Source organism: Ovis canadensis, chromosome 3 (assembly GCF_042477335.2).
Source record: "Ovis canadensis isolate MfBH-ARS-UI-01 breed Bighorn chromosome 3, ARS-UI_OviCan_v2, whole genome shotgun sequence".
NCBI classification, from domain to species: domain Eukaryota; kingdom Metazoa; phylum Chordata; class Mammalia; order Artiodactyla; family Bovidae; genus Ovis; species Ovis canadensis.
Window position 1 is genome coordinate 157,287,153 of NC_091247.1, and position 72,089 is coordinate 157,359,241.

The 72,089-nt window shown below is 39.2% G+C and overlaps 1 protein-coding gene across 2 annotated transcripts; it reads left to right on the forward strand.

Moving 5' to 3' along the window:
* The first annotated feature begins 8,044 nt into the window (after positions 1-8,044).
* Positions 8,045-36,876, forward strand: MDM1 (Mdm1 nuclear protein). 2 transcript variants are annotated; one of them, XM_069580957.1, is made up of 15 exons: positions 8,045-8,234; positions 9,246-9,360; positions 12,109-12,482; positions 13,581-13,715; positions 18,154-18,321; positions 19,578-19,681; positions 19,763-19,862; positions 24,809-24,838; positions 25,173-25,348; positions 26,386-26,691; positions 27,486-27,598; positions 27,696-27,805; positions 32,882-33,134; positions 34,743-34,802; positions 36,034-36,876. In XM_069580957.1, the coding sequence occupies exons 1-15, from the start codon at positions 8,217-8,219 to the stop codon at positions 36,144-36,146; spliced, it is 2,175 nt and encodes a 724-aa protein (XP_069437058.1). In that variant the 5' UTR covers positions 8,045-8,216; the 3' UTR covers positions 36,147-36,876. The 2 variants fall into 2 exon arrangements, with proteins under 2 accessions (XP_069437058.1, XP_069437059.1); XM_069580958.1 differs by lacking the exon at positions 24,809-24,838.
* Positions 36,877-72,089: the final 35,213 nt, after the last annotated feature.

Genomic DNA, 72,089 nt, shown 5'->3' on the forward strand with positions numbered 1-72,089 from the left:
TGGACTGGCGATCTGTTTCACATATGATAATATACATATTTCAATGTTATTCTCTCAGATCATCCCACCCTCGCCTTCTCCCACAGAGTCCAATAGACTGTTCTATACATCTGTGTCTCTTTTGCTGTCTTGCATATAGGGTTAACGTTACCATCTTTCTAAATTCCATATATATGTGTTAGTATACTGTATTGGTGTTTTTCTTTCTGACTTACTTCACTCTGTATAATAGGTTCCAGTTTCATTCACCTCATTAGAACTGATTCAAATGTATTCTTTTTAATGGCCGAGTAATATTCCATTGTTTATATGTACCACAGCTTTCTTATCCATTCATCTGCTGATGGACATCTAGGTTGCTTCCATGTCCTAGCTATTATAAACAGTGCTGCAATGAACATTGGGGTACATGTGTCTCTTTCAATTCTGTTTTTTTTGGTGTGTGTGCCCAGCAGTGGGATTGCTGGGTCATATGGCAGTTCTATTTCAGTTTTTTAAGGAATCTCCACACTGTTCTCCATAGTGGCTGTACTAGTTTGCATTCCCACCAACAGTGTAAGAGGGTTCCCTTTTCTCTACACCCTCTCCAGCATTTATTGTTTGTAGATTTTTCAATAGCAGCCGTTTTGACAGGTGTGAGATGGTACCTCGTTGTGGTTTTGATTTGCATTTCTCTAATAATGAGTGATGTTGAGCATCTTTTCATGTGTTTGTTAGCCACCTGTATGTCTTCTTTGGAGAAATGTCTGTTTAGTTCTTTTGCCCATTTTTTGATTGGGCCATTTATTTTTCTGGAATTGAGCTGCAGGAGTTGCTTGTATATTTTTGAGATTAATTCTTTGTCCGTTGCTTTGTTTGCTATTATTTTCTCCCACTCTGAAGGCTGTCTTTTCACCTTGCTTATAGTTTCCTTCATTGTGCAAAAGCTTTTAAGTTTAATTAGGTCCCACTTGTTTATTTTTGCTTTTATTTCCATTACTCTGGGAGGTGGGGCATAGAGGATCCTGCTGTGATATATGTCGGAGAGTGTTTACCTATGTTTTGCTCTAGGAGTTTTATAGTTTCTGGTCTTACATTTAGATCTTTAATCCATGTTGAGTTTATTTTTTTGTGTGGTGTTATAAAGTGTTCTAGTTTCATTCTTTTACAAGTGGTTGACCAGTTTTCCCAGCACCACTTATTTATTTTTTATTTTTTTTTTAAATTTTAAAATCTTTAATTCTTACATGCGTTCCCAAACATGAACCCCCCTCCCACCTCCCTCCCCACAACATCTCTCTGGGTCATCCCTATGCACCAGCCCCAAGCATGCTGTATCCTGCGTCAGGCATAGACTGGCGATTCGATTCTTACATGAGAGTATACATGTTAGAATGCCATTCTCCCAAATCATCCCACCCTCTCCCTCTTCCTCTGAGTCCAAAAGTCCGTTATACACAGCTGTGTCTTTTTTGCTGTCTTGCATACAGGGTCGTCTTTGCCATCTTTCTAAATTCCCTATATATGTGTTAGTATACTGTATTGGTGTTTTTCCTTCTGGCTTACTTCACTCTGTATAATCGGCTCCAGTTTCATCCATCTCATCAGAACTGATTCAAATGTATTCTTTTTAACGGCTGAGTAATACTCCATTGTGTATATGTACCACAGCTTTCTTATCCATTCATCTGCTGATGGACATCTAGGTTGTTTCCATGTCCTGGCTATTATAAACAGTGCTGCGATGAACATTGGGGTACATGTGTCTCTTTCAATTCTGGTTTCCTCGGTGTGTATGCCCAGCAGTGGGATTGCTGGGTCATAAGGTAGTTCTATTTGCAATTTTTTCAGGAATCTCCACACTGTTCTCCATAGTGGCTGTACTAGTTTGCATTCCCACCAACAGTGTAGGAGGGTTCCCTTTTCTCCACACCCTCTCCAGCATTTATTGCTTGCAGATTTTTGGATCGCAGCCATTCTGACTGGTGTGAAGTGGTACCTCATTGTGGTTTTGATTTGCATTTCTCTAATAATGAGTGATGTTGAGCATCTTTTCATGTGTTTGTTAGCCATCCGTATGTCTTCTTTGGAGAAATGTCGATTTAGTTCTTTGGCCCATTTTTTGATTGGGTCATTTATTTTTCTGGAATTGAGCTGCATAAGTTGCTTGTATATTTTTGAGATTAGTTGTTTGTCAGTTGCTTCATTTGCTATTATTTTCTCCCATTCAGAAGGCTGTCTTTTCACCTTGCTTATATTTTCCTTTGTTGTGCACAAGCTTTTAATTTTAATTAGATCCCATTTGTTTATTTTTGCTTTTATTTCCAGAATTCTGGGAGGTGGATCATAGAGGATCCTGCTGTGATTTATGTCTGAGAGTGTTTTGCCTATGTTCTCCTCTAGGAGTTTTATAGTTTCTGGTCTTATATTTAGATCTTTAATCCATTTTTAGTTTATTTTTGTGTGCGGTGTTAGAAAGTGATCTAGTTTCATTCTTTTACAAGTGGTTGACCAGTTTTCCCAGCACCACTTGTTAAAGAGATTGTCTTTACTCCATTGTATATTCTTGCCTCCTTTGTCAAAGATAAGGTGTCCATATGTGTGTGGATTTATCTCTGGGCTTTCTATTTTGTTCCATTGATCTATATGTCTGTCTTTGTGCCAGTACCATACTGTTTTGATGACTGTGGCTTTGTAGTAGAGCCTGAAGTCAGGCAAGTTGATTCCTCCAGTTCCATTCTTATTTCTCAAGATTGCTTTGGCAATTCGAGGTTTTTTGTATTTCCATACAAATCTTGGAATTATTTGTTCTAGTTCTGTGAAAAATATGGCTGGTAGCTTTATAGGGATTGCATTGAATTTGTAAATTGCTTTGGGTAGTATACTCATTTTCACTATATTGATTCTTCTGATCCATGAACATGGTATATTTCTCCATCTATTAGTGTCCTCTTTGATTTCTTTCATCAGTGTTTTATAGTTTTCTATATATAGGTCTTTAGTTTCTTTAGGTAGATATATTCCTAAGTATTTTATTCTTTTTGTTGCAATGGTGAATGGAATTGTTTCCTTAATTTCTTTTTCTACTTTCTCATTATTCGTGTATAGGAATGCAAGGGATTTCTGTGTGTTGATTTTATATCCTGCAACTTTACTGTATTCATTGATTAGCTCTAGTAATTTTCTGGTGGAGTCTTTAGGGTTTTCTATGTAGAGGATCATGTCATCTGCAAACAGTGAAAGTTTTACTTCTTCTTTTCCAATTTGGATTCCTTTTATTTCTTTTTCAGCTCTGATTGCTGTGGCCAAAACTTCCAGAACTAAGTTGAATAGTAGCGGTGAAAGTGGGCACCCTTGTCTTGTTCCTGACTTTAGGGGAAATGCTTTCAATTTTTCACCATTGAGGATAATGTTTGCTGTGGGTTTGTCATATATAGCTTTTATTATGTTGAGGTATGTTCCTTCTATTCCTGCTTTCTGGAGAGTTTTTATCATAAATGGATGTTGAATTTTGTCAAAGGCCTTCTCTGCATCTATTGAGTTAATCATATGGTTTTTATTTTTCAGTTTGTTAATGTGCCAGCACCACTTATTAAAGCAGCTTCCTTAGCCTGTCTGCTCTTTAGTTCCCAGTCTTAGATCAAAGTTTCTGGCTCTAGATTTATCAAGCATCTTCAGAATACCAGGGTGCTCACATTCGCCCCTTCCTAGCTTCCTTCTCTATCATTTCCTGTGTTCTTTGTATACATGTCTGTCCTACTGTGTCCTACTCATCTTTGCATCTTTTTTCTTCAACTTCTGTTTTTTGTTTTGTCTTTTGTTTTGCTTATAGATAATACATTTGTTGGTGAAATGAAAATATAGTTAGAGGCAAACACAAATTCTCTAATGTTTCAATTGTTACCAAGGAAATGATGGGAGATTGCTAGCTTTGTGAAGATGATTGACTTCCTGTTCTTAGTAGAATGAGTAGCATATTTACACTTCAAGCACAAATAATTGCTTTAAGCGATTTTGATATGTTTTTGTCTCCAAAAGAATCAAGAGCCTTATTGGGATAGATATAAATCAAAATGACTCTAGAAAGGCTCAATGGAAGGAGTCATTTTAAGTAGAAGGATAGCTCTAATGATAGCTATCAATACCATAAAATTTCCGTATATTGAAAACTATGAATAAAACATTCATCTTCATAGCTGCTACTATGGAGTTAGATTTGTGAAGAAAAGTGTTTATGAATGTTACCATCTTTCTTTCTTTTTTTGTCCTTCTTTTATCCCAGTTAACAGGTATACCACACACACTCTTCTACAACTTGCCTGTTTTTGGTGAGGGGATGAAGGAGAATCATTCCAAGTCAGCTCAAAACAATGCTTGTTTCTTTTTAAGAGTTCTATGGGGGTGTGTAAGTTAGTAACTGTTGTCTCAATTCTAGTCTCACCCTTTGGAACCTATAGACCTGTTGGATTCTGCTGGTTCCCTGTTAGGTCTGCTAAGAGAGGACACTAGAGAGATAGGAAAATTCTCTTTTGCTAGCTTTTCCTCTCTCCGGCTCCTTAACAATGACCTTTACCTCTGTGGTGGCAGTTGCTACAGTCTCCATGTTTCCTTCCCTCTTTTTTTCTGGCAGCCTCATTTTGTCCCCTCAGAGGCACCAGCACCAGCTAGGCAATGAATCTTTTTCAGCAGTCTGACCAACTCCCATGAAATTTCTCCAGCCAACCTGGAGATGTGCCCCAATGTGTGCGTGTGTGTGTGTGTGTGTGTGTGTGTGTGTGTGTGTGTAAGTTGTTCAGTTGTGTCTGAATCTCTACGACCCCATGGACTGTAGCTCACCAGACTCCTCTGTCTATGGGATTCTCCAGGCAAGAATTCTGTAGTGGGTTACCATTCCCTTCTCCGGGGGGATCTTCCTGACCCAGGGATCCAACCCGTGTCTCCCGCATTCCAGGCAGATTCTTTACTGTCTGAGCCACCAGGGAAGCCCTGTGCTCCAGTAACCTCAACATTTTCCCTCTGTTCTTCCAGCTTCAGGATGTGAGGCACTTCCTGGAATTACCATGCTCTCATTCTCTTTTTAGCTTTTTTTAAGTTTTCCAATAACCCATAGCTTATACTGTTTTCTCTGTTGAAATGCTCCTGGTAGTTTCTGTTTTCCCTACTATACCCTGGCAGATATACATAATATGTACTTGACATCTGCTGAGTCAGAAAGCCAGAAGGAACAGAGCAGCCTGCACTGCTGTGCAGACTTGTTGCATGACCTGTTCCTGCCCTGGCCCTGGAGGACCCATAATGTGTGTAACTAGTACCCTGCAGATGGACATATAAGTTGCTTCCAACTTTTGTTACTATAAACAATGCAGTAAACAACATTGAATGAATTGGTTTTTCACATGTGGGTAAGTATGCTGCTGCTGCTGCTAAGTTGCCTCAGCCGTGTCCGACTCTGTGCGACCCCAGAGACAACAGCCCATCAGGCTCCCCCGTCCCTGGGATTCTCCAGGCAAGAGTACTGGAGCGGGTTGGTGGGTAAGTATATCTGTAAGATAATTTATAAAAGTGGAATTGCTGGGTGAAAAGCATCACCAAGCTGCCTTTTTAGAGGTTGTATTGGTTTAGTTGCTCACAGGCAAAAAGAGAATCTATCTGCATGAGAAACAGAGAAATCAAGAAGGGGAAGAGGGAGCCAGTTGTGACACCCTTATCTTACAGAATGCTACCCATTAGTTAAAATAATTACTTTCTGGCCTAGATTCGAATTATGGACTTCATTTTGAGCCCTTTGGAGATGAGGAAGGCTAAAACATAAGTGGAAGAACTCTGTAAGACACTTTGGTATTCCTTCAATAAGAGGGGTCACACAAAAAGTGTAGGGAGGTGCTTTGCCACAGATTGCCAGCGGGGCTAAGCAGGCCAAGGAGACTCCATGCTGTCTGTGCCCAGTAATGACTCGGTCCCCAGTAAATGTTTGAGTCAATAGGAAGAGTGACACCTAGAGATGTGTGACTATTGTAAGAAGTGACAGTGCTGCTGGGCAAATTACATGTGGTAGCTGTAAGCACATGTGAGACGCTTCCTAGGGACTCCCCAGAACATATGGGTGGAACTTTGCAGGGTACTGGGTCTGCTGCCTGCAGCAGTGAAGTGTTAAAAGCTGATAAAACTGGCTACAAAACTCTCATTTACTTTTTTTTCATGTCTATATCTTCGGTTCATAAACTGAAGTAGCTGTGCTGTGTGTGCTGTGCTTAGTCCCTCAGCGACTCTTCCCTTCTCCAGGAGATCTTTCTGACCCAGGAATCAAACCAGAGTCTCCTGCATTGCATGTGGATTCTTTACCAGCTGAACGACCAGGGAAACTCCAAACTGAAGTAGGATTTTCTTAAAAATAACAAAGTAAAACATTCTTCTTCCCTGGGTCCTTAATAACACATTTCAGCAAACTCAGGTTGTGACGAAGTAATTTTTTTTTTTTACCATCTGCTCTTTGGTTTTCTTGTCATTTTCTGCTCAGCAGAGCCAGATTAGTTATCATTGTCCTTGTTTGACAGATAGGCTGCATTCTACATACATACTGATTTCACCTTAGCATTGAGTGGTAACAAAGCTTTATGTACAATCAGAGCTGTATCTTTCCTATCCTATAAGATCCGGTCTGCCTTCCTGCAGAGGATTTTATGTTTCATTGCATCTTGTTTGTGCCATTTTAAATTTACACGACAGAGATGCTGTCATCACCAATTAACATTTATCTAGGGCCCCTTGGATGCATGGCTGTACAGGGACTAATTTAATATTCCCTTTGTTTCAGATATCAGGTGGCTCCTTCAAATGAATTTTTAAGCATCTCAGATGATGAAGAAGAATAGAGACATCAATTAGGATTCAGGAGACAAGCCTCTGCAGAAAATGCTTAAAGGAGGGCATCAAGGATTAATATTAATATTTGAAAGTTTACAAGAGGGTATCCTTTTCTTCAGTTAACAAGTGAGGAAAGTAAAATGAGACTGCATTTGTTGTTCCTGGAAGAAGCCTGGCAGCATTCCATTCAGACATCTACCCTTTAACTGTTCTGGTTTCTTTACTTATTTTAGTTCTTCTAATTTCAAGGCTGAGTCTGAATCTTTATTCCTGAACTTTTTTCTATCCATCATTTTTAGGGATGACTCCTTCCTCCAGTGTCTATGTTGTTAATACCACTTATTTGGCAATTAGCACATGATACATTGTACTATTACTGACTAAATATATGTTCACTCTCCCCAAGCATATTAACTATCTGGACAATTTAGTTCTTTTCCGTTGTTAGGGTCAGCATGGCATTCTCTCAAAGGTAGAATCTCAAGAAATATTTATTGATGATGATAAAAATCAAACGAAATTTCATTTTTTAAAAGGATGAGAGGAGAAACAAAGCCGAGGCTCTGAGAGTTGAGACTCACAACCATCATTAATGAACGCGTCCTAATCTAGGAGCTATATGTACATCTTCTAGGGGAAGGGGTTGTGAGAGGCAAAAACATCACCGAAAGTCAGCAGTTTGCCTTTCAAGATGCAATAAAAAAAAAAAAAGGGCTTTGGCCTGCCTAAACTATATTTATTTTCTGGCCTCTTCGTTTTGATGTGATAGTAAACAGTGTAGCATGGTTGTCCATGGCAGGAATTGATATTCCAAAGAACAGACCTGAATAGTTTCACCTCATAAAAAGAAACATTCGGTTCTGTCATACACGTTGGAATTAAAAACACACTGTGCTGTTTATGACGTCAAGAATCGGGGCCCAGCGAGGTCGGTGACTCAACGAATCCCAGCAGTTAGACCATTGTTGCAGAGTGGCCCACAAACCAGACGCCATCAACTCGTCAGGACGAAGCTCCCGCGGGGCCCCGCCCACTTCGGGTCCGGGAGCCTCATTGGCCGGCCTTCCGCCCGCCACTTCTACCAGCCCGCGGGATTTGGCTCGGGAGGCGGGCGTTTTCCTTTCCGACACTAATTGGCCGAATCTTAATGACGGCATGGGGTTTTTGGAGTCTCAATTGGTTCTTAGTCTTCAGAATGGGCGGGGAAAGGCAGAGCGACAGGGCTCAAGGGGGGAATCGCGGAGTGCGCCGGCGCGTAGTCGAGGACGCTGGGCCGAAGCTTTTGCCTGGGAACCTACTGTTGTCGCCCCGCCCCCTCGAAGCTTTTTGTCCCGTTAACTGTCGGGGTGGCGGGGGCTCCAGCTCAGGCCGACATGCCGGTGCGCTTCAAGGTGAGGACGGGGTCCCCGGGCCCGAAGCCTGATGGGGGGAATTAAGGCGGGGCGGGTGCGGCGTGCCGGAGCCTCACTGGCTTTCTGGGCCGCGCCCCCCGGCCCCGTAGAACCTGTCAGCTCCCGAGGCTGCCTGTCACTATCCCGGAGGATGCTCATCTCCTCTTACCTAGCCCCCTCTCCGCTCACACTCGGTTCTGAGTTGTCGAGTGGAAGAGTTAGATGGTTTGAGATGGATTTATTTGGGGCGGGAACGGGGGAGGTGCTCAGAGGCGTGTACATAGAGGGCACTTTATAATGAGAACTGTGGGGGCTTCAGATTGGGGCACCTGTGGACCACATCACAGCTTAGCATTTAACACCCGTTCCCTTTAAAACTTCAGGGCATTTTATGTCTTTTAAAGGCTTGAGAAGTGGGACCCTGACGAGATTAAAGACAGGGTATAAGAAACACATTATTCATAATCATGCATTTCTTTAAGGTTTGTTGATAGTTTCTGATTGGTAGCTGTCATGATCAAGCACGCAACATAACAGTTGACCACAGTGCTCCACAAGCCCTGCAGTCTTCTATCTTGAGGGTTTGTATTCAGAATGGGAGGGGAATTTGTCTTTTCTTGGTTGACTTTACAAAACTTCACAAGGAACTAGGCATACTATTGCAATATAATATTGTGTACTCGGTGAGAACTTCATTAGTTAGGATAATTATAGTGATGATGATTTAAATTGCCACCCATTTTCAGACCAAAGCTCAAGCTTTTGATTCCAACATCCAGCAAAAGGGTAGCCATTCCTAGTAGCATCTGCCTCGGATTAAGGTTATAACACTGAACTGCTTAGCGCAGGGCTGGGTAAATATTAGGAGCTATTATTAAGGAGCTCTTCTGTGTTTAATTAGTCTTAAGTATTTCCACTCTTTTTAGAGGTTCAGACATGATTTTTACTGATGTATACTTTAAAACAACTTTCATTAATTCCATTGTACTTAAATTGTACTTTGCATTACAGGGGTTGAGTGAGTACCAGAGAAATTTTCTGTGGAAAAAGTCGTATTTGTCAGAGTCCTGTAATTCCTCAGTGGGGAGAAGACACCCATGGGCTGGACTTAGATCAGATCAATTAGGTGAGTTGAACAATTAGTTGTCATTATAACTTGAATAAACCTTGGGCAAAATGATTAAAAATCTGTGGTTTCCCCGAGTGTGATAGAAGGAGAGAGAGACAGACTGACTTGATTCAACCTGCTTGCTTAATTCTCCCTTACTAGAATATAAGATCTCTGAGAACAGAGCTCTGTCTTCACCACCGTGTTCCTGCCCAGTACCTAACGTAGGGCCTTGGCACATTCTAAAGCTTATTAAAACTCTCTCTTTTTTAAAATGAATGCATAAACCTGGGTTTGAATCCACATTTGCTGTGTGACTTTGGACAAATTGGGCCTGTTTCACCAAGTGGGACTTGGGAAGCCCCTTGCACAGGATTGTTGGGAGTGATGAATGAGATGTTCCTGTTAAGGGCTAGGTGCTTATACACAGATACTGCTAGGTGCTCCTCCTGTGACCCCTGTGAGAGTGCAGATGTGTAGGATATAATTTCCTCCAATCTTAGATGTTTGAAGCCAGGAAAAGACTTAAAGAGTGGAGTGCCAAGTCTGGAAACTAGTAAGAAGAGCATATTTCCAGGATTAGGTTTGGAGAACAAAGGGAAGAGTGGACTAGAGTGGGTGGTTCTTTTAATATTCCTCTGAATTGTCAGGCTCCTTTGCCCAGAGCCTGGCTTCAAAGCCCGAGTGTCCCTGCATCTTAGGCGGGGTGGTGCTCATAATCCTCTCCAGATGACCAGAATTCCACAAATGTGAGGCTCTATTAGATTAAGTATCCCAACATAAATCTCTCAAATGTAGCTAAGCTAAACCCATTGAGGGCCTTAAGGGATATTATGACACTGGCGAATTGGTTAACCATATAACATTTTAGTTTAGATCAGCTGCATTTGAAAGGGTGATGATGAAATGAGACTATGGAAACAGAGCCGCTTTGGAGTATGATACCTTAATGAGAAAGGAATGTCTAGGGGGAGGGGCAGAGTGGGAACTCCAGGTTGTTCAAAAAGGAGGTAGAAAGCTAGCAAGGAACAGCAGCAGTGTTAACCTGAAACTGGCTAGACATTCTCTGTGTCTTTTTCCTTCTAGTGTGTGCAGAGAGACAAGGGTGGACCACTTGAGAAGCTTCCCTTTTCATTTTGCTCTTCTTCCACCAGCCCTGCTCTGTTAAAGAGGGACGTCTAGGGCAGTGGTCTTCAAGTATTTTTGGTTTCATAACTGCTAAAAGAATTTAGAAAATCTATCTGTCTTCACATTTTAAAGTTGATATTTAATTTTTTTAATAAAAGCGTAATGAACAGTACAATCAAAGGATATATTTCTGGCTTATTGTGCATACACAAATATCATAAATGTTTTACGTGTATTTTGTTAACTTTGGAGCTGCTAGTTTAGCTCAGTTTACGGTAAGTGTTCATCATTTAATTGGTAAAGTCAGTCCTCATTGGAAAATTAATCAGATAAAATTAGAATTTTCCATGAGAAGAAAGTCTAACTTTATTTTTTGGTTCACATAAGTGCATTAATATGCATATATGCAGTTCACATAATGAATCTTACACTTGAATTTTAGTTTAAGATAGGTAGATGGAAAAGGCTTGGAGCTAGATAAAATAAGGTGCTGTTCCTTTTGTTATTTCTGCCTTCTTTGCTGTTAAATATTCCGCATCAGGAGTTGTGCTTTCTTGAATTGTTCCTTTGTTTGTCCTCCCCACCTATGACAAATTTTTAAAGAAAATTCCATAGGGTGGTTGAGAGCCATGTGTTCCTTTTGTAAAGTGGGCAAAGGGTGATTATGAAAGGAGCGTTGAGAAGGGAAACTACAGATGGCAGATGAAGCCCTTAGGCAGATCAGTGTCAGGAAGTGGCACATATGGAAGTGAGGATCTGGAAAGTGATTCCTTTAAGCTGCCGTTTCTGCACCCCTCATCTGGATGTCTTTATATGCCTCCAGACATGTATGCATCCAGTGTGAAGACTGTGGTCTAGGGGAGACTTGCACCAGTGGAGACTTTGTGTCCAATGGCAAAAATATCCATGATAGACGCTAAAGAGCTCTGATTTTAGCTAATGCCAGATTGTCTGTCCACCTTCCCTTCTCTTCTAGTCTTAATCTTTCTTCTCCATCCTACACCATCTTCTTTCTATTTAAAGAATAGCTCCAAACTAGGGCAGTATCTCAGAGCTCCTCTTACCTGGGTAGAAGGTTAAGTTTTTTAGGCATTTGCTTTCCAGAGAGAAATATAGAGAAATTGTATCTTAGCTCTGGTTCAAAGGGTTCATTCTCTTTAACTTCTCAGGAAGAGCTCAAGGCAGATATAGAGCCAAGATCTAGCATAATGACATCTCATCCCTTCTCATCTTGGTCTGCACTGCATAAGAGAAGCTTTGTGAAAAGTTCCACATTTTGACAGTACCAGGGCCCATTGTCCTGCTAAGTAGCACAGGAAAGTAATTAGAAACGGAGGCAACACATTCCTCCTGGCTTGCCAGTTCCATCACGTTGCAATTCTAGTGACTTGTGTTAGGATAACTTGAACATCATGACCCCAATTTAAATTTATGGTCAAACTTTTACTATTTCTTTAAAGCAAAATTAGGGATTTTACATTGAAAAACTGTACTTTTTTTTAAATCCTGTAACTGGAAGGATATTGTGTATCTCAGGTGAATTTTACATTCCATTTCTTCTCTCATACATGTGATTCAAAGTTGTCTTTGTGGCTTTATGCTTTGGTTTCTGCTAATTTTGCATATTATATTTTGTAGGAATCACAAGAGAGCCAAGTTTTATTTCGAAAAGAAGAGTCCCTCATCATGACCCACAGATTTCAAAATCTCTTGAGTGGAATGGAGCTACCTCAGAGAATGATGTGGTCCTATCACCAGAAACTGAAGCTCCCAGAACACCAGAATCACAGGAGGCAGAACAAACAGAAGATGTTAACCAAGAAAGACTTCTTCCAGTAGAAGCCTCCAGGGGTCCCAAGAGAACCAGATCTCACTCTGCAGACTCTAGAACTGAGGGGGCTTCAGATATTGTAGAAAATAAGGAAGATGTAAAAGCAGACCGCGTACCAGCTAATGAAAATGTGGAGCTGAAACATCCTACCAAGCCTCTTTCAGAAAACGTAGATGATAGGGTATGTGTATTCACTGTATTTCTTTTTAGAAGCATAGAATTTTCTATAAATTTTATCATTTCAGTAATATTACATTTTGTTGCTTAATTTTTTTCTGCTGTTTTCTTGTTCAAAGTCTGTAGAATAGACTATAAGGTGATAGTTGACTTTAGTTATTATGAATTAGTTCTATTCTTAACAGTTGCCATTTTGTACTGGTTATTTTCAGATAGCCCTTCATTGGGAAGACAGTCTGCCTCTGGATTTCATTTATCATATATCAGCATCTGAGTCCTAAGGGAGAGATCAAGTTGAGACAGAGAAGGGGAGTAGGCTATTACTTCTGGCAGGGATGGTGAGCTGACTTATACCTAGGCCCTTTTCAATTTCTTATTGTATACCAGAGGAAAAAAAAACAGCCTCAGTTGGCAAAATGCAAAAGAAAGGAGAGGTCTGGCTGGATCTCAAAAGATCTTGCAGTTTGCTCTCTTATGTCATAGCTGGCCTGTGGAAGGCCCCTGCAAGCACATAAGCAGAGGCTGTGGGGCCCTGTGCAGGCACCTCACTGCCTTCCACAGTTTTCTCCACTCTACTGCTTCCTCCCTATTTCATGTCCACCACTAACTGGAACCACGGAGAGGCATTTAAAAGTGCTGGAAAACCAGGGGACACAAGGGAATCAAGGGAGGTAACATGTAAGTCTGATGGGCAGGGGAAGAGGTGTCCCAAAAGCAAGGTGTGGATGAGGTGATGAGCTGTTATTTCTTACTAGTAGATCCATTTATGAATAATTGGTAGGAATAAACTGAGAAATGTTACCTTTTGCTGGGATGCATGATAATTCCTTGACAGTATTAAGAAAGGAATTTTAAAGAGTCACAATTTAAAAGGAACATTACTGATGGAAGTTTGCTCTATAACAATGTGCATATGGTTAACAATACTATACTATACACTTAAATTTGTTAGGAGTGTAGATTTTTACATTGTATGTTTATATTGTATTTTTATATTGTATTGTATATATGTATGTTTATTTTAAATTACAGTTAAAAAACAAGTTTGAATAGAAATTTTTAATAACTTTGAATGTTCTGTTCTTTTTCCCTCCCCCAACAGTTAGATAGACTATTGCGGAAGAAAGCTGGATTGACAGTTGTTCCTTCACATAATGTCTTGAGGAATTCTGAATATCAAAGGCAGTTTGTTTGGAAGACCCCTAAACAACCTGCTCCAGCTTTTGCAGCCAATCAGGTAGTTTAATGGATGCAGTACATTTTTGAGTGCCATTATCTAATCTAGTGTTGCAGTTTACATAGAAAGAAATTAGATAGTAGATCTGGAGGTAGGTTCTAGAAAAGTGAAAATGAGAGTTTTGCTAAAATCATCCTGTTACTTCTGATTTATAGCAGTAATATTATACTGTCCTAGGCTACTGATGATCATTGTTGCCAGATCCATCACATATACTAAATATGAGACAGGGTAATGAAAACTTGAGGACTGGTAAGTTTTTGCATGCTGTGAATTTTTTTTTTACTTATTAAAAAATTATTAAATTGGTTATATTCTACATGTTGGTTTTATTCTACATATTTATTTACATATGTTCTCCAGGTTCATCCATGTTGTAGCAAATGAAAGGATTTGCTTTTTAAATGCCAAATAATATTCCATTTTCTTTATCCATTCATCTGTCCATGGACACTTAGACTGATTCCGTATCTTGGCTATTGTGAATACTATAATGAGCATGGCAGTGTAGATTATCTAGAGATACTGATTTCATATCCCTTGGATATATACCTGGAATAGGGTTGCTGGATCATATGATAATTATATTTTAAGTGTTTAAGTGTTGTGTTTCATTGACTAATATATTGCAAGTTTTCTGTCTAAGAAAGGCATAACTGCTTTGGGTATTTAATAAGTAAAAAATAGGTTGAGGTGATACAAGATATATAATTTTGTCTTTATATCAAATGACCAGTGATAGAATTGTCAATTTGTGTTTGTAAAATTCAAAAGCTAAAATGGTAACTAGAAGTGATATTAAGTTTCATCGTATTCTCACACAGTTTCAGTACTGGGCTACCATTACTAAAATATATATATTTTTTACTACTATAATTCTCTAGAAAGTTCTTAGCTCTTAACTCTCATTTATGTTCTTAACCATATTCCTAGGTGTAAGTAGGAAATACTTCCATTCAGAATATCCCCGAAGGTTCATGGAAGCTTAGTCTTTTCTTTCTCACTCACCTGTGTACTTTATGCATCCCCAAAGACTGAGAGGATAATTAGATTCAGAAAGACAATAACATGTCGTCTTATACTAAGATAATATTTCCACTGTTATAAATTGTAGCAAATTTAGGCTTACTTGTTATTCAGTTTTTAAAAACCTGAAATATATATAACATTTTAGGAACACAAAAAATAACCTAAAGCAATACATTCCCTTTATAAACTAGTGAATAGAATCAATACTTCTTTTGCTGGCTCACAAGTGTTCTTAGATAGAAAATGTACCAGAAAATACAGCCTGAAAATTGTGATTGTTTAGTTTTTATGGAATATAAGCTAGAGGTAATTCAAATCAAAGCCCTATTGACAACTTTTACATATTTCAGTGAAAAGCATTGTGTAGAAATTTTCTTTTTATAGCATCAGAAGTCACTAGCAAATACCTTTACTGTTAGCTTTATTGCTGTCATTGGTGAAGACTTCAGAGAATTTTTTGTAAAGAAATGCTCTGTTAGTTAAAGCATATCAGCAGTTTCAGGTCTGTGGGTTGGAGAGTTGTGTGACAGAAATTTTTTCCATGCTTGTTGATGGGGAAATTCCTAAAGGAGCTATTCATTTCTGTTTTATCAGACACTTGTTTTCTGAAAGGATGTCTTATACATAAAGGAGTAAGAACAATTTATGGCAGAAAAGTTCTTGAGATTATGCTGAACTTAAAAAGATATACTGTTTGGTTTTGAAGTGTAGGTATATTATTCAGCATTATGAAGCAGTTAAACACCTTATTTGAACTCCATATCTTTTCCATTACTTTCTTTGTAATCAGTGGCAATATACCATAAAATGGAAACCATATCATGGAATAATAAGGATAAAAGGAAACATTTATAAATAGAAACATGATAATTACCTGATTTTTTCCCTTGCTTCAGGCTAAAATTAAGTAAGCAAAGGAAAAAAAATGAACAAATGCATGTCAGATATTGAAAATATTAAGAATATTTTATTGTTGCAGGAAGAAAAAAGTTGATGTCAAGGAGGAAAAAACTTGTAGAGCTGACGAAGTTGCTTTGTAAAGCTAATGTGTATTTTCATGTGATTAAAATCTGCCTATTTTACTTATCCTATTGCCAAACTAATGGAGTGGTAGGGAACTTTGGGGGAGAAAAGATATGATTCATTATTTCTTTTGACTTAAGTATTATTTTGATTATAATAACTATTACTCAGAACATATTAATGAGCATTGAAAGTTGACCTTTGGATTTTCCTTCCAGTTTTATTGAGGTATAATTGAGAAAAATTACGTAATTTTGATGTACAACATAAAGGTTTGATATATGCATTCATTCTGAAATGATTACTACAGTCAAGCAAATTAACACATCTGTTGCCTCACATAGCTACCATTTTGTGTGTGTGTGTGAATGCACAACACTTAAAAATGCTTGATCTCTACCCGCTTAGCAAATTTTAAGTATACAGTACAGTACTGAGTTCTTCCCTGGTGGCTCAGATGGTTGAGTCTGCCTGCAATGCTGGAGACCTAGATTTGATCCCTGGGTTGGGAAGATCCACTGGAGAAGGGAATGGCTACCCACTCCAGTACTCTTGCCTGAAGAATTCCATGGACAGAGGAGTCTGGTGGTTTATAGTCTATGGGGTTGCAAAGAGTAGGACACAATTGAGCGACTAACACTTTCACTTTTTTCACAGTATTTTAACTGTAGTCATGCTATACTTTAGCTCTCCATAACTTATTTATCCTGCATAGATGAAACTTTGTACCCTTTGACCAACATATCTCCATTTACCCCCTCTCCTAGTCCCTGGAAACCACTATTCTATGAATTCTTTTAGATTCCACCTATAAGTGGGATCAAACCATGTAGTATTTTTGTCTTTCTGTGCCTGGCTTATTTCACTTAACATATGTTCTCCAGGTTCATCTGTGTTGTAGCAAATGAAGGGATTTGCTTTTTAAATGCCAAATAATATTCCATTTTCTTTATCCATTCATCTGTCCATGGACACTTAGATTGATTCCGTATCTTGGCTGTTGTGAATACTATAATGAGCATGGCAGTGAAGATTATCTAGAGATACTGATTTCATATCCCTTGGATATATACCTGGAATAGGGTTGCTGGATCATACGATAATTATATTTTAAATTTTTTGAGGACCCCTCATGACTGCTTTCCATATGAATTTACATTCCCACAAATAGTGGACAGGGGTTCCCTTTTCTCTACATCCTCACCAATATTTGTTATCTTTTATATTTTGTTAATGCCCATTCTAACGTATGTGAGGTAAAGTCTCATTGATGTTGATTTACTCCTTGATGATTAGTGATGCATTCATGTACCTGTTGACCATTTATGTCTTCTTTGGAAAAAAGTTCTTTTGCCTATTTTTAAATCAGCTTGTTTTTTTTCTATTCAGTTTTTTATGAATTCTTTATTATTTTGAATATTAACTCTTTATCACATATGATTTGCAAAATTTCCTATTCCATCAGTTCAGTTCAGTCGCTCAGTCGTGTCCGACTCTGCAACCCCATGAATTGTAGCACGCCAGGCCTCCCTGTCCACCAACTCTCAGAGTTCACCCAAACTCTGTCCATCGAGTTGGTGGTGCCATCCATTCCATAGGTTATGTTTTAATTTTGTTGATGTTTTCCCTTCTTGTATGAAATGTTTTAGTTTGATGTAGTCCCACTTGTTTATGATTGCTTTTGTTGCCTGTGTTTTTGGTGTCAAATCCAAAAAATCGTTAAGATCCATGTCAAGGAGCTTAGCCTATGTTTTCTTTTAGGAGTTTTATGGTTTCAGGGCTTACATTCAAATCTGTAATCCATTTTGATTTAATTTCTATATATGGCATAAGATAATGGTCTAGATTCATTCTTTTACATGTGGCTATCCAGTTTTCTTAGCAGCATTTATTGAAGAAACCCTTTCCCCATTTTACATTCTTGACTCCTTTGTCATAAATTAATTGACCATATATGTGTGGGCTTGTTTTTGGACTCATTCTGTTCCATTGATCTATGTGTCTGTTTTTATGCCTCTTTGCCCATTTTTTAATCAGGTTGTTTCTTGCTATTGAGTTCCTTGATTTCTTTAAATATTTTAGAAATTGACCCCTTACAAGATGTATGCAGGTACTTTCTTGTACTCAATAGTTTGTCTCTTCACTCTGTTGATTGTTTTCTTTAGAGAAGTTTTTTTTTAAGTTTGACATAATCCCATTTGCCTATTTTTACTTTTGTTGCAATGGCTATTAATTAGCCATGTGAAATGAAATTATAGTCGTATATAACTTTCCCTTTTTTGTATCCTGATGATTAAACTTTATATGTGGAATGCTTTAAGCAATTGAAGTTCTAAGTTCTATATATTTAACAAAAAAACTAAACTAAAGTAATTTTTGTTTTAAGGTTTTCCACAATAAAAGCAAATTTGTTCCACAATTCAAAGGTAACTCAGTCATCCATGAAACTGAATACAAAAGAAATTTTAAGGGCTTATCCCCAGTGAAAGAACCAAAATTAAGAAGTCATTTGAAGGAAAACGGAAATTTTGAAACAATATCTCCTGAAAAGAAGGTATTTGTCAATTCTTTTTTTACAATTTATTTATTTTAGTTGGAGGCTAATTACTTTACAATATCACATTTTCTTTTACTTACCACCATTTGCAACTTTATAAGTTTCCTTTTACTTATCACCATGTGAGATTTTTGTTTTTAGCTAGTTCATTTATTTGTTTGTTCACTTAATGTCAAATGTTCATTGAGCCCTTGGTAGAAGCCAGGCACTGGTAGGTACTGAGAATACAATTATAACCATACTAAGCCTTAAGCAGCTCTTGGGCCACGAGCTCTTGTTGCATGGGGGTAGACAGAGATGTAAATAAGTATAATACAGTGCAACGAATGCTTAATAATATAGCAGGTAAGTCTGCTATGCCTAATATCAAATGATTGGCCTTACAGTAATGTGAACTTCAGGGGTTACAGTGGTGATAGAAACACATACTTTAATGGAAATTAAGAGAGAAATACATATACACACATGTTATTTTAAACTAGAGCTTTAGTATACCAAGTTATAGCCAGTATAATTCACACGACTTACCTCAGTACGTACAAACACCTACTTCTGTAAGAAGTTTACAGCTGTTTGAGTTGCATCATCAGGTTAAAACTATTGTAAACTATAGGTAAATCAGGGATAGGTCCTGTTTTTGAATCTCCTGGAATGTCATACCTATTTTATGGATTCTAAGAGTGAAAACTGTATGACTAAAAGTAAAATTATATATATATAAAACAAAGATATTACAGTTATATATGATTATAAAAATCATATATAATATATGTGTATAATAATGTATAATACTTTTTTATTTGGACTTACAATATTCTTAAAGAGAAAAAGAATTGTTATTCAGTAAAGCAATGTGCTAACTTACTTTTTGGGACCTTCCATTTAATTATTGTAACAATTAAGTGTAGATTTAGAATATCAAAGGAAAATGTAAGACCAACGTTTAAAAGGTAGTTGAACGTCTAAATAAGTAACCTTGACATAATTAAAACATTTTTCTTAGCCAAGTATGTAAAATTTTTACTGTTAGAAAATGAAACCATATCCTGAGCTATATACTTCAAGAAACTAACCAGATAGACTAGTTTCAAAACTTGCTGTTGACTTGTGATTTTTGCATTATCTTAGTAGTAAAATCTTAGTTTTAAAAGCAATTATAATTCAGTATCCAAGTATACTTTATGACATCTGTATTTTCACTTTAATGTATAACATAAATGGAGCATGAAAAGTTCAAATTATTTTCATTTTAGTGTAATAAAACAGATGATCCTTTAAAATCAGAAGCAGAGATGGAATCAAAAGACTCAAACCAGCCTAAAAAGAAACTTACTCCTTGGAGACATCAAAGGCTTGGGTATGTATTTTGTAAGAAAAATATCATAGTATTTAGCTGATCAGCATGGTGAAATATTTACTCTCATTTCATTTCTGTTAGGAAGGTGAATTCAGAATATAGAGCAAAATTTCTGAGCCCAGCCCAGTATTTATATAAAGCTGGGGCTTGGACACGTGTGAAGGAAAACATACCAAATCAGGTGAGTATATAAACTCAGTAAACCCACGTTTTCTCTGATACTACTTCAGTTTAATTTCAATAGTTTTACTTAGTAGTAGAGACTACATTTTGAAGATACATGATGCGGTGATAGCACCAGAAGTATCAGTTGGATATTATTTATCAGTGTATTTACTTTAAAAAAAAATACCAACTAGCTCCTTAGGGATTAATTATAAGGTCTTTAAAGTTAAAAGTGTTTTTAAAATCAACTATTTTTGTTAATGAAGTCAGTTTATAGAATTGTAGCATTGTATACTTGATTATTTTATAACCTGCAGACCTCCACTCTCAAGTGAAGACTGATTGATTTTTCAAGATTAGTTTGTCTGACTGCACCACTGTTAGCTCCTTGTTTTGGAAAGATTATCTCTTGGCCTGAGACTTTTTAAAATTAAGATGAGTTGGTAGTTAGGGTTTCAGTCAGTTCAGTAGTGTCCGTAGCTCAGTTGTGTCCAACTCTTTGCAACCCTATGGACTGCAGCACGCCAGGCTTCCCTGTCAATCACCAACTGCCAGAGCTCACTCAGACTCATGTCCATTGAATCAGTGATACCATCCAACCATTTCATCCTCTGTCGTTTGCTTCATCTCCTGCCTTCAATCTTTCTCAGCATCAGGGTCTTTTCCAATAAGTCAGTTCTTCGCATCAGGTAGCCAAAGTATTGCAGTTTCCGCTTCACATTTGGTCCTTCCAGTGAATATTCAGGACTGATTTCCTTTAGGATTGACTGGTTGGATCCCCTTGTGGTCTGAGGGACTCTCAAGAGTCTTCTCCAACACCACAGTTCAAAAGCATCAGTTCTTTGGTGCTCAGATTTCTTTATGGTCCAACTCTCACATCCATACATGACTACTGGAAAAACCCCACAGCTTTGACTAGATGGACCTTTGTTGGCAAAGTAATGTCTCTGCTTATTAATATGCTGTCTAGGTTGGTCATAACTTTTCTTCCAAGGAGCAGGCATCTTTTAATTTCATGGCTGCAATCACCATCTGCAGTGATTTTGGAGCCTGTCACTGTTTCCACTGTTGCCCCATCTATTTGCCATGAAGTGATGGGACCAGATGCCATGATCTTCGTTTTCTGAATGTTGAGCTTTAAGCCAACTTTTCACTCTCCTGTTTCACTTTCATCAAGAGGCTCTGTAGTTCTTTGCTTTCTGCCATAAGGGTGGTGTCATCTGCATATCAGAGGTTATTAATATTTCTCCTGGCAGTCTTGATTCCAGCTTGTGCTTCATCCAGTCCAGCATTTCTCATGATGTACTCTGCATGTAAGTTAACAAGCAGGGTGACAATATACAGCCTTGACGTACTCCTTTCCCAATTTGGAACCAGTCTGTTGTTCCATGTCCGGTTTTAACTGTTGTTTCTTGACTTGCATACAGATTTCTCAGGAGGTAGGTAAGGTGGTCTGGTATTCCCATCTCTTTAAGAATTTTCCAGTTTGTTGTGATCCACACAGTCAAGGCTTTAGCGTAGTTAAGATTTAGATCTAAACATTTAATGGACTCTGAGGATTGTTACATCTGAAGTCATGATAAGGTAACAATCCTTATTCCTGCCCTCATGGAAGAGGACATTTTTGTTTTTGTTGTTAATTTAAGATGTTTCTTTAAGATTTCCTATTTAAGATTTCTCTCTTTAAGATTCCTATAGTAATGTGACTTTTCTGGGGTGTTTTATTAATTACTACTGGTGGTTTAAAGTGTTTAAATTAGTGGAATAGTTTGCCTTAACCTCATGGTCAAAATAATTTAAAAAGCAAATTGGAGTTAGAAGAGAATAAGAATTTTTAGTTATGAGATTAGTGAGGACTGATGGTGATAACAGTTTTAGTTGACCAGGTCATAGACATTTAATATTTTACTTAAACCCTATATACATTTTTTTCCCTGGAAGATACTTTATGTGGCTGCTTTTGATGTACCAACAATTAAGGATACCCACATTATCCTACTGCTAACATTTCATGGAATATTATTCTCACTCTTCAAATGCGCTTGGACATCGGCAACCTTACTGTTTGAGTGTTAACTCACCTGAAGTCCTGTTGTAGTTTTCTAGTCCATGTGTCGTCTTCACTTCCCTCTTTCTTCTTTGAGATATTGTACTTTTTGAATCTATAAATAATCTAGTCACTAGGTATTTTAAACCAAGTCCCAAGTTCATATTCACATAACACTAAGGTAGTTGACTTTTTGGTCCAGTAATTGTTTGTTACCTCCAAACTATAACCAGTGGCACTATTCCTCTTTAAAATGCTCACTTCAAGGGTTGTTTTTTTAATAATAACCAACAATTGCAATTGTTAAGTCCCATCCTCAGATTAACTGCTGGATCTGCGTTAATGCCTTTTTCCCTTGATTTTTAGGTAGTCTTCTTATCATCCCAACTACATTGGTTGAGATCATTTTTTTCTAATGTGCTTCCAGAAATTGGACTTTGTTTCAAGATGAAGTGCCACTTTTGAGAGACGTTCTATAATTTGACAGACTTTTAAGCACTTTTAGGTATAAGATGACTCTTTATTTTCAGGGGATGAATTTTGGAAACAAGAATTATTTTACTCCCCAATTTTCTGAGTTTGAATTTTTACATTTAAATTTTAAACAAATTTAGTTGTGTTCTTAATTTAGAGAGAGAAATTCAGAAAGGAAGACACTTTTAGCACGTATGTCATGTCCCTGATTGTATTACTTGACCTGGGAAGGGGTGTGTGTATTGCTTTAATTGTTTGACATGGCTTATTCATATCTTTTTTAGTGACTCTGGTTTTTGGCTGTGAGGATCAGTTTAAGCCACTGATTTTTTTACGCTTTCTAGCAGAACAAACACCTTACTTTGAAAATATCAGCCTCCTATTTTTTCATATTAGTTTAGGATTGCAGAAGTTTAAAATTATGTATTTGCAAAATATTGCAACATTAGCATGAAGATTATTAACAAAGATTGCTGATAAAGTGAATTTAAAGCACTGAGTTTTAAATGTCAGTAACAGACAAAGCTGAATAAAGTTTTTACAGAATTTCTGTATCTCCAATCCGTTCTTTAAAAAGAATCAGTGTCAAATAAAACTGGGTCACTGTGTGCATGGAGGGGATGTTTGTCCATCCTCTCATTCATCAATCAGTGATGTCCTCCCCCATGGATAGAATGCAGCCTTCTTTGTGGCTCCTTCTTGCTCGACCCTCACTCAATGCAGGACTGGTAGGACCCCCTTTTGAAACCTTCCTTCAGTTTATATCTCATTTGTTTATTATGGCATAGATCATACAGTGTTATGATAATGATTTATCATATAGGAGGAAGTCGGCCTCCTTTACCAGATTGTGAGTTCACTGAGTGCCGGCCCTTTCTTGCTTAGCTTTGCTACCAGCCGTATAGCTCAGGCCTAGCACTTAGTCCACACTCAGGAACAGCTTGTGGAATCAGTGTTGAAAGGCTGCATTATCCCTTACCTCAAGGGATTTGTAGGTTAGTAGGGGAGAATGACAAAAGCAGTAATTCCAGAAAAATGAAATAGGTACTAATGAGGGTATACACGAAGAGCTTTGAGAGCTCAGAGGAGGAAGTGATCCTAAGACATGAAGATTTTATCATGCGGGTGATGGGGTGACCATGATACATTTGAAGCATGCAGGGATGTATTAGAAATAAAATCTGGATTCTATCAAGGCACTTTATTACAAGGTTCCTGTGCATTCAGAATACCCTGATTATGAGTATTCAGAATACCCTGATTATGAGTTCAGACTCAATCCATGTGTCTCAATTCTACCTGTTAAATGAAAAAAACGTTAACTAGTAATTTTCTGTAAGTTAAAAAAAATGGTAAATGAATATGGCTCAATTTTTTTTGACAGTGAAGAAAACATTTGAAGAAAACAATGTTTTGAATTATCCTTTGGGAATGTTTCAGGTTTGGTTCATTAGAGCAATAGGATTCTATTGGCATTTTGCGGGTTTTTTTTTTGCCCTGGCAGGTGCTGTCCTTTGCTTTGGCTGATGCATTAGACGTAGTGCTTGCCTCCCTCTGCATCAGTAGTATCCTTAAGGAGCTGAGGATGTGTTTCTCCAGTTGCTTTCACAGTGCTAATTTCATTATATGCTTTTTTGTCTTCAAGTGAGAGAAGAGCAGCTTTAGCAGACAGCATCTAGATAGCCTTTTCAGGCTAGTACTCTGTCTTTATGATAGGAAAAAGTTACACAGTTTTTTTTGAGAATAAATCAAATAGATTATTGAAAACAATTTTAAGCTGCAACTTAGTTTTTTTACATTGTGGGATTGTATTTAAGAAAGTCAGAAGGTGGCAGTATAATGTATAAAATGAAAGAGTTTCAGTGAGTATAAGAGACTCCTTTTCATGTGAAAATATATTATTTGCATATAAGGGAATTAATATGTGAGTCACCTCATATATAGTTCATCAGAATATTTTTGGGGGTATCCTGTTAACTTTGTCAAATTTATTACATCTATTATTGTGATAGTCTTTTAAATTATGTATTTATTACTGGTTTGGGTGATTACAAGGGAATGTTGAGGAATTTGGAGGGGGAAGTCATGAGACTGTCTCAGTGGCGCTTCTGTGGTAGTAGCAGCTGTACATAAGCCAAGAAGTAAAGACTGAGGCTAGGGCTTTCTGGCATGTCAGTACTCTTCCAGAGGTGGGAAAATAGTCATTAGGTTACCTTGTGGACAGCATTCCACTCATGCAAGAATGTCGTTGGTTTTCAAGGCAATGTTAAGGTATCTTGGTTACCAAATTAAATGTTGTTAAAAGTACTATAAAAAATATTGATTGACAAGTTTTGGTATATATTTAGAAAGAAGAATAATAAGATATTTCACTGACTCCCATTAATATTCACTTATGGCATTAACCTGTCATTAAGTATGTTTCTGTATTCCTCCCCTAGGCTTCTCTAAATGCCATGTGGTATGCGGAGGTTGGTCGCTTTCATGTTTTTAAAAATTGTAATAATGCATAGAGTACTTGTGTAATTTCAGTTGAAGAAAGAAGTAGGTGTCAGTGTTTTTCTTAGCTGCTGTAAATTTCTCCCTGCCTGCTGGCCTGAAGTAAAATAATTGCATTGTGCTTAAGCTTGACTATTTTAATTTCTGCTTAAAAATGTACATAGCCTTATGAATGTATGTGGCTATTTTTGCCTTTCTTTCTCCTTGGTCTCTGGCTGTATTTGTGCAGTGTCTTGGATATGCTACTTGGTGGTATTTGCAAGGAGCATTTAAAATAATACATGGTATCTCAATTCTCCTGCATAGGTTAAAGAACTCCGAGAGAAGGCTGAGTTTTATAGGAAACGAGTTCAGGGAACCCATTTTTCTCGGGATCATCTGAATCAGATTCTGTCTGAAAACAACCGCTGTTGGGATGTCTCCTCAACCACGAGCTCAGAAGGAACCATTAGCAGCAACATCAGAGCGCTAGATCTTGCTGGGTGAGATGTTCTTAGTGGATGGTGGAAAAGTATGTTATAGAGTAATGTGGATCATAGAATTACGTAGGAACATGATATGAAGACTCAAAATTTGTATAGTCAAGTGGAAATATATCAGCCACTTAACTACTTTTAGTTTATTTTTTGTGAAAAGTAAAGCTATACATACTTGCTTTACACACCTGTGTAGAAATAATGCATAATTTAAATCTGGAAGTTTCGATTTTATCATATTCCTTGTCAGCAATTAAGAGTAAAATGGGGATGACTAGCAGTAGACATAAAACTTGAAAAGTAAAACAAAACAAAAAGACAACAATAATAAAAACTTAGAGAATATTAGCTATTGGTACTTATCCATTATCATTCATTAATGGATTTTTGTGATTGATATGGAACTTTGGCCCTGATTCTGTGGAACAATTCTCTATTTTAGGTTTTAAAGTGAACACAAACTATTAAGAGGAATAGCACATTGATTTGCATCAAATAAAATAGTTTTCTGTTTTCATAGAGTATTAGTATGATCATACATACCAAATTGAACTGTAAATTATAATTAGGTGACATCTGATTTTAAAAGTCCACAAAATTTGTTCTTTAACAGTGACTCAAAAAAATTAACCTAATCTAAAATACAAAATTTGAATTAGCTTATTTGGTGTATAAGTACACACGAGTTTGTGCACAAGCCCTAATTGAGTAACTGAACAAATTAAACCGTTTAGGGGGTCCTAATTTATGTATGCATTTATCAATTGAAAGATACATGGGAGTTTTGTCAGCAGTAGTACAGGCATATATGTGTGATGGTAGGAGTAAAAGGACATAAATTTATTTTGGAATATTTTAATAGATTATAACTTTAACTTCTATAACATGAACTCTTAGTTTGATTTTTTCCTTCAGTATCTGGGCAAAGCAATATCAGTGGGAAACATAGTTGTGAACCATGGAAGGAAATGACGGACTTAATAAGTATCAGCTAGAAACCTCAAACTACTGAATTTTAAAATAAAACTTACTTTGTTACGCAGAGATCCTACAAGCCATAAGACTTTGCAGAAATGTCCTTCTACACAGCTAGAAGAAAAAAAAACTGTCTTGGAAGAACAGCCCCAGAAAACTACCACAGAGAAACCGGGTGTGTCAAATGCTCCCATCCCTGTTAGAAGGCGTCTGGCGTGGGATGCTGAGGACACCCCTGAAGACACACAGAAACAACTGAGGGAGGAGGAGCCGGAGGAGCAGGAGGAGCAGGAGAGGGACAAGCAGGTCAACGTGGAAGAGCCGGAGAAGCTGGAGGTACAGGAAGAATCTAAAGCAGACAAGGTCAAAGAAGAGTAAGTGTGTAAAATTGTGTGTGTATGTAGACGCATTATTGTACACAGATAAGTATTTCATTTTGTCCCCAATGATAGTGGTTTACGTTTTTGGTTTCATGACTAATAAAAAGCAGATTTTACTTTAATGTCATGAAATAGGCATTTCTATATGGTTTATATAATTTGATTCCCTCAGGGATTTGAGTCGCTCAAATCATTAGTCCCACTGCACTAATTGGGAATTGAACACTTGAACACTGAATAACTTGGGGAGGAAGTAGTTAGTGTTCTTTTTATTTATATCCTGCTAATTATGATTTTTAAGATATGATTAGCTAGATATCTCTGAAAGAATGACTTCCTTTATGACTTAAGGAAAAATAATATTCTTTACTATCAGATGGTTATAGCGAAAAAGAAGTTTTGTGATGTTAAAATAAGTGATTTTTGCAAATAGCTAATTTCTGTTGATTTATATGCAAATTGTTTTGGGAAATGGTTCTCTACCATTGGTTATAGTGTTTTTTGTTCATAGTCTAACCCCCTTATTATTCATTCACGATTTTTGCAGCTAATGGAACCTAGGCTCTGGTTCAGGGGAAGAATTCTCCAGTGTGTTGCTGACTTGCAGTGATCTCCCCTCTTTTCCAGTAGTCAGTTTCTCTTAACTGCATGTGGATTTGTTTCTTATTTTTTCAGAAGCAAAATGGCCTTCTCTTAAAGGTTTATGCTTTAACTGCATAATGATGGCAAAGTATTTTTTTTGGTCATATTTTCTAGAGGACGTGCTTCATAATTGTCTTAATTTGTAGGTCAGAGTCATCTTCTATGTCTTCAGGGAAAGGAGGCAGGCTTCCTACTCCAAAGCTGAGAGAACTGGGTGGAATCCAGAGGACTCATCATGATCTTACCACTCCAGCTGTTGGTAATAGGCGGACACCGTACAGTTCTTATTTCACCTGCTTCCTCTTCGTGATAATTTAGTTTAAATTGAAACAGTGGCATCTTCTGTATTTTTCCAGGTGGTGCTGTTTTAGTGTCTCCATCTAAAGTGAAGCCTCCAGTCATAGATCAGAGGAAAAGAGTATCCTCTCAGGATGGCTTAGAGACTTTGAAGAATGACTTTAGGAAGGTAAATATTTACACATTGGAGAAAAACATCTCTTTGGGAAGTGATTATTTTAGTTACATGCAATAAATACATGAGAGGTTCAGATTTTAGAAAATTCTGTCATATGTGGAGATGATGTTATTAACTTACTTTCAGAAGGCAAAGGCATTGAATTGTTTTTGAGGGTAGTGCCATTGTATTTTGACTGCTTACTTTCAAATATTGTCAGTAGTGACAACAGAGAGAGAAGAAAAACAGTACTGTTGATTATGCATCTACTCAGACAGTTTTGTCCAGGCCCTGATTTAACTGGAGATGTAGCAGTGAAAGATGCAGGTAAAAATTCTGGCCCTCACTGAATTCACATTCTAGAGGAGGAGGGAGACAGTAAACAGGATAGTTAGGTAAAACACACAGTATTTTAGATAGTGATAGGGCTAAGGAGAAGAATAACGCAGGGGAAGTGAGTGGGAATTGGCCAGGGAAGTTCTCACTGAGAGGGTGGCGTTTGAGCAGAATCTGAAGCAGGTAAGGGACTGACCCATATGCATATCTAGGAAGGCATTTTACAAAAAGAGCTGCTGCTGCTGCTGTCACTTCAGTCGTGTCCGACTCTGTGCGACCCCATAGATGGCAGCCCACCAGGCTCCCCCATCCCTGGGATTCTCCAGGCAAGAACACTGGAGTGGGTTGCCATTTCCTTCTCCAATGGATGAAAGTGAAAAGTGAAAGTGAAGTCGCTCAGTCATGTCCTACCCTCAGCGACCCCATGCAGCAGCAGGTGCAAAGTCCTCCAGTTGAGACGGTGCCTGATTCTTTGAGGAACAGGTAGGGAGTCAGCATGGCTGGAGATGAGAGCAAGAGAGTAGAATGGGCAGTGAGGTCAGAGGCATAATGAGGGATTAAACTGTGTAGGACCTTAGCGGTCATAGCAAAGACTTTGCATTTTATTCAGAATAAAATGCAAAGTCTTTGGAGGAGCAGAGGAATGATATGATTTGACTTAGGTTTTTCTAAGATCACTCTGGCTACTGTATTGGGAATGGACAATAGAGGTGCAAGAGCAAGTAATTGAAACTAGTTAGTCAATTACAGTATCCAGGAAGGAGGTGACAATCATTTGGATTGTAATGGTAGCCATACCAGGAACTAGATTTGTTTTTTCTCCCCATTGTTTACGCTTTGGTTGCTGGCAGGCCGAGGAGTCATTAAACCTGCTATACACAATGATTTCCCCCCCTTTTTTCCTTAAAAAAGCTACTATCATAACATTAAATCCATAAGTCATTGAATTATCAATAAATTGATATCGATAATTCATTTAGGAATTGAATTAGCAATAAATTATCCCTGTCATTCAGTTGCCATTGTTTAATATTGTTCTATCTTTTCTACCATAGGAGTTAACAGAATTACTATCATAATATCCAGAAATACTTTTTGCTGGTAACTTTTAATGACATACCTTGAATTGTGGGAGTATTATGGGGCAGCAGCAATTTGGGAAACTTACGTGGAGATGATCATAATAGCTAGCATTTACTGAACACTTACTATGTTCTAGGCTCTGTGCTAAGTACTTTACATGTGTTAATTTGTTCAGTCTTCATAATGACTCTGTGAGGCAAATATTGTTAATATTCTCATTTAGGTGAAACCGAGGTGATAGAGCTGCCAAACAGTGAAGCAGAATTTGTCCCCAGGCAGTCTCTTCTCAGAGCCCACATTTTTAACTCTTAAACAGCACTGTCTCATAAGCCTTGAGAGTAGCATTTTTGTGGTATTGGTTTGTCAAGTACCATCTGTACATTTTGTAAATGATACTAAAAACCCAAGTGTTTGCTAGCTCTCTTTGTCCAGCAGATGTTTCTTATCCGTTTACCTTCATGCTAGATTCTGTGCTTGTGATAATAAGTGAAAGTAGACATGGTACACTGAACTTCCATGTAGCTCAGCTGGTAAAGAATCCACGTGCAATGCAGGAGACCCCGGTTCAATTCCTGGATTGGGAGGATCTGCTGGAGGAAGGGGTAGGCTACCCACTCCAGTATTCTTGGGCTTCCCTGGTGGCTCAGCTGGTAAAGAATCTGCCCACAATGCAGGAGACCTGGGTTCAATCCCTGGGGTGGGAAGATCCCCTGGAGAAGGAAAAGGCTACCCACTCCAGTGTTCTGGCCTGGAGAATTTTATGGTCTGTATAGTTCATGGGGTTGCAAAGAGTCGACACGACTGAGTGACTTTCACTTTCAGACATGGTCCATGATTTTACTGAACCTACAGTCCTGTGAGAATCACAGCCCCCAGAAAGTAAAATTAAAACTAGTAATTGTTTCAGAGAAGTATATACTGCTATTCTGGAAGAAATTGACCCAGTAATGGAGATTAGGAAGCTTCTTAAAAGTCAAGGATGCTTCTTTGAAGAAGTCATAATTGAGTTGAGATACAGAGGAAGAGGAGCTAACTAGGTAAAAAGAGTGAGGAGAAGCATAGCATATGCCAGGATCTGTGGAGAGAAAGGACATAGGGTTTTAAGAAACAAAAGCCAGTCCTGTGTGTGGCAGGAATCAGATGCAAGATGAGGTTGGAAAAGAGAGCAATACTAAGAATATCTTCCATCTCAAGTAAAATAGAAAGCCATTGGGATATTTTAAATATGGGAGTGTTGTGATTGATTCATGTTTTGCAAGATCTTTCTGGCAGCCATGGAAGGCAAGAATAGACTATGGATACCTCTGGAGGCCCATTGCATAGTCCAGGTGGGAGCTATGATAGCCTGGACTAGGAAGGTGGGCACAGACATGAGTGAAATTAAAGAATTGTGTGAGGGGAACAACATCAAGGCCTGGTTCTGGGTAGGATAATGGCTCCTAGGTTTCTGACTTACCCAGCAGAATTGATGGAGAGTGCCATGCTCTGAGTAAGAGAACTCTGCACCACAGCCATCTTTGGAGGGGAATATCAGGAGTTTCATTTTCATTCATTCAGTCCACAATTTACTGTGCTCTTACAGTGTGCCAAGCACTGTTAGGATCTGGGGATTCATTGGTAATCAAGATAAAATCTCTGCCGTCATGAAACTTACATTTTCATTGGCCGAATAGACAAATGATTTTTTTAAAAGAATTTCAGACAGTAGTGAGTGCTGTGAATTAAGTAAAACTGCAGACAGCCTCCAAGGGGTGGGTGAGACAGTTTTTAAGTCATCAGAACAGGCACCTCTGAGGAGGTGACATTTTAACAATGTCACCTAGCTAATGAGGGAGGGGCCCAGTGCAGAGACGTGGGCCAGAGATTGTTTTCCAGATAGAAAGAACAGCAAGGGTACGCGTACAACAGTGACAGTTTGATAGAGTGAAAAGGCCTGTGGAGCCTGGAGGAAGAAGGCAGAGGAGAGGTGGGGAATGAAGGTAGGAAGGGAGGCTGGGTAAGGAGTGGGGATGTTATTCTAATGTCAGTGGGAAGCCGTTGGAGGATTTCATGCTATTAAACAAATATAAATCTCTGATACACTTGATAAATAAAATTACTGGCTACTCAGTGGAGAGCACGTTATACTGGGGGAGAGTAGAAGCAGTGAGGCCAGTAAGGAGGTTTTTAGGTTCAAGAACAGATCATGAAGTCAGTTAAATTAAACCTGAGAACCCCATGTACTACAGGTATTCTGCAGATTTAATTCAGGTTTTAACAACAATAAAACCAATTTGACAGAAATTCCAAATTCTCTTATGTACAAAAAGAAAAATCAATTTTCATGAGACATCTTCGTAATTAGAAAGGGAAGCAAGTGGAAGATCTATGTTTTTTATCTTATTAATATATCTTGATTTTTAAAAGTTTGTTTTTTAGAGTGAGACCTCAGGATATCTCCCCTTTGAAGCAATAAGCCAAGCCTTCTAATTGCAGAAAATGATGCTTAAGATCAGAAAGTAGTGTCTTGAACATTGCATTGATAAACTCGAAGTTAATAACTAAAGGCAACAATTACAAGGAATAATCAGGAAAATTTGGAGCTATATTTGATTTTACTGGTTTACATTATCCTAAAAGTGAAGTTATACAGGGATTTTGACCCTCGTGATACAAATTCATTGTGGAAAGACAGAAAATACTGACCAAACCAAAAAAGTTAAAGTCATACCTACTGTAGAAACAGCCATTGTTGAGTTTGAGCTACTTAGATAGAAAGTGTATTTGTTTATTATACTGTAGATAAGTTTTCATAATATATTTTCCTCACCTAGCAATGTATTATAAATGTACTCCCATGTAATTAATTTATAATTTGATTTTTAATTGTGAATATGATATCTGTAGTTATACTGTAGTTTTTTTTAAAGGCTAGATGCTTGTTGTTGAAACATTTTTTAAAACTAGATGCCTATTGTTATGTCTTAGTTTTCCTGTTTTGAAAAATGCTGTAAAGAAATCATCCATCCTTTACCTACATTTTTGTTCTTGTTGTTGTTACCTCTTTTTATGTAAAGATTCCTTAAGTATTAATTTTGTGGTCAGAGAACCACAGTGTTAAGGCTTTCGCTGTGATTTACCAGCTCCCCTGTAAAGTTGTGCTCCCAGTAACACTGATGAGAGTGCCAGTGTTACTACAGCTTTGTCAACTCAGGTTATTATAGTTTGTTTCTTAAAATTTATTTTTATAATTTGTTAAGTAATAATTAGTGCTTATATTAATACTTGTATTTTGAAATTATTTGATGAGTGAGGTGTAGAATGTGTTTGCTATTTGTAGTTTGTATATGAATTGTTGATATATGTCCTTATTTTACCTTTAAATTAGGTTTATCTTGCTACTTTTAAAGAAATATTTATGTATCAATGGTGATTCATTGTCAATCCAGTAAGTTGTGTATTTTCCCCAAGTTTGTCATTTTTCTTTTTAAAAGTATTTACATATTGTTTTTATTTAGGTAAGTAGCATTATATTGGTTATTAGTCCCATAAAATCCTCCCCACGTGAAGGTTTCATAAATTTCCCCCATATTTTCCCCTATTTCATTTATGGCTATTTTTGTATTTAAATGTTTGTTTTATTTATATATGTGTACCCGCATATATGCTTTTTTTGTTGTTGTCATCTAGAAGGAAAGTCGTGCTATATCCCTCCTGACTTCTCCAGCTGCTGGTATTAAAACAGTTGATCCCTTGCCTTTGAGGGAAGATTCTGAACCCAATATCCCCGAATTTGTTGAGACAACTCTTCCAGTTTCAAAAATGCCAGAATACCCACCTAACACACCTGGGAAATCTGCTTCTCCACCCTGCGCCACAGCCTACTGGCATCCTTCTCGTCGAATTCAGGGCTCCCTGAGAGATCCGGAATTCCAGCATAATGGTAATTATTTAGGTTTTAATTTTTTGTCTGTTAAAATGAAAGGGCTATATTGATAGATACGAAGGCTATAAGTATACTGTGTTATTTAGTTTTAGTTAACATAGTAGATTTCTTTAAACAGAAAAAAAGTCTCATCTTTGACACACTAAGTTGTGCTGTCCCCAAGTTCACTTTGGTCTAAGTGTGAGATGTGTCTCACGTTCTTTTCCAAAAGTGTATAGGCAACCCATTAGATGCCATAGCACCTCTTCCCCAGGTATGGCAACCAAAGATGTCTTCAGACATTACCAAATGTTACCTGGATATAGAATTCAAGTCATAAATATTTTCCTTTTATTAGCTTTTTTTAGTTTTATTAGCTATTGCTCTGCTCTTTTTTTACGTCCATTATTATTGTTGAGAAATCTGATGCGCCTTTTATTTTTGATCTTTTGTGTGTGACTTTTTTTCCCCCTGACAGCTCTTAGCATCTTCTCTTTATTCTTAGTGCTCTGAAATTTTATGGTGGGTCCCTTTTCATTCATTTTGCTAGTACTCAGTAGAGCTCTTCAATCTGAAAAGTCATGTTCCTCAGTTCTGGGAAATTTTCTTAAATTATTTAGTCAGTAATTTCTTCCCCTCCAGTCTCTCTTGCTCCCTTCTGGCACTGTTATTTTTCAGATGTTGGACGTGTTGAAGATATTATTTCTTATCTTAGCTGTCATATTTTCTATCTCTGTCTTTTTGTTTTAATTTGAAAGGGTTACTAATTTTTATCTTCTACTTGAGTTTTAAAATATGTTGCTACATTTTTAATTTCTAAGTTTTTTTAAAAACTCCTTTTATATAAGCATTCTGTTATTATTTCATGGATAGCATGTTTTACCTGGTTGAGGAGATAAATCATACATGTATATATAATGCCCCTATTTGGAATATGGTTTCTCCTTTCCCTGAGTTGAATCTGATGTCTTTCAGTCAAAGTGGCTGTGATAAACCTTCTTTAGCAATAAGACCTCAATTCTTCTTTTGGGAGATGGGTAGTTACCCTGCTGTGCAAAATTAAAGATGGATCTGGTAGATTATTTTGTAGAAAGACAATTAGATTCCTGATTCAGCTTTCCCTTCCCTTCAGCTTTCAGTGGTACTCAGTACTCCAACCACCCAGCCATCAGGGGAGCAAATCGATTGCTTCTTGGTTTCCCTTCTCTGCTGCCTTAGGATTCAGCTCCATTGGCTGTGATAACCACACACTCACTGCCTTCCATTTGCTTTCCACTTTTTAAACTTTTGTTTCTGTTTTCTTGTTTCCCATTTTCTTTGTCCTAGATTTATATTGCTTTTGTACATGTGTATAGTCCAACTGTCATCTTTAAAGAGAAGCTTATAGTATTTCTTTCAAGTTAGATTAGTATCGTCATTGAGAAGAATCCTAGGAGGTTATCCCCTGTTTGTTTACATATTTGCTAAGCATATTATAAATTAATAAATGGTCCTTTGGCAGGAATTTCTATTAAAGGTATAAAATTAAACTGTTTGACAGTCTACCTTCTCTTCAAATTGATTGTAAGATATATTGTTGGGTGGCTTTGAAGGATAATTTCTTATGGCTTTTTTTTTTTTTTAAAGTGGGAAAATCAAGGATGAACAATTTCCAGTTACCTCAGCATGAAGCCTTTAATGATGAAGGTATTTCAATAGTCAAATAACACAAGATAAAAGTATATTTTATTAGATAGTAGTTAATAATAGTATAATAATTTTACATTCAGTTAGCACTTTATAGTTTTCAGAGTACTTCCATAGATGTCTTTTCATTAGATCCCTAAAACTCTGTGAAGGGGGTAAACTATCCCCATTTTATACATGAGTAAAGTAGGCACTAAGCCTTGAAGAATCTGTTTTAAAGCAAATGGATGGCAAGAGAGGCATCACACCCACGATCAGCACTCTGTTTTCGGCCCTGGCTGACTGGTGGCTCAGGAATTCGGCCTAGCAGTACATCCATCATTTTCTTCAAATGTCTGTATATTCTCAAAAAATACATGATTAGGGAAAATGAGTGTTTTTCTCTTGTGTCGTTTTTATTCTGAAAAATTCGGTTACTGATAATGGTGGCAGGAGGAATTTTGAATTCTTGATGTTGAACAATTGAAATGACTATTTTAATGCAACCTAAGAAGTATAAAATTACTGTTTATAAATTTTGAATTTGAAAGCAAATTTGAATACTTTATGTATTATGGCTTCACACACATTGAAGGTTCTTTCCTCTTAGCAAGTTTGAGACGCCTTTCAGAATTCAGTGAGCTAGAAATCAAGTTGTTATGTTTTGAAATGCCAATATCTGGACACTGAATCCTGTCTTGTTTTCTTTTTAATGGAAGAACAGTGTTTACAAATAACTTGATAATTGATTTGCTTACTCAGAATGAGGAATTTCAGTAATAATGAAGGGTAGCATATTGAAGTCAGACATCATTTCTATATTAAGTGAAATTACTTTAGAAATGTGATGTAGGTACCGTGTGAAGGTATGATATTTTGTTTTTAAAATGTGAAGGTTTCTTTTGCTCAAACAGCTGTGCTTTTTAAAGTAGGACAAGACAGTATGATGATGAATTGTTTCCAAGTAATACCAAAATCACAGTCCATGTGTTTGTGTAATGACATAGTGGGATTTCAGAAAAAAACAGAATGCTCATTTAATATTGAAATGTTTGATTTCTAAATATGATAAACTTGGAAAATTACTGTGAATGATCCTAAAAATACTAATCTTATATTTTAATAGATTATGTGTTTCTGATAGTCAATATTGACATTACAGAGCTTGATGCTTTTAATTTTCACGTGATGTTTTGAAACATAGTATTTTTATAAGAGATTTTTTGCACTGAATATAATTCTTTCATTGCAGATGAGGACAGATTATCTGAAATTTCTGCTCGCTCTGCAGCTTCTAGTCTCCAGGCTTTTCAAACTCTGGCACGAGCTCAGAAAAGGAAGGAGAATTTCTGGGGTAAAACATAACTAGGCAGACACTTAGTTGAGTTGCTTTTATCTGGGGGAACCATTGGCATACTTTTTCATTATTACTTTACTATGTTAAGATGTCAAGTATTTGGATTTTTTGCTAACATTTCTCACTTAAAAAGAATTGTTTTTTTTTTTTTTTTTGCGATACTCTATTCAATCTACTGGAAAATTTTTAACACAGGTTCATGAAATTTTAACTTTCGAAGAATTCTTTTTGCATCTGTTCCCAAAGTATAAAGACATAGATTATATAGTTCTTCACATGTTCTAACTTATATAAAGTATCAGGGCTAGCTGGTAGAATTGTGAATTTCCCCTATCCAGAGAATATTCTTAAATATGAATAAAGTAAAAATTAAGATCTAAATGTGAAGTATAGATTACCTGAAGATGGGCTTTATGTATCTTTACAATTGTAGATGTCATAAAATGAATTTGTTGTTCCTTTAACTTTTGCTGTGGTGTTTATTTTAGTACCTTCTGTTTGTGGTTACAGTGTTAAAATAATTGTACTTCATATTGAAAATACTAGCTTTTGTATATACTTTTCTTATTTATGTAACAAAGTTTGCTGAGAGAATATGTATATTTTTTATCTTTGTGTGTATTCTGTTTGTATAAGGACTTTGGCTTACATTTGAATAATGTCTGAATTTTGAAAAATTTGTATAATGGAAAATTAAAACTTTGTAGATATTTTGAAATAAAACGATCAACTGTTTCAGTTCTGTTTGTTTCAAGCATTTCAAGGGTTTGACTTCTCTAGAGAGTTATTACATGGAAAAAATGATTATCTTTTAAAAACATTTTACTCACAACAGCTTAAGCACATCATACTTCTTTTGCATTTTCCAAATGCAGCAAAACTGAGTCTACAATATTTTTGCACAAATATAGGAAAAAATGTAGAATTTCCAATGCAGACTCATTTTTTAAAAATTTTACACAAACTTTTTGATTATACTTTTGTTCTGTGATCTTATTCTTTATCTTGCAAATCATGATAAACTTAATTTTCTAAAAAAATACGGATTTCATAAAATACAATACATAAAATATTTACAATAGACAGAAGTTACTGAAGATAATACACAGAATATTGATGCCTGCTGGTTAGAAAACAAGTGTATAGTCTGTGTTCTAAAGTGCTTAATTTGGTCAAGAGTGCTTTTGCAAATTACTGGTTCACAATAAGGGCCTTAAAGATCTTATGTTATCATGAGGTTATAAAGAACTGTAGGCATTCAAATTGTTTGCTTACATTCCACAGACCTTTTAAAACTATTGATTTTAAAAGTTACTAAGCCCCAGCAATCTCACTACTGGGCAGGTACCCTGAGAAAATCAGAATTCAAAAAGACTCATGCACAATTATGTATAATAAACTGCAGTTATTAAAAATTTTACGGTTCAGGGACTTCCCTGGTGGTCCAGTGGTTAAGACTTTGTCTACTAATGCAGGAGGTGCAGGTTCGATCCTTGGTTGGGGAGCTGAGATCCTACACGCCGTGTGACCGAAAAACCAAAAACATACAACAGAAATGATACTGTAAAAAATTCGAAACAGACTTTAAAAAATCATCCACATAAAAAATCTTTAAAAAAGTATATAAAAATTTTACAGCTCAGTGAGTTTGGAAAAAATGTATACATCTATGAAACCAACACCACAACCAAGATACACTACATTTCCATCATCAAAAGTTTCCCCATTTCACTTTGCAGTTCAATCCATCCCTCCCACCCCAGTCCTCAAGGAAATCACTAATCTGCTTTCTGTCGGTTTATAATAATTTTATATACAGTGAACCATCTTTTTTATCTGGCTTTCACTCAGCATGTTTTTGAAAGTCATCTATGTGTTGGGCACCTATGTTCTCTTTTAATCCATTCACTTATGGTGGACTTTAGGGTTATTTGCAGCTTGGGACTATAATGAATAATTAAAGTCTATTGTGCAAATCTTTGTATAGACAAGATTTTTCATTTCTCTGGAAAATCCTAGGTAATTCAATTTTTTTATCTTTAATATAGCTTCAAGTATATGGTATACCCTATTATAAACTGGTGATTTGGTTTTTTTGTTGAAATTGGTACCTCAAGCTAGACAGGAGAACAAACATCAGGATCACAATGGAAGTAGCACACCAATTGCCTCTGTTCTTTGTCCCTATCTTCACCCCAGATGCTGAGATGCTCATGTGTCCCTGGTTGAGAACTCAGATAAAAATGCACATACATATAATTCAAATTTTGTATACATGTATGGGAATGGATATTCATGCTGGATCTCATCTCAATCTCGTGGGAGTCTGAACTCCCAAGTTAAGAAATCTTCAAGGATTATCTTTGAGGATTAAAGGTAAAACACATGATAAACATGCTTAGTGGGGTTTCTCAGGTGGCTCAGTGGTAAAGAATCTGCCTGCCAAGCAGGAGACCTGGGTTTGATCCCTGGGTTAGGAAGATCCCGTGGAGGAGCAGATGGCAATCCACTCCAGTAATCTTGCCTGAGAAATCCCATGGACAAAGGAGCCTGGTGAGCTACAGTCCATGAGGTCACGACAAGTTGGACATGACTTACTGAATAAACAACAACAACAGCAAAACATGCTTAGTACCTGGTGGAATATATTACCTTGAGATGTAAGTATACATATTATCATTTTACAGATGGGAAAACCCTCTTAAATGACTGGACTAAGACCTGATAGCTGGTGGGTTCAATCTAGGTCTTCTTATTCGATTTATACACACTGCCTACTCTGGAGTGTTTATACTAAAATTGTGAATCCTACTGTGATTCAATTTTCCCTGGTTGATTCATTTGGAAGTTAATTTTTTTTTGACTTCATCATCTTAGAAGATAAACATTTTTCTTCCTAGTCAGGTAAAAAAGTATATGGGAAACAAGTTGCACTGGTAGAGTCAATCAGAATAAAAGTGAGTTAACATTCAAAACAAATTTGTTCTCATAGAAGTAGTGTTGCAGCTGCCTACACAGGGAGCTCAGGATGGATTATGTACCTTTGTTGCAGTTACAGACACCCCCAAAATATTTTCACAACTTCTAGAAGTTTACCAAGGGAACAAATACTCTAAAATGGTGGATGATCCTAGAATCGTTTATGTTTGGTTTTGGAATATGTTTCAGGACCTTTTACATGTGGTGGCATTAGTCATGATGGCGTGCTCAGGGCACAGTCTTTGTCAAGCTGCCATCATCACTCTCAAAATGAGTCAGTGCAAAGGCTACCACAGGCAAAAGGCTACCACAGGCAAAAGAACAGTCCCTGTCATTGGATGAGCTAGGGTTGTGCCCTGCCTGAGAAAAGAGCCTGCAGTCTAGCCAAGTGAATTAAAAGCAAGCCAGTGGTATCTTCACTAATGGTGATCCTGCAATCTGAGTTGACCTTATGCATCTTTCTCCTATGGTGAATGGAGGCATAGAAAGCTCCAGCCCTTTTTGTTCCTTTCAGATTCAAATTGTCTTAAACTCTGTTTCATATTTCATTTCCACCTGATCCTACAAGTCCTGCTAAGGGTAGCAGCCTCTCTCAAACAGAGGACGTCTCTCCTGCTATACTACACCTGCTATAACGCAGGTAAGAAGAAAGAGTAGTCATCCTAAACATGGCATCTGTTCCCTGGTGGTGCAGTAGATAAGAATCTGTCTGTCAATGCAGGGGTCACAGTTTCCATCCCTAGTCCAGGGATGTGGACCTGGTCCACATGCTGGGAAGCACCTAAGGCCCACAACTACTGAGACCACACTTCAGAGCCTGCGCGCTGCAGCTACTGAAACCTGAGTGCCCAGAGCCTGTGCTCCACAACAAGAGAAGCCATTGCGATGAGAAGCTGAGCACCTCAACCAAAAGAGGGCCCTTCTCACGGCAACTAGGGAAAGCCCACGCAAACAACAAAGACCCAGCACAGTCCTAAATTAACGAAATAAGAATTATTTTTTTAATGACTATATAAAAACGGAATCTGCTTCTCTTCCGCTAAATGCTCCTTACCCATTACTCCCCAGGACCATATCAGAGTGTGTTCTTGGCAATTGAGAGATGCGTGGGGCCACCTAGGTCCCTTTGGAAGTCAGAGAAGGAAGCTAACAGACATAATGCTGTTTGGGGAATTCGAACCACACAACAAATTCAAGCCACATAATGGACAATTTCGATAATGTTGGGAAAATTTTCAGTTTCTCACTATTTTACATCCAGTAGTATAGTGAAGCTGACTTTTGGGTCAATTGCTAAATATTCAGAACTTTTGTGAGCAGGTTGTTAAACCATCAGTAGCTTGAAATTGACCACTTGAAAGCGGTGGACTAGGGTTTCCTCCCCATTACCCCCAAAGGCAGTTTATAAACTTACTGCAGCAGCCACTACACAAATCTTTTTGTTTTTTGTTTTTTCATATAATTTGCCTGGTAGAGAAAATAATCCACTTCAGGAAGGAGAAAAGAGCAGCTCAAATAAGCTGCTATAAGATTTACTAAACCATTCACATCTTCCTTGGCTTATAAAACTCAAGTGTTTTAGTTTCCTTTCTGGGCTGAAGTCTACCTAGAAAATGAAAATAAGCCACAAATAGCAGATACTAGAATGTAAAGGGACACTATCCACGATCCACCCATAAGACTACTCAGAGGTAGGGCCTGGAAATCTGTATATGTCTTCCTTGGGTGATTTTGATGTTCAAGTAGTTTGGGAACCACTGGTTTGGGGGTTACAGTGGAATCCCAACTCAACCTTGAACAAGCTGGTTAAGCTCCTTTGAGTCTGCTTCTCACCTATAAGACTTAACAATTAAATGACTTGAAGTCTGTAAGGACATTTCATGTATGTTACCCAAATATCATTCTGCAACCAAGCAGAAGCCCCTCTCCCTCCAAGTACAGAACCAAGCAATTGATTAAGACAATAGAGTCTACCCACAGCAGCCCCCTAAGCTATTCTGCAGGCAGATCATCCAGGCAAGACATCTGAAGATAGAGTCAGTCAGTCTGTACTCAACAGAGAAGGAGGCAGAACTCAACCTCCTGCCTCAGTGAGTCCCTGAGATTCTCTCCCCAACCCCCATCCACCATTTTTTCCTTTAAAAACTGTCATGGCTGAGCAGAATCTTTGGAGTTGGTCTCAGGACATGAGTCTACCTTCTCCCCAGACTGCCGGCTTTTCTGATTAAAGTGACTTTCCTTTCCACTACACTTGCCTCTCGAATTATTGGTTTATGAGCACGGAGCAGCCAAACCTGGGTTCAGTTACAATGCAATTGAAAATGTTACTTCTGTTATTTTGAAGGCAAATTTTTATTAAAAACAATGGGAGAATGGGGGCTTCTCTGGTGGCTCAGTGGTGAGGAATCCACCTGCCAATGCAGGAGAAGCGGGTTTGATCCCTAATTGGGGAAGGTCCCACGTGTCTCAGAGCAACTAAAGCCCAAGCGCCACAACTACCGAGCCTGTGCGACAGCGCCAGGAGGCACAATGACAGCCCGTGTGCGGTCGCCGCTGAAGCCCAAACCCTCCAGAGCCTGTGCTCAGCAGCAAGAGAAGCACCGCAGTGAGAGGCCTGCGCGTGACGATTAGAGAGCAGCCCCCGCTAGCCTGGCTAGAGAAGAGCCTGCGCAGCAATATGTGTATATACGCATTATATATATACTTAATATGCATAATATATATAGATATAAAGCAGTGGGAAGGGAGAGGCTGACTTTAAATGTGAAAGCCGGAGATAATGTACCCTGACTTCGTGGCATCTCCTATTGCAGCACTGTCTGCCATGACCTACATTCAGCTCCCACAGCGGCAGTTTGGGGCAGGGGTGCTGAAATGATTTGTCTATTTCCGTTATGTGGTAAAGCAAAGAAGACTGTGACTCCAGTGTTGTGACTCAGCGATTCTAGAAGGTGGAATCAATTACCTGATACATGCAAACTGTATTAGAGGAACTATGAATTGGAGATGTTATCAGGTATGAGTCAGACAATGCAGAGATAGAGGACTCACGATAATTACTGATGAAAGGAAAGATAGGCGAACTTGGTCCCTGAATGAATGCACAGTCAATAAAGTTTTTCTACATTGGCTACAAGCTTTTTTTTTTTTTTTAAGAGATGAATTAACTAAAAACTCAGAGTTTTGTTAACTTTAAGAAAGAAGTATAAACTAACCTAAATGCCACACACTATGGGAAAATGTAGAAGCACCACACTCATAAATTCAATTGCAGTCAGAGGATGAACATATCACCCAGGAAAGTTTTGCCCTCAGTGAGTACCTTAGCAGTTAAGGTTCCCGTTAAAAATTACTGTATTCAGGTCAAAACATCTAAGGTTCTGGAAAACACCAAAGAAAATTGAAAATAGGTTTGTATGAGAATGCTCACACTTTTGTTCCATAAAGAACCCGTAATAATTTTAACTTGTAATTTTGCAAAGATGAAACATCCAAAGTACTGTACTAATTGGAGAGTATAACCCAGCATTAAACACTGCAGCTTGATCACTTAATTACAGTGAATTGTAGCTGCCAAGACTTTAAAAGCAACACAGGTCAAGGCCTTAAGAACATACCAGTTTTTTTCATCATTCAGAATGAAGCTGTGGGGACCAAGAAAAAATTTTGTAATTTTTAAAATTTGGATTTGTGACTATAGTTTGAGTATTTAAAAGACTAGTAAAGACTAATATAGCAACATGTACAGTTCTTTAATTATTTAAATAATATTTAAAAAAATTAGAGGCAGAACACTTTTGATTAGAGAAGCTCCTAAAAATCTGACAATCCTTATAAGTTTAGTGACTATGTTCATTTATTTACTCATTAAACAGCATGCAAAAATTCCACAGATATTTTCTGCCATGCACAATGTTAATTCTGGTGTCTCTTTAGGATTAAATAAGTCACTGTTGCAAATTACAAGATAATTTGCCATTCATTTAGTTTTTTTCTTAATTCCATATTTGGAGAAAAATCACTTTCCACTCATGATTTATGGATTTTCAAATTTTCTGTAACAACTGGTTTCCATTGCCTTCTCTTTGCAGGGCATTGTAGCCAGCCAGCTAGTCCTTTTTTCTGCATCAGGCTCCCTTTGTTAAACTCTGTTTCCTAGTCACTAATAACACGCTCAGGTCTGCATGGTTGTGTGTGTGCACGGATGTTTGCAAGTGTGTTACTGATGATATTAGAGCACTACTGTTCCTTTATGTGCATTAAATAAGTAAGAAATATAAACAAATCTTGCATGCCTTTTCTTTACCAAATCAAGCTGCTTTAAAGAACACTTGCCCTGTCTCTGCCTTCTGGTTTTCCTGGGCTCCAAGATGCCAGTTTCTCTAGAACTCACATTTCCTTTGGCCTTTGAGGCCATCTCAAATCAAGACTTGACAAGGATTCAAGGTCAGATGTGTTAGAGTATATTACCATATTTTTCTCTGGGTGAACGGTACAATCTCCATAAGTCTTCCTACAATAGATTTTCTTTAACAATATTAAGACTACAATGAAGCTGGAAAAAAACAAACACCCCCGAATATTCATTATAAGCAGAGCTATGCTCTTGGGCCAGATAAAAGGATGTTTAAATTTTGGTTCTGCCTCTTGTTTGTTGTGTGATCCTGGCAAGTCACCTATCTTCTGAGCTCCAGTCAATGAGTATATTGAGTAGGGTAAGAAGTATAAGTTGTTTTTAATGGTTATTGTGAGAATTAATTAAAGAATTCCATGCACCTGAAACACTAATGCTGCCACATAGTTAGAATTCAAAAATTTTAACTATTTTCTATTTTATTTCATAAAATTGCTCAATTTTATTGGAAATGAGGGAAGTTGGGTGGAATGAAAGTTATTTCAATTTAGCATTTAAAACATTTCTAATTAACAAGTGAGACAGAAAGTTAGAGCAGTGGCCTAAGGACCATTGAGGGTCAATCCTAAGAGGTACAGTACACTTACAGGCCTCTTTCTTGTCTGAACCCTGAATATGGTCTCTCCTCTGACTCTTTTCTACCACCCACCCAAATGGAACTAGAAAGAGAAGTTTAAGAGAAGAGAGAGGGTGCTGTTCACATTGAAGCCTGCCACTACAGCAATGCACCTACCCCGGAGATTCAGAGAAACATCCAGTAAATGAATGTATTGCTAAGCCAGTTACTGGGCTAGATAACTGGAGCTTGGCACAGCTGGGAAAACTCTGGGAGCTCATATCTGAGCACTGAGGGTTGAGGGAGCTCCCATCAGTCACTGACTGAAGGATGCAGGGTGGGGAGAAAGTGAATAAGCATCAGCAGCATCAACAGTCTTGTGACTCCTGCATGGACAAGAAAGCCCTCAGGCCAAGGAGAGCAGGTGCTGCAGTTGGAAGGCAGCAGGTGTACAGCAAAGAGATGGAGAGGCAGGTACACAGGAGGGCCTAGTGTTTGCTGCAATGCTGTGTTCTTCTGTCCTCTTGTTTTGCCAAAAGTTTTACTTTTGTTTTAGATTTGAAGGATTTGTTAACAGAAGAAACCACTGGTTACACACAATTTCAATTTTTTATATAAGATTATTTGACTCAATTTCAATATATAGTCGTTAAAAGTAAAGGATTAATTGAATAGGTCTGTTGCCAAAACCGGGGTCTGGCTGCTCACTGCTCAGAAGACTTTAAATGACAGTAGTTTGGCCGGAAGGAAAGGTTGCTTTGTTTCAGAGGTTGGCAACCAAGGGAGAGGGCAGATGTCTGTCCAAAGGCCAACTTTCCCAGCTGATGAGCAGAGTGTAAGAGCTTTTATAGACATAGGGACAGTGCTATATGCAAAAACAGCATGGTCAGCTCTGACCTTATCTTTAAAATCGGTCATCGGTGGTCTGACCAGCAATATCTTGACTGTTTAGGCAGAGTAAATCTTCAGTTCCAAAGTCAGTCTGTTTTCATTTCTTGAGGCCAGTTCTCAGGATTGTGGCAGCTTATGTCATGGGTATAGTCGGTTGTCCTGTAGTTCACTTTACCTGGGTTTTCAATATCTGTAAGGCAGCTCATAGAGTATGGCTCAGGATATTATCTATGGCCCTTGAGAAGGAACTAAAGGTCCTTGACTATGCTTAATGACTACATTATTATTGTTTTGTCTCCTTTGATTCTTTTCCTTTGTTTCTACATTTTCCCACTTCTCAGATTAAACTTACTCTTTGACTAAAATTTTCCGCAGACAAAAGGCAGGCTGAGAACATAGTGGTGGGGGGATCAGGACCACAGAGGGTCCTGCTCTGTTTCAGATCCATAGAGGATTCCTACACAGCACTGTGTACACAGCAAACAGACAGCAAACACTAGCCATTACTAGACAGAATTTGAAATGACAGAATTTGAAATGACAGAATTTGTCACCAAGTCCAAACTCATGTGCTCGCCACACGACAGGCCAATGAATCCGAGAAACAAGGTGTTGACGTGAAGTTACCAGAGAACAACCCTGGTCAGAGTTCCTCAGTTGCTTCCACAACCTCTTGCCTGTTTACAGAGAAGAAAGAAGCAAGAAAACACAGAGGAAGCCTTAAAGGAAACAGTACCAGATGTCCGCCTGTTACCAAAGTAACCAGAATAAACCAAAACCTAGCCAGCTTGTAAGTCACATTAATGTGACTTCCCAGTCCCATTAAACCTGTGGCCTTTCTCCAAAAGGTTGGAGTTTTTCTTCTATGGGAAGCTTCCCAAACTGGAGCTGACGCTTCCCACTATCAAAGTTACCCAGGGCCCTTGCAGGAAAATTTAGAATCAGATGTCTCAAGTTCAAGGGAGTCACCAGGCTTCTTCATTATCAGAGTGTTCCTCTCCTTTGCAAAGTGATTCTAACTGCCAGCTTATTTAATTGTGAGCCATTCAGGGGCCATTGCTCTTCTTATCTTAATATCTAATATATGCCCCAAAGAGCTTTCCTTTTGCAATAGATGAAATAGTTCCCATTTTTATAAGCTTGATAACACCAAAACATAAATGACATAGGCAAATTCTAACACAAATGACATAAATTCTAGCATGGATGCATAAATGAACTGATTCCCAAATCAGGTAAATAAATTTACTCTACAAAACAAATAAACTGATTCCAACTAGGGTAGGCTTGCCCCACAGTAACCAATTCTCCAGTGAACCAGCTCAAGGTAGAGTCCAACAACACTTCCTCTCTCCAGCAGGGTACCCCAACCAAATTGGCTTGTCTTGTAAAGGAAAAGCCCAAATTAAGGGGGAAATATATTTCCGGTGTGTACACTGGAGCAACTTACTCTCCAAAATCGAGCCCATCAACCCACAACAGAAGAGGTGACATAAAAACACAAACAAATGAACTGGCTGAACTGGCTGGACTTATCCTACAAGTGAAATAAAATCCGTTGACTCAGGAGGGAGATGGGAGGCAGGTTCAAAAGGGAGGGGATGTATGTATACCTATGGCTGATTCACAGTGAAGTTTGACAGAAAACAACAAAATTCTGATAAGTAATTATCCTTCAACAAAAATAAATTAATTTTAAAAAATCCATTGACTCGAAGTTTGTCAGTTCCTTGTCTCAACTGCCAAGTGCTGGGGACAGTTGGTGCTGCTTCGGGAATCTTGAAGGAAAGATCCTCAGGACAAATGGTCCCAGCAGCTGCTAGGGCCTCGCTCCAATATTCTCCGCCTGGGGCTGGCTAGTCACAAGCAGCAAGGCTCCTGACTGGCTAAGCCAAATTTGTCACCAACTCAAGCTTGCTCTGCTTGACACATGACAGGCCAGTGAATCTTAGAGACAAGGTGTTGAGCCAAGAAATATCACTTTATTTGGAAAGCTGGTTGACTGAGAAGATGCAGACTAATGTCTCAGAGGAACCATCTTGCGAGGTCTGGATGCCAGATTCTTTTATAGAGTCAGAGAGGAATGAGGATCTAATGTTTAAAGGCAGCATAGAGAGGGAGAGGCAGTGGGGAAGGAAAGTGAAAGGGTCTTCAGTCTTGCAAAACCTCTCTGGGAATGGCCAGACTTTGGAAGAGGTGTGTTTATCTGTTTTTGTTGTAGTTATTCACAGGTAGGCAGGGTCAGATTATCTCTCTAAGAGCGGAACAAAAGCACTTTCATTTACAATCAGGTAGAGGATGCTGAAGCTGAATCTCCAGTACTTTGGCCACCTGATACAAAGAAACGAATCATTAGAAAAGACCCTGATGTTGGGAAAGATTGAAGGCAGGAGAAGGGGATGACAGAGGATAAGATGGTTGGATGACATCACTGACTCAATGGACATGAATTTGAGTAAACTCCAGGAGATGGTGAAGGACAGGGAAGCCTGGCCTGCTGTAGTCCATGGGGTCGCAAAGAGTTGGACATGACTGAGCTGCTGAACAAAAACAGAGGGTCTGGGTCCTCTGAGGTAGGTTATTATGTATGATTATAGCAACAAAAGCAAGGAAAAGAAAGTCAAAGAAACAGTTTCTAACACGGAGTCAGAACTGGCTTCTCTGCAACATAATCAATGGGCTTAACGTGACTTGTTCTTTGTTTATATTATTTAATTAAATATTCAGAATGATCTTATGACTTTAGCTCTCATCTGCCTTTAAGAAAATGGAGGTTAAGTTGGAATCTGAACCCAGCTCTTAACTCTAAACCCTGTATGTTCCTCTCCACTGCCACGGAGCAATGGAAAAGGGTATCTACAGCCTTCCCTCAAATCAGTGGCATTTCAACTGAGAGTTAATTGACTGCAGTAGATTTCTGAGGTCCTCAGAACTAGTCCGGGGTAGAGGAGGAATTTAAAGTGAGGTTGATCCAGTTCTGGGCTTCAGCGTGAAACCATGAAGTTACTCTTTCAGCTCCACTGCTTTTTCCATTCTGCCTCTCCAGATCAAAGCAGCCTCCCCCTCTTTTGATACTTCAGTCTCATTAAGGACTCAATAAACATCCTTGTAAGCACATTGATTGCAAATGCTGATTTTTTTTTTTTTTTTTTTTTTTAGAAATGCACCATTGCCAAACTGCTTTCGAAAGTAGGCCAGTCAAGTACATTGATTCCAATAACGGTCTTACTAAATTTGATTCCCCTTTGAAACACTGCAAAATTGTCATAAAAATACCATTGGAATTAAGTAGGCTGGATTTCCCTAAATGAGATTCCCAGATAAGCACCAGCCTCTTAGAACTTGCGATGTCTCAGCAAGTAACAGATAAATGCCCCTGCCCCAAGGTGTCAGTGCAGTGATTTCTCTGGGCAGTGGCTCAGTTCTTAGTCACCAAGTATAGCAATTACTGTGTCCCCTCTAGGGTACAGATATTACTGTTACTGTGAACAAGGGAATGAGAGAATGCAAGCAAGAGGATTATACAGCAGCTAGAGCCAAACTGCTTACACCTGTCAAAGAGCACTTATCACGTGTTGGCAAGAGTGTGGAGAACAGGGAATCCTCCTGCTCTGTTGGCGGTAATGCAAGCTGGTGCAGTTGTTACGGAAAAAAAGCAAGGAGGCTCCTCAAAAATTTAAAAATAGAACTACCATATGGTCTGCAGGACTTTCCTGGTGGCTCAGCAGTAAAGAATTGCAGAGTCAGACACAACCAAGCACACACACAGGACGATCCAGCAGTCTTACTGAGACCAGAAGACAAGAGTACAGCCATCCTGGAAAAGGACTGGGGAACAGCCTTGGACAAAACAGGTCTTACAAGCCAAAACAGGCCCTTGGGACCTGAGTCCCAGAGAGGGAAACAAAACAGCCTGCAGGAATAAAAGATTAACTTTGTTTCACTAACGAGTGTATCTAGTTATCACAAGACAACAAGCTCAATTGTTTAACCTTATCTGTTCTGGTGCATTCCTGAATAGAATTTTCATGCATTCCTTTTTCTTCACAAAAGTACTACCTGTTTCTGATAGCCACCTGCTGCAGATCAAAGATGTTTGATTTCTGGAAATCAGTGGTCTTGAGACAAACTCTACCTTTCGTTAGAAAAGTGAGTCACCCCTTCCCACTCAGGGAGCTGGCATTTTCCTTCCTTCTCCCTCCTGCACAACCTCTTTTAATAAAAAGCTTTGCTTGCCTAAGAGTCTTGTAGAAGAAGTATTCGTGTCTATGGTATTGCTGTCAAAATTCTGGAAAAAGCCCAGTAATGCTACTTCTGGGTATTTATCTGATTGAAACAAAAGCACTGTCTTGAAGAGGTAGCTGCATTCCCATGTTCGTAGTGACATCACTCACAATAGCCAAGACATGGAAGCAAGCTAAGTGTCCACGGAGGAATAATGCATAAAGAAAAAGTGGTATATACACACAATGGAATATTCGGTTCAGTTCAGTCTTTCAGTCGTGTCTGACTCTTTGCAACCTCATGGACTGCGGCACGCCAGGCTTCCCTGTCCATCACCAACTCTTGGAGCTTACTCAAACTCATGTCCATTGAATCGGTGATACCATCGAACCATCTCATCCTCTGTCAACACTTCTCTCCCCATCTTCAATCTTTCCCTGCATCAGGGACTTTTCCAATGAGTCAGTTCTTCTCATTAGGTGACCAAAGTATTGGAGTTTTAGCTTCAGCATAGGTCCTTCCAATGAATATTCAGGACTGATTTCCTTTAGGATTGACTGGTATGATCTCCTTGCAATCTGAGGGACTCTCAAGAGTCTACTCTAACACCACAGTTCAAAAGCATCAGTTTTTTGGTGCTCGGCTTTCCTTATAGTTATACTCTCACATCCATACATGATTACTGGAAAAACCATGGCTTTGACTATATGGACCTTTGTTGGCAAAGTGAAGTCTCTGCTTTTTCATATGCTGTCTAGTTTGGTCATAGCTTTTCTCTCAAGGAACAAGTGTTTTTTAATTTCATGGCTGCAGTCACCATCTGCAATGATTTTGGAGTCCCCAGAAATAAAGTCTGTCACTGTTTCCATTGTTTCCCCATCTATTTGGCATGAAGTGATGGGACTGGATGCCATGATCTTAGTTTTCTGAATGTTGAGTTTTAAGCCAACTTTTTCACTCTCCTCTCTCACTTTCATCAAGAGGCTCTTTAGTTTTTCTTCACTTTCTGCCATAAGGGTGGTGTCATCTGCATATCTGAGGTTATTGATATTTCCCCTGGCAATCTTGATTCTAGTTTGATTCCATTGTTGATTGAATCTTATTTAGCCATGGAAAGAAAATCTTGCCTTTTGTGATAGAATAATGCCCTCAAGGTCCATCCATGTCAAGTGAAATCAGAAAAATACATGCCATATGATCTGAATTGTGTGTGGGTTTTTAAAAAGCTGAATTTATAGAAATAGAAAGTAAAGTGGTGGTTACCAAGGGCAGGAGGGAGTAGGAGAAATGGGGAGATGTTGATTGAAGGGGCCACACTTCTAGCTATAAGATGAATAAGAACTGGGCAATACAATGTACAGCAGGAGATACCAAATCAGATTTGTCTTGTCCTGAAGCATGGCAAGTAAAAAAATGCTAAGAAGCTGAGGTCTGCAGCAAAGAGAGAGTTGAGAGAAGACAGGAGAACAAGCTCTCCACCCAGCACTTTCAAGGTGAGGAGCTAGGGGTATTTATAAGATGAGGAGTAAAAGCAGCAGGGTGGTCTGAGGCATGGGGAATATGGAGAAAGGAGATTTGAAAGCTGGTAAGAGAATAAATCTTAAATGTTCTCATCACACACAAAAAAGGCAATTACATGAGGGAAAGGAGGTTAGGGTTAGGGACGTATCACTACGAACAAAGCTAGTGGAGGTGATGGAATTCCAGTTGAGCTATTTCAAGTCCTAAAAGATGATGCTGTGAAAGTGCTGCACTCAATGTGCCAGAAAACTTGGAAAGCTCAGCAGTGGGCGCAGGACTGGAAAAGGTCCGTTTTCATTCCAATCCCAAAGAAAGGCAATGCCAAAAAATGCTCCAACTACTGCACAATTGCACTCATCTCACATGCTAGTAAAGTAATGCTCAAAATTCTCCAAGCCAGGCTTTAGCAATACATGAACCGTGAACTGCCAGATATTCAAGCTGGTGTTAGAAAGGGCAGAGGAACCAGAGATCAAATTGCCAACATCAGCTGGATCATCAAAAAAGCAAGAGAGTTCCAAAAAAGCATCTATTTATGCTTTATTGACAATGCCAAAGCCATTGATTATGTGGATCACATTACACTGTGGAAAATTCTGAAAGAGATGGGAATACCAGACCACCTGACCTGCCTCTTGAGAAATCTGAATGTAGGTCAGAAAGCAATAGTCAGAACTGGACATGGAACAACAGACTGGTTCCAAATAGGAAAAGGAGTACATCAAGGCTGTCTATTGTCACGCTGCTTATTTAACTTATATGCAGAGTACATCATGAGAAATGCTGGGCTGGATGAAGCACAAGCTGGAATCAAGATTGCTGGGAGAAATATCAATAACCTCAGATATGCAGATGACACCACCCTTATGGCAGAAAGCAAAGAAGAACTAAAGAGCCTTTTGATGAAAGTGAAAGAGGAGAGTGAAAAGGTTGGCTTAAAGCTCAACATTCAGAAAACGAAGATCATGGCATCTGGTCCCATCACTACATGCCAAATAGATGGGGAAACAGTGTCTGAGTTTATTTTGGGGGGCTCCAAAATCACTGCAGATGGTGATTGCAGCCATGAAATTAAAAGACACTTACTCCTCGGAAGGAAAGTTACAACCAACCTAGAGAGCATATTAAAAAGCAGAGACTTTGCCAACAAAGGTCCATGTAGTCAAAGCTACGGTTTTTTCAGTAGTCATGTATGGATGTGTGAGTTGTACTATAAAGAAAGCTGAGCACCAAAGAATTGATAATTTTGAACTTCGGTGTTGGAGAAGACTCTTGAGTCCCTCAGACTGCAAGGAGATCCAACCAGTCCATCTTAAAGGTTTGAACCCAAGGTAGAACCTGAGGTAGAACCCTCCTGCATTGGCTGGTGGATTCTTTACCACTGTCCTACCAGGGAAGCCAAGAGGTACTTCATCAGCTTATAAAAATAACTCGTCAGCCTCAGATCTCCAGGATCTTAAAAGCCCTTGTATTAAGAACCTGGGGCAGAAAAAATACATATATAACAAAAGGTGTTCCTGTCACCCTTACTACCCAGGAAATTATAAGGGTTTTAGGAGCTCTGTACAGGAAGCAGGAACCAAACGTATTTCTTGTAACAGTATCAGAATTGGTGATCTTTCCGTATTAACACGTGGAAGTCATTCACTTTTTACCATTTACATCTGTGTAGCTTCCCTGGTGGCTCAGACGGTGAAGAGTCCGCCTGCAGTGTGGGAGACTTGGGTTCGATCCCTAGGTCAGAGAGATCCCCTGGAGAAGGGAATGGCTTCCCATTCCAGTATTGTTGCCTGGAGAATTCCATGGACAGAGGAGCCTGGTGGGCTACAGTCCATAGGGTCGCAAAGGGTTGGACATGACTGAGTAACTAAGCACAGCACAGCACAGTGTTATACTGTGTGGCTATACCATAGTTTATCTAACTAGTCCCCATTAATTTGAGTGTAGGGCATTAAGATAAACTTAATGGACATTCAGGTTGTTTGAAATCTTGTAATTATAAACAGCCTTGCAGTGAATAAACCTGCATGAATGACCTTTTCTCTTACACATCTGTGTCTGTAGGATAAATTTCCAGAAGTAGGATTACTAGGTTGATGGGTAAATACGCTTTTGATGGTTATTGTCACATTATCCTTCAAAGGATTCTCCCACCAGCATTAGATAAGAGCCTCTCTCCCCTCTGCCCTGACAATAGAATGTGTTGTCACACTCTTGAATTTTTGCCAATCTGAAAAGCAAGAAATGGTTTCCTACTACAGTTTTGATTTACCGTTATATTTTTATGACTGAAATTGAGAATCTTTTCATATGTTTAAAGACATTTATATTCCTTTTCTTCGAAAAGGGAGTGAAGGATTACATTGCCTGAAATGAGTTACAAGTATCTTTCCCTGTTTCACTTATCTTTTGACTTTGCTCTTGGTATAATATTACCATAAATTATTACAAATTATTGAGTATAGTTCCCTGTGCTATATAGTTGGTCCTTGTTATTTGCCTGTTTTATATGTATCAGTGTGTATATGCTAATCCCAAACTCCTAATTTATCTCCCCCATCCCCTTTTGATAATGGTAAGTTTTTTTCTCTGTCTGTGAATCTGTTTCTGTTTTATAAGTAAATTCATTTGCATCATATTTTAGAGTCCACTGATAAGTGGTATCATATGATATTTGTCTTTTTCTTTCTGACTTTTTTCACTTAGTAGGACAATCTTTAGATCCATCCATGTTGTTTTAAATGGCATTATTCTTTTTTATGGCTGGATAGTATTCCATTTTGCATATACACAACACTTTATTAATTTATAATATTTCTATTATATTAATTAATATAAATATTAATTTATAATATTTCTTTTAGGGGGTGAGAGAAAGACCTTCTCTTTGTGCTTTAAATGAGAAAGTCACTCCTGTTAATTATACTGAGTCTGAAAGTCTCACCTTTTTACAGGTCAATATACCTTAGCCCCAGAGGTGCTTCCATCACTAGTCTCCTAGCAAGGGAAGCAGCAGTGGGCAGTTATGTATGAGCTAGATAAAGGATGATGCTCCTAATTCGCAGAGGGGCATGAGAAGTGTGAGGGGGTTAGGGGTAAGAGGGGTGGTGGTCTCTTGCTCTATTTGGATGTTTGAAACAATTCCAACTATGGAACTTCACTGGAGGAGTTCTGAGAAACTAAGACAGGGAAAATGTAATTACTACCAGACAGAATCTAGGCTGAAAGTGTTATGCTTGAAGCATGTCTCTCAGAGTTCCAAATCTTTTGCTCATTGACTTTCAAAAATATCCTGTTACTTTAGAGCCTGGAAAAGAAAAGGGAATGCCCCCTTGAACTTCGGCTAAGATGACTCTTAAACCATTTCTTGTCCACTATGTTCTAAAACAAAAAAAAGCAGAATCACCATATGGGAGAGTCTCCAGCACCATCTTTATGTAGGACCTGTGTACTCCCAGCGCTTCCCACTTCCATACAATGCTGTAGAACAGTATTTTCTTAAGAGAAAGTATACCTGTAGCATAAAACAAATCCTGTGAGTTTCCCCAAGGTATATGCAATATGAGGGTTGCTTCTCATTCAGCCACTGTGAAAATAGCTTATTATGGGTCTGCGGCTGTGCTTTTCTCTGCATGTATCACTGCACCAGGTCCTCCAATAGCTCAGATGAAGTTAGTTCTGAGCGGTTTAGTAAACTATGAACTGTGCTCAAGCAGGAGCCTGGCAGAGTTGATGCGTGCGTGGATGAATGTGAGGTGGCTGAGGCGCTGGGAGTGGGAGTGGGCAGGAAGCCTCTGCTCTGAATGCTGCCAACCTCTGAGTCATTTTCTCAGTAGATGCCCATGTTATCAATCCCTAGATTATCTGCGGTTTGTTTCAGGGTAGCTTCACCACACCCCATAGTGGGAATGTCTCCGCACACCTTCTTTCTCCCACTTTGCAGTAATAATTTTGTCCTCTCTCATTCTCCTAGATCCCTCTGGTGTTTAAAGAAAACTTCAGTGGTTGTTCCAGGCTGTGGTTGGTATCTTCCCAAAACTTGCTCTGTGTTTTGACTAAAGATCCACTCATCTACTTAGACAATATTTAACCATTGTTAATGGTGGTGGACTTTTCTCTACAGGCATTAAACTTTTTTTTTTTTTTTGGTTTTAGTTTTCTCTTAACTAACATGTACTCTTAGAAATATCCAAACACTGCAGAAATACATACTGTGAGAAGTGGAAGTCCTTTGTAATGCCACTTTATAGAGGAAACCAATTTTTTTCAAAGGTATGCTGGCTAGATTGTTTTTATTTTATTAATCTAAAACAGTAGGGTCATGTTATGCACACTGTTTCACAGTTTGCTTTCTTCACTTAGGAAGTCCTTCCAGCCTCTTCATTTGCTGAAATCTCTGTTGTGGTGATGATACAGAATACTCACCCCACTCCTTCTCTTATCTGGGGCTGCATGCTGTGGGAAAAAAGAAGAGTGAGGAGTCTTGGGTTTCTAGTCACAGTTCTTCCACTAGCTTGCTGGGGGACTACTGAAAAATTGTTAGGCCTCTTTGGTCTCAGTTTTCTTCTTTGTAAAGTTAGGGGGGTGGGCACATGATCTCAGCTCTATCAGACCAGCCCTCTTGGGAGCAGAGATGCAATGAGCACCTATCCATGCCTCAGACTCTGTCCCAGGTGCTGAGGAAGCAGCCACGAACACAAGAAAACCCCTACCTTCAGAAGGCTTCCATTTCAGTGTTGAATGTAGCCCTCTGCCCCTGCCTCTGAAGAGCCCACCCAAGCTTCCTCAAACAATTCTCTCTCCACTCTCTCCATTTCTTCACCCTCCAATTATTCTCCAACTCTTGCAAACCATGTTCTTGCTTCAACCACTCCCAAGAAAGAACTCTAACAAACGCCAGCAATTACCTTACGTTCACAACATCCAACAGATTTTTATTTGGTCTTCATTTTACCTGCGCTCTATGTGGAAGGTAACACCTTTATGATTTTCTTCTTTTATCAACAGTCTTCCACAGCACACTTTCTTTTGAAAATGACTACTTCTTCTTCTGAATATATAGTCAATCCTCATAATTTGAAGTTTCCATACTTGTGAATTCACCTACTCTAAAATTTATTTGTAATGCCTAAACCAAAATACATGGTGCTTTTGAAGTCATTTGCAAACATGCGTAGAACAGTGAAAAATATGAGTTGCCCCACTTGCTTCTTCTCAGCCAATGTAGAATGCTCTGCTTTCTTATTTAAGCTCTTGTGGTATATACTTGTTTCCTTTTCCTATTTAGTACCACTTTAAAAAAATTTTTTTATGCTTTACACTAACAACTTTGCAGTTTAAAATGCCTGCCCACCACATGCCCCTCACTCCCCCAGCTTAGTGCTAAAGTCCTGTCTAGGGATCCTAAGTGCAAGACACCTTACAGACCTTACGGATGAAGGTTGATGTGATGTGCCTTATGGAGAAAATATATGTGATGTGAAACATGTGTGTTAGATAAGTTTCTTTCAAGCATGAGTCATAGAGTTATTGGTTCCAAGTTCAGTGTTAATGAATCAACTATATATATATATATATGAAAAAAGGTGTTTTTCAACAGAAACACAGGTTTAAAAAATGGCTATAATTGATATGTTGATAAAAATGCTGTGACCAGAGACTTGCAGGAACCTAACCCTGTATTTTCCCTGAGAGTGTTGCTCCATATTTGCCAATTCAGTGTTCACGGAGACTTTATGGACCATAACCACCAACCATTATGGAAAAAGCATGGCGGTTCCTCAGAAGATTAAAAATGGAACTACCACATCATCCAGCAATCTCACTTCTGGGTATATCTGAAGGAAATGAAATCACTCTCTTGAAGAAATATCTGTACCCCTGTGTTCACCGCAGCATTATCCACAACAGTCAAGACATAGAAACAACCTAAGTATTCCTCAACAGATAAACACAAAAGCACATGTATTACACACGCATAGAAATATACGCCATTGGATATTATTCAGCTACAAAAAGCATGAAATCCCGTCTTTTGTGACCACATGAATGGACCTGAGGGCATCATGCTAAGTGAAATAAGAGAAAAGGAAGTATCATATGGGTCCCACTTGTATCTAATCTAGAAAAAAAGTGAACTCCTAGAAACCGAGAGGAGAATGGTGGTTGCTAGGGGCTGGGGTGTGAGTGGGGTGTGTGGGAAATTTGGTCAAAGGGGACAAGCTTCCAGTTATAAGATGAATAAATTTTGAAGATCTAATTACAGCATGGTGACTATAGTTAATAATATTGTGTTATATACTTGGAAGTTGTTAAGAGAGTAGATTTTAAGTCTTATCACCATACACAAAAAAACAGTCATTATGTAAAGTGATAAAAGTATCAATTAACCTTATTTTAGTAATCATTTCACAGTATATACATGTGTGTATCAAATGAGCATGTGTATACCTTAAACTTACATATCTTATATCAATTACATCTCAATAAACTTGGGGGAGAAAGAGTTTCACTACCTTGAATAGTGAGAGTCAATTGTATTTTAAAATCCAGCTCCTCTTTCTCTATCATTCCTTAAATATTGGCATTGTTTAGGACTTTTTTTGGCCCCAGTGCTCCTCTCATTTTATAAATGCTCCAAAACAACCCCTTTCTCTTCTAGAAGAGACTCTAAACCTTCTCCTAAACTCTATGCCTGTATATCCAGCTGCCTAACTGTACGCCACAGGCTTCCCCAGCTCAGAATCTTGAACCGTACTCACTGCCGTTTCTCCCCCAAATGGTCCCCAGTTTCACAAACAGTGCCACCCAGGGAGGGGAACCTGTGCTTCTTGACTTCTCTGATCCCATACCCCCATCTCCAGCCCCCAGGGGGTTGGTTCTGCATCTGATATCTCTCAGCTCATCCTTCTTCACTTTGCTCCCGCTTTGAGCTAGGCTCTTGTTGCTTACCTACAGTGTTACACTGGTTTCTCGATTCTCCTGCCTGTTTTCAGTATCGTACCCCTATTCTCATGACTTCTATCTTCTCGACTACAGCCAGAGTGAGAGTTCTATCAAAGCAAAGCTAGCATTTACTTCATGCCTCTGTGTCCCAGGCGCTGTGCTAGAGACCTGATGCACATTACATATACTTCTCACAGTGCACACAGTTATACCCACTTGCCATCAAAGAGTTCCACAGGTGATGATACCCCGACTCCTGAGCAGTAGAACAAGACCCTTTAAGACTTAGTCTGCTTCACTTCTATTAGCTTCTTTTCTTGACAAATTTTTTTTTTCTTACCCCTCTGTGCATCCTACTCCCCAGCAATTCCAAACTATCCATGCTTTCCCAAACACCTTGTGCCATTCCACATTTCCATGCCATTCTTAATTATGCCCTCTGCTTGCTGTGATCTTTCTTTCCTTGTCCATGTGTGAGAGATTACTTGACTTACCACACTCAGATTAAGTAGAGTTGACCGCACCCTTTCTGTTCTCACTATACTCTGCAGAAATTGCAATTTCAGCATCACTTTAGCACATTTACTGATTAAACGTCTTTACTTCTCTATGGAAACTCTTCATACTCTACATCTTTTCTCTGGGTGAGTTCATCCCTGCCCAAGGCTTCAGTAACTATCAATAAGATGCTGAGTTTCTAGTCAATAATAATCTAGGAAGCTGATCAGGTATTTCTGCTCAGATCCTTATCCTTCTATCCAAAGCTTACCTGGACCTCTGTGTTAATGTGGTCCAAACCAAACTGACTAATCATTTTCTCTCTCCAAGCTGCTCTTCTTTTAGATGCCCAGTGAATGAGACCCCATTTGTTTGCTACTCAAGGTAGAAAACTCAGAGTAGTCAACTTTTCTCTTCTCCCTCTGTCTTAATATGCTATCAGCCTGTAAATTCTGGTTATCCTAAGTCCCTCCTATTCGTGTCTTTTGCACCCATCACTTTTCTCTCCACCCAAATCAGCCGCTCTATCCCACTATCTTCCCATTTCTGCATCAGCCTCCCAACTCGCTTCTCTATCTCCAATCTTGCCAAAACTATTCTTTTCAGTCTCATCAGACTGCTCTTTCTAAAGAACAAGTAGGAGCTCATTGGTTTCTGGTACTGTAACCTTTCTGTAACTTGACAGTGCGTTACTAAACCTAACTTGGGTCCATTCACCTGAGCGCAGTGAAACCCATCTGTGACACTGGGTTTAGTGAAGGAAAGTGCACATTTAATATAGGGTGCCAAGCAAGGAATGTGAATGGCTAAGGCTCGAAAGGCCTGAACTCTCCAGTGACTTTCAGGAAAAGGTTTCTAAAGACAGGGTGAGGGAAAGGGTTGCAGTGAGAATTATTAGCTTGTGGACATCCTTCTGATTGGTCGCTGGTGAGGTAATCAGGAGTCAGCCTCATCAGTCTTCTGGTTCCAGCCAGTCTGGGGTCTACATGCTTATGAGCAGCACACAGGTAACTTCTTCCACTGATGGGGGTTTCAACATCTGCAAAACACCTCAAAAGATGTGGCTCAGAATATTATCCATAGTCCTTTGTGTCAGTTCTAATGATGTGTATGGAGCCTATTATACAAAGTGAAGTAAGTCAGAAAGAGAAACACAAATACTGTGTATTAATGCATATATATGGAATTTAGGAGGATGGTAACAATGATCCTATATGATCCAAAAGAGACACAGACGTAAAGAACAGACTTTTGGACTCTGTGAGAGAAGGCGAGGGTGGGATGAGTTGAGAGAATAGCATTGAAACATGTACATTATCATATATAGTGCAAGTTCAATGCATGAAGCAGGCACTCAAAGCCGGTGCTCTGAGACAACCCAGAGGGATGGGGTAGGGAGAGAGGTGGAAGGGGGGTTTCAGGATGGGATAACATATGTGCATCTGTGGCTGATTCATGTCGATGTATGGCAAAAAACCATCACAATATTAAATTAAATTAATTTTAAAAAAAGAACTAAAGGTCCTTGACTTTGTTTAATGGTTAAACTATCATTATTTTGTCTAGCTTGACCTCCCTTTTTTCCTACATTATTTCACTTCTCTGATTAAATTTATTCTTTGGAACTTAGAGAAGGTCTAGGAAGCTAAAGGATTTCTACAGCCAAGAGGAGGTAGGGGACATCGGTGGGTGGGTAGAGGGAAAGGTCTGTCCCAGGAGGGCCCCACAGGGTCCTGCTCAGGTACAGTTGCCCTCAGGATAAAGTACAAGCTTGCAAGAATTAGGATCTTTTAATATCCCTTGCATTTTTCTCCAGCCTCGTTTCTCTCTAGCTCTCCCTTTCACATAAACCTTTCATCTTCACATATTTTCACACAGTTACTCAAAGGTGATTTTGTGCCTGCCTCTTGGGCTGTGTAAGTTGTATTTCTCTTCACAAGTCAGCTCAGAGGATTTCTAGTTTGGAGTGTTTTCTCTATGTTCAGAAAACTCTGCCTCTAACTTTGTACACTTTAAACCCACTGAAGAAAAGAACTGTGTACCATCCTCAGAACATAGCCCAGATGCTAGCGTGGAGGAAGTAAGGTACACCTGTTTGCTGAGTGAAGGAATGAACTTTCAATTTTGAATGGTATGATGACTTGGTATATATTTAATTGACCAGTTCATCGTTCCCTTCAAAATTGAAAGTTCGTTCCTTCATGTGAGTAAATAGTTCCCCTGACATCAGAGACTGCCATTTTTGGGGGAAAAAGAAATTCAACCCCCTCATCCCACGTTTCTGGAATCTTTTAACATTCTACATTTCTTATGCCTTCAGAAACACATCTCAGGTTGGCTCTGCTTCCTCTCATTCCTTGAGTTTCAGCAACAACAACCATTTCCAGCACTGAAGAAAATTCCAGCTTTAAAGTAGGCAACAGATTACCTTTTGCATAATGTTTGCACAATGCAATATGTTTCTATGTCATTGATTATTTTTGTGGAAAAATGACAGGCTTACAGCTAGAATTGTTGTATCATATTGATGTGCCCATATTTACATTTTGATTTATTCATTTTTCCTCCTGATGAAGATCATCACAGAGCTGCTGCTGCTGCTAAGTCACTTCAGTCATGTCCGACTCTGTGTGACCCCATAGACGGCAGCCCACCGGGCTCCCCCATCCCTGGGATTCTCCAGGCAAGAACACTGGAGTGGGTTGCTATTTCCTTCTCCAACGCTTGAAAGTGAAAAGTGAAAGTGAAGTTGCTCAGTCGTTTCTGACTCTTAGCGACCCCATGGACTGCAGCCTACCAGGCTCCTGAGGGACTCAAATACCCTATTCGTTGGATGATAATCTGTAACCACCAAGGAAAGAAAGTGGTATAATTTTTTAGACATGGTTATAAACAGGTTTAAGCAGGACATTTTAAGAAAAATATATTGACTTAAGCAGAACCTTAAAAAATGAAACGCTAAAATAAAAATACAAAACTGTGTATGCCATGACCTCACTTTTGTAAAATGATTGAGTTAGCATACTTAGAGCAAAAATATGGAGGACTATGCATCAGGCTGTTAAAGAGGATTTTTCTTGAGGGCAGGATCACAAGAGAGCTTCATTTTTCACATTACAGATTTCTGTTTTTGCTATGCAAAAATGTGCAGAAAATCCTTGGAATATTTTCATTTATAGCTTTATTCTGGGGGCTATTTTGCTTTTCTTCATCCTCAGAATGGAAGTACTCTTAGTCTCTTCTCTAAGCAGTTGTTCCCAATTTTTAAAAACAGAGTGGGATATCATCCTGAGATCATAGCTCGACCTAGTATGTCTCTTTTGTTTACACATTTTGGAACATGTTATTCTTTTTTTAAAGTTTTTTTAAAATTTATTTTTGGGCTGAAGTGGGTCTTTGGCACTGTTTGTGGGCTTTCTCTACTTGTAGCAATTAGGGGCTACTCTCTAGCTGTGGTGCACAGGCTGCTCATCATGGTGACGTCTCTTGTTGCAGAGCATGGGCTCTAGAGTGCAGTCTCAGTAGTTGCGGCACATGGGCTTACTTGCCCTGTGGAACTTTCCAGGACCAGGGATTGAGCCTGTGTCCCATGCATTGGCAGGCAGATTTCCAACCACTGGACCAGCAGAGAAGTCCCGGGACATTTGTTCTTCAATGATATGATGAAAAGTCTGAGACTTTCATGAGTCAGTGAGTCATAATTTCCCCCACAGCTAAAATTTATCAGTTGCTTACAGCAAATAATTTCCAAATTGTAGGACTACATCATCAGAGGGTGGAACTCTGGACCGTGCCTCCAGCAGTGGAGCTGATGAGGCTTGTGCCATGGCGACATGGACCACACTCTGAGTCAGAAAGTTCATTGAGGACTGGCGTTCAAATGCAGCAACTGATGGAAGAATCCCTCTGTGACGTCCACGACGTGTCAGCTTCTTTAACTCAAGGGCTCTCAACAGGAGTCATGGAAAAGAACCTTCAGATGACTGCAGCCCTGGTCCTCTCGATGACAAAATCCTCATGAGTTTTAGAGCCAGAATTTTAGAAATGATATGAGATAACATGTTTGTTGTTTTAAGCTGCTACGTTTTGGGACAATTTGTTACATAGAACCCATGTCTCTTGTATTACAGGTGGATTCTTTGCCATCTGAACTACCAGGGTAGCCCTTGTTGCATAGCAAGAGGTGGCTAATAAAAAAAGAAAATAGTGAATTTATATGGTAGGTGGTGTCTGCAGTTGCCAGGGTGGATGGAGGAGGCTTCTATGAGAAGGAGTTTTATAGCAAACATCTGAGGGATTTGGGGTGATAATAATGTGTCAATGGGGATTTCCTTGATGGCCCAGACAGTAAAGAATCTGCCTGCAATGCAGGAGACCTGGGTTCGATCCCTGGGTTGGGAAGATCCCCTGGAGAAGGGAATGGCTACCTACTCCAGTGTTCTGGCCTGGAGAATTCCATGGATTGTTCAGTCCATGGGGTCGCAAAGAGTCGAACGTGACTGAGTGACTTTCACTTTCAGTGTGTCAATGGAGGTTCATCAGTGGTAACAAATGAGCCATTCTGGTATGGGATGTTGATAATGCGGAACCTAAGCATGCGGTTGGGAGATATATGGAAAATCCCTGGGAATGAAAAACTGATCCTAAAGAGGGGGAGAGAGAAAGAAACCCTGAAGGAGGTGACAGAGTGAGTCATGTGCATATCTGGGGAAGATTTCTTGTTAATCTTCCTATAGCACTGAAGTCATATGGAACTTACTTCAGTTATTTGAATGCACTATTTTCCTTTTTAACCCCTGGTCTTCCCACATGTTATTTCCTTCACCCATAACTAAGCCCTCACCCCCTCCCTGGCACCCCAGGCCACCCCACGCCCACTGAGACCTCATTTAGCCATCAGATCTTAGCTTAGATGCCACTTCTTCATATTTCCCTAGTCTGGGGATAAATACACCTTCCTTGTGCTTCCTGTGTCTCTCACCACCGCCCCCCCCGCATCCCAACACACTTGATACACTGTAAGCGTTTGACACACTGTAAGATGATGGCCTTTTAGGGTGATTGTTGTTCATTAGATAGATTGTACTCTCTGTAAAGATAGGGCCAGATCCATGACAGTGATAAACATGTCCAACAGAGCAATGGACACTTCTTTGGAATCAATGCGTATCTACCCAACACATGAAGAGATTCTGTTCCATCACCAAATAGCAATCACATCAGTCCTCTGAGTCTCTGTTTCCTCATCTGTAAAATACCTCTCTTGGAGGATTATGGTAAGGATCACAAATGGGCCATGCAAACGACCTAGCAGAGTAAGTTCTATATAAGTATGGGTCACAGTCTAGAGGTAGGAATTTGTTCCTTTACAAGACAGTTCATTCTATTCTATTATCAGGCAGTTTTATCCAGGAGAAAGCTGTTGCCTTGAAACTGGCAAAACTGGGCATTAATACCTTCTTTGGGTAAGCCCCATTTTAATTTTTCAATCCCAATTAGGTTTTAGAATACAAGAGTCAAAGATTAGCCAAATTCTTCTTTTCTGCCTCCCTCCCTCTGTTCCTTCCCTCCTTCCTTCTTTCTCTTACCAGGTTTATTGAGATATAATTTACGTTTAGTAAACTGCATCCTTTTTCAAAGCACTGTTCTATGCGTTTTGACAAACGTATGCTTTCTTACTACCTCCCCCACTCCTCAGTCAAGAGATTTTAACTTTCTATTAGTTATCTGTTGATGACAACTCAAAGCAGTGCACGGTGCTTGTGATGCTTCCATTTCTGCTAAAATGGGATTCCCTAATTTCAAATGATTCTGGCTTATTCTCTCAGTGTTTGGGGCATGGACATCCAAAGGGGTGCCTGTGTGTTGGGTTGAGTCTCTGCTAGTGTAAAAGGTTGATATTCCAAAGTCATGTTACCCTGCATTTGGATTTCTTTATGACTGTCTCAGAGCAGAAACTGTGAATAGTCTAGGATAACTCTTTAGCTTTACTTAGGATCCTGAAGGTCAAATTCCTTCCTCTTCTCTAATAGAAATAAAAAAAGGAAGATAGCAAGATTTATGAAAAGAGAGATTTTCAACAAGAAATTTGTACATGTTTCTCACTATGATCCTGCCATTTAAGATGGTTGTTCTGTCACTCTCTGCACACCCTCTGCTCAACCAGTGCCACTTCACTTACCCCCTACTTACCTGACTAAATTTCTGTCTTAAATACAGAGCTGAATCAGTAAATGCCTACAAACTTTCCCCCAGCACCAGTTTATGGTTGTTCTAAACTTTAGATCAGAAAGGTTCCACTATGATAGCTTATCAAAGGGGCAGTGAAGAGTCTGCTCTTCTCCTGGTTTCCCTGGTAACCAATGTGTCAACCTGACATCAATCTATAACTGGCAACCTACCCCTATAACTGGGTTGCTCCCCATAGCAAAGACTTCATAACATGGTGGGGTGTTGCTCCAGGACCTTGCTTCAGATAAGTAAGATTCCCGTCCATTCAACCATCTACATCTTTGTCGATGACTCAGGGCTCTTTCTTCGGTCTTGAGGCTGGTCAAGCACAGGGCTTGTAGACCTACAGGGTACAGCCCAACAATCATCCTGCTCTAAATTTCTATCATATTTAATGTCAGCACTATCTGTTATTTTAATGTTTCCAATTTGCTACTTCTTTGTGTTTGTCTCATTGACTCAAATATAAGTTTTTCCTTATCTTTCTTTCCTCCTGGCTAATGAGGACTAGACCAGCGTCAGGCACACAGAAGTCACTCAATAAACGCTCTTGTGAGAGACTGACTCATGGGAAGAAGTGACTTTTAGTAAATTTATGGAAAGGTTGTAGGTGCCCGTATCAGGATTTCAGGACAGAACCTCTATCAGAATGTCAGAACTTTTAATTTATTTGAAATTAATTCAATTAATTTAAATCATTATGATGAACGATGCTTTTGCCAGCACCTAGCAACATCGTGTGACAAATAGAGACATCTAGGAAAGTGGATTATCTCAAAAGATCAAGGTAGAGTTTTGGTTCTGTTTGTGGGTGTGAAAAAATGAAAGAAGGAAACATTTGTGGCTCTTGAGGTTAAGTGATGCTGGCTTCCAGCTCTTTCCCTCAATCCCCTTCATTGTGTATGTCATTGTCGAGAATACTAAACCGCCAGGGTGATGCAGGGGAATCCCATAGGCAAACATGATAGTAGAACATGTTCTCAGAAAGGTCTCTGGAAGAGATTTTCTGGACATTCTGGCTACCCAGTAGTGTCTGAAAGTCGCTCAGTTGTGTCTGACTCTTTGCGACCCCGTGGACCATACAGTCCATGGAATTCTCTGGGCCAGAATACTAGAGCAGGCAGCCATTTCCTTCCCCAGGGGGTCTTTCCAATCCAGGGATCAAACCCAGGTCTCCCGCCTTGCAGGGAGATTCTTTACCATCTGGGCCACCAGGGAAGCCTCGTGGTATGCATGTGATAAGGTCCCCCAAGTCAACCTGGTGCCAAATAATTCAGTCATTCATTCTGGGATCTTGTGTGAGAATATAAGAAAAATCCTCTACTCTGTCTCAACTACAGTGAGTGTAGCCAACCACAAATATTTCCAAAGAAGTCACAGAAATTTTAATGTTATAAGAAAGTCAGAGGGTCAGGATAGGGCCTAGACCAACACATTCATAAGAGGCAAAGAAAGTTGCCTAGAGGCACGTATCCAAAATCTTTCCTCTACAAGCCTGTCTTTTTGTATCAGCTTCCCACTAGTCATTCCTTTGAGCTAAAATGTTAAAGACTTATGCAAAAATGCCTATTGGCAGTTAGAATTTCTTAGCTATTAGTGCTTGGTTAGCCATGATTGTCTCAGTTGCTTCCCTTGTGGCTCAGTAGTAAAGAATTTGCCTGTCCATGCAGGAGAGGCAGGTTCGATCTCTGATTTGGGAAGATTCTCTGGTGAGAGAAATGGCAATCCACTCCAATATTCTTGCTTGGGAGAGCCCCTGGACAGAGGAACCCGGTGGGCTACAGTCCACAGAGTCAAGAAGAATCAGACACAACTTAGGGACTGAAAAAACAACAACAATAACAACAAATTGTTTCAAATAATTACCTGCTGCCACAATGGGTAGTGGAAACAAAGGTCAGAACAATCTTTGATAAGGTTTGGGACAAGAGGTAAGGTCCAGGGCATGGCATGTTTCTGCTGAGGCTGTGCCTCCATGGGGGAAACGCTGGACACCCTGAGCAGTCTGGGCTCAACATAAGGTGGAAGAGAACAGGTCTAGTAAAGAAGGTGAGTTGTGGCTGCCGTTGTGGGTTTGTTAGCCAGGTTTGTTTTCCTGAGCGCAGTAAGACAAAATCCTGAGGTGCCAGGGTTTGGAGCAAAGGCAGGGTTTATTCCCAAGGCAGTCAGGAGAGGAGATGGGAGAACAAGTATCAGACCACGCTCCCTGAAAGTGAGGGGCTCAGGGTATTTATGGGATGAGGAATGAGGCTGCAGAGTGGTTTGAGGCATGGGAAGCCTGGGGAAAGGTGATTGAAAAAAGATGCAGTGGTTGTGGTTCTGGGCAAGTGTAATTAAGCTCCAGACCTCTGCACCTTCAAATGTAGAGGTGCTTGGCACCATCTGAGGGTGGAGTTTTTGGCCTCTCTGAGGTCAAATGATCATGAGCGGATCCTCACGCATGTCCAGTTGGAGAGTCCGTGGTCCTAACTAGTCTCAACCAGTTCAGTTCCAACTAGACACAGCTGATTCCACGTTCCTGGAAAACTATTTGGGCAAATATTGTTTAGGCTACAAGACACTTGGAGGACATGCAAGTCTTAAAATGAGCTTGAATAGTGAAGGCAGGTGAAATGGATTTGACGAACTATCACCCACAGCTTCAGTTTTTCGTCTAGAGTGGCCTCAGGATGACCTGGTAACTGTGCAGAGAGTGGGAAAGCTGTGAAGCTGGGTAGTCTTTGGAGCTGGGTCACTCTGGGGGCATGTGTGTCTACACGTGGTGGTAAGAACTGGATAACTTTTGTGATCCATGAAGACAGCATCCTTTTTGAGAAGACTTCTTTGAGTGAAATTCCAGGTCTGTTCTTAGCTCAGAGAATGAACCACAGCAAGGCTGGGACCACATAGGTGCAGATTTTATCCTTCACAAAATAAAGAAGGGGATGGTTCGTTCCTTACGTCTTTTTGATATCCATGGCACTCTTCTATTTCCTTGTCATTCTCTCTCAATCTCTGCTCCTAATGGAGAGGGAGACTTCCTATTAAAAACACTCTCTTGGTTCAGTTTGAGTAATCATGTCATTTGTTGGATGTTATGTAGAATAGCCATCACCTCACTTCTTGTTCTTTTCATTTTACTCCAGGCCATCCCTATAAAGTGTTGGAGAATATGTGTGTGTGTGAGAGAGAGAGACAGACAGACAGACTCAGACAGACCACAATATTTAATGGAATTACAGGGGGAAGCAAATAAAAGCTTACCTGTCCATGCTCCCTGCTCTGGTGGAATCAACCATGTAGTTGGGGAGATAGAGAAATAGTCAGGCAGTTTACATTCAAATTCACATGTGCCATGATAGGAATGAGCACAAGGTACTGTGTGACTTAGTGGAAGAGAAAGTGGTATAGATTCATGGATTCCAGGAAACTTTCATTGCTAACCAAATCTTTGCTTTGCCTGGATCACTAATATCTGAAATCCTATCATTAGAGATGCATTTAGCATGACACCTCACTTTGAGATAGCATGGGGAGGGAAAAAACCCTTCATGAGCCCCAAAGTTGTCATTGTGTAGCTGTGTGACTTGGAGAAAGTTATTTCGCTTTCTGACCCTCGTATTTCTTCTCTGCAGAATTTGGAATAACATAATTTGACAGGTTATTATGAAGAGAAAATGAGATAAAATATAGGCAGCAGCTGAAAATTATGGATGATACTAATTTTATGCTTTATGACTCTTTATAAAAGAGTTTGAGGAAGAGGTTGAAGCTAGAGAGATGATGGTGAATGAAATGATGTGGAAGGGAAGAGATGAAGGTTCCAAATCACCCTTGTTTTATTCCACAGTTTTGCTTCAAATCAATTCTAACTGAAGATAATAGTTTTTGAGAAATGCAAACAATTGACCCCATTATTATTAATGAGGAAAAGGAAAGAAAAATTAGAACGTGTGACTCAGTCAGTCATGCTGTCCATGGATAAACCGCCTCTTTTCTTTCCAACAGAAACTACACTGACATCATCAAATGTCCTTTCTTTTTTTCTCAGTCTCAGGATCTGCCATCTATGGGGTCGCACAGAGTTGGCCACGACTGAAGCGACTTAGCAGCAGCAGCAGCAGCAGGATCTGGTAGAGTTTCTGAAAGCCCAACAGGGGCATATTTTCATGGTTGGCTAACAGCCTGAAAATGTTTAAGTGGTTAGCAGAAAAAATAAGATTCAGAGACCAAGAGGAATCCAGGTTAAAGAATTTTAATTCAATTCTTAGGGAGCCCGAAAAGAGAGCTTCTGGGTGGGGCTGGAGGATTGGGAATGGGGAGAAGAGCCCAACAGTGAAGTGCAAGGAGTGTTTGTATGCAAGAGAGTTTAAAAGGTCGTGCCAAAGATCTTCCTCAAGCAAGAATGTCTCTTGTCCCATCCTTGATGCTTTTGGATAAAGTCCTGCGTTGGGGTCAAATTCAGCATAAACAATTCTCATCCGTGCTTTCCTCTGTTGAGAACGTGTGGAGATGAGGACAGTCTACACTGAAGCTGAGGATGTCCGTTTTCATTACTCAGTTGCCTCCAGATGTCTGAGTGTCTGTGTAGAAGGGTTTTGGTCTTACTCAGTTCATGCTCCTTCCCAGGCTCTGTTGAGAAGCCGTCAAAGCAACTAGAATGTTTGTTTTGTAGCAGTTTTCACTTAGCAGATCTCTGTCTTAGACGAGAAGGTCAATTCTATGAGGAGCCAGGAGCCAACAATTCCCTTTTACCCCTCTCTCCAAAACATACAGGCTCTGTGCCCCCAGCATGCCATTCTTATCCCTTCCCCGCACTGCACCCCATTCCACAGGGGAAGCCATGTGTCATCTCTATTCCAATTAGTTACCCACCCCATCACCCCATCCACTTCTGCCCCCCCACCCCACCCCCCCGCCCAGTCATTTCAGCTGGAGCAGAGGAGAAGGAGTAATCCCTGAGAACAGAATGGAGCCTGCTGGGCTCATGAAATGACTAAAAGGAGAAAGTTGGTTAGAAGCCTTTGGGCTACTGAGATATAATCAATGGCAGCAGTCTAGTGAGTCCTTCCAAAGCTTCTAAATTTGGCCTAAGTTTCCCTCAGAGTCACCGTTTCCTATTTCATTGATCTCTTTCTCCTAAGTGGCTGCAGCTTCTCAGGGCCCCTCTCCCCCCACATATGGCACCTCTACACTCTAGATATGCCAACTGTTAGGCAGACCATTCAGGCTGATCACCAGCACTCTATGGGACTATGCCTCACAGATCACTCATTCCTAAAACATTTTAAGTATCTGACATTTTTTTTCTTTATGCTGAATTGTCTGAAAATATTAAATATCTTTTTTTGTCACAAACTCAAACTAGCATTAACTCTAAATCTTACCCATTGGTGGCTCAAGTATATTTGGATTCTGACCATTCTCTTCATTGTTTGTTTGTTTCGTGTTTTTGAAAAGTTTTAAAATTTTATTTATTTAACATTCAACAATTTATTTATATACTTTTTGGCCATGCCACAGGATATGTGGGATCTTAGTTCCCTGACCAGGGGTAGAACCCACGCCTCCTGCAGTGGAAGCTTGGAGTCCTAACCCCTGGCCTGTCTTCCTTGTTTCTTATGGCACCAGCACCCCAGCTGTTGCTGTCACAGTCTCCTAGCTCGTCTCCTTGCTGCCAGTTTCTGCCTCTTGGATTCATGCTCCAATAACTCTCAGGGTATCTTTTTAGGTTATTGCTTTATACAAGTCCCTTCCATGCACAACTGTCTGTGCATGCTAAGTCACTTCAGTCGTGTACAACTCTTTGAGATGCCACGGACTGTAGCCTGTCAGGCTCCTCAGTCATGGGATTCTCCAGGTGAGAATACTGGAGTGGGTTGCTGTGCCTTCCTTTAGGAGATCTTCCCCACCCAGGGATGGGTAATGGCTCTCTACTGCCCACTGTCTCAAGTCCAGACTGTTCTGGCTGGTATTCAAAGCTGCTGTTGCCCTACCTACCCCCACCTCACCTTTGCCACCATTTCTCAACACCATTCCATTCTAATCTAACTAGTCATTTCAGTTCTATAAGCTCCATCTCCAGGGTTTGTTTTCCCTCCCATTTCCTCTTCTTAGGAAACCCTCTTCCATTCTTTAAACTGATCACAAAATTAATAATATTAACAGTTTTACTCAGATTCAACATCTTGCAGTCTTGAATGAGTTTCCAGTATCAGTTTCTAAACAGACACCTCTACTGGAATGGTTATAATTCTATTATAACGTTTTATTCCCTTAATGTTAACTTGTAGGTTAACACTACATAGAATATTATTTTTCTCTTTGAGTAATCACCATCTCCATTATACTCTGAGTGCTCTGAAAGCAAGAAATTCCCCTTATTCATTTGTGCACCCCTAGTGTCCGTCCCGTGCCTGGGACATAGCACTTGAATTAAAAATGTTATCAAATCAATTGTATTAATAAGCATCTTGAGGTCAGGGCCATGTCTTATTCATTTTGCATCCCCCAAAGCCCAAGACAGTACTAGGCACATGGCAGATATTCAGCTCTCATTATTGCACTGAGTTCTCAAGATAAAGAAGTAGGAATTGTCATACTTGGAGAGACTAAATGTAGGATGTGTAGGATGAGCTCTAGAAATCAACAAGTATGGCCTTGGCTTTGTCCATAACCTAAGAAGAGGAACCTGAATGGAGAGTGAAGATCAACCCTTCTGGAGAAGTATAGAACTGAGCAGAAACAGCCCTGGAAATTATTGTCCAAATTAGAGAAAAATGTGGACAGGGTCACTGCTGAAAAGGTGTCACTGATTCTGAGGCATAGTGATATTAAAACTTTCATTACTGTAACATACACATAGAAAATTATGTTCTAAGCACAGTGCCGCAGAGAGCCTGTGCTCTTATGGAGCTGATGTTACAATGGGCAAATGAATAAGTGAATAAATAATGCAGATTCCCCCTTTCCTCATCCAGCACACGGTGCTGCCGCTGCTCTACTTCCTGGTAAGCCTCACTCAGATATTTCCTCTTTGACCCAATCAACTGTATGTTTCCACTTGTTGGTCACTTGTTGTTAACTCCCCTCTCTTCTAGCATTTTAAGTATTACAATACTATTTCCATCTGGTTCTTGTATATAATTCCCTCCCTACTCATTGAAGGGCCTGTAGGTACTTCTAATTTCTCTAAATCTGCGTTCATGGACTAACACAAGGTCAATTTCAATTCTGGTTCTCCAGTTAGTATTCAATTACTTCTTCTGTTTCCTCTCAAAAGTACTTCCTCCCACTTCAGATGAATCCTAAGGCCACTAAACCAAATTACTACGTTAACTATTACTGCATTTTTTAAAAGTATTAAACATGGGTTCAAGCATCCTGACTTGGTACTATATTCTAATAGAACCAAAACAGGTATTTGTTTAAGAGACTGAAATAGATTAGCTTAGTTTGCCTGGTTGTCAAGAATTTGGAAGTAATAACAAAATAGCACTTCTTTTTAAAACATACTGCATTTCAGACTTGCTGCTGATTTAGAGTGAAATCTCGTCCAACTGACCTGAATTGGTGACGCTTCACCCTATTTATAGCACAAACAGCATTTGAATTAGGACAGTGACAAAGAAAAGGGAAAGGGGGCATTTTCTCAGGACTGACATTTGTGACATTTTAAAACCAAATCACCCCAGAATTGGAACTGTATTTTAT

Bases quoted from the DNA above. Each gene is read 5' to 3' on its own strand.
- MDM1 (XM_069580957.1), top strand. The intron at 19,863-24,808 runs GTGAGTATATAA...TTCCTCCCCTAG, and splicing joins AGGAAAACATACCAAATCAG to GCTTCTCTAAATGCCATGTG. The intron at 27,599-27,695 runs GTAATAGGCGGA...GTATTTTTCCAG, and splicing joins TCTTACCACTCCAGCTGTTG to GTGGTGCTGTTTTAGTGTCT.